A 72089-nucleotide genomic window follows, 5' to 3' on the forward strand; every position below is an offset into this window, starting at 1 on the left:
AAATCTCAAATTACAGCACCCTGAGAGCCAACAAGAGGGCACAAGCTGCACTGGGGACACTCTGTAGCCGGAAATGTGCATTAGCATCAAGATGAAGTGGTGGCTGATAATGGTTGGAGACCCCCTTATGTAGGGGATAGAGCTGCTGTCACGGGACGTTTGCTGTTTGCTATGGACCTGACCCAGGACATTGTGGAGAAACTGCTGAAGGTCATGATGCCCTCAGAATATTATTTCTCATTGCTCATCCACACAGACACCAAGGGAGACCTGGAGAAAATCTAGAGGGTCTACAGAGCTCAGGGCTCAAGAGTCAAAGGTGAAGGACATGGGAATCCCAGGGGAATTTTTCCCAGTCCTACAGGTGAATGGGAAAGACCTGGTAGGATTGAACATCCTCTGAATTACCAGTTGGCTGCATGGCTGGTGTCACAAGCAGTACTTTGACTTTTATGACCATATTGTAAACCCCTTTTTCCCTGATAGGGGATCAAGTGAGAGGGAAATGCAGGTCACAGTCAATAGTCATTAGAACACTTATTAAGCTGTCATTATTAATAGCAGATAACTATTCAGACAGTACATTTCCCTGTTTGCCTAAACAGGGAACACAGCTAAGCTCCAGTGCAAAAGGCATTATATAGGAGGTAGCAAGGGCAAGCTACCAAGAGTATAGAAACTGCCTGGACATGAAGGGATGGTGAGTTATTTAATGCCTTCTTTGCCTCAGTCTTCACCTGGAGAGGTGTCCCTGGCCTTTGTGTTTAGAGACAGAATTCAAGAAGAGAACTATCAGCAGTGAAAGGAATAAAGGATCTTTAAGAACTATTGAACCATACAAGTCCATGGGATCAGATGGTATGCATCTAATTGCTTGACATCATCACTATGAGGCTGTTTCACACCATATCTGAAAGACTGTAGAAATCAGGAGGGGTCCTGATGACTGGAGAACAGCAAACATTGCATTCCTCTTAAGATCTTGTTGATCTGAGGAACAGCAATGTGGCCAGCTACAATTTAGTCCCTGGGAAAACCACAGAACATGTCCTCTTGGAAGCTATTTCTGGACACAAGAAGGCAAAGGTGATTGGGAATAGCCAGCACATATATAACAAGAGTATATCATGGTTAACAATTCCAATGCCAAATGCCTTTTACAACTAAAAGACAACATCTGTGGACGTGGGGAGGAGAGTGGATGACCTCAGCAAGGCCTTGAGATCTCCCACAACATTCTTGTATCTATGTTGGGATGTTAGAGTCTAAGTAGATGAACTACTAGATGGTTGTACTGGTTTTGGCTGGGATGGAATTAAATTTCTTCATAGAAGCTTGCATAGGGCTATGTTTTGGATTTGTGCTGAAAATAATCTTGAATAACACACTGATGTTTTAATTACTGCTGAGCAGGGCTCACGCAGCATGAAGGCCTCTTCTGTTCCTCACACTGCCCCACCCATACGTAGGCTGGGGGTGCACAGGCTGCTTGGAGGGGACACAACTGGAATAGCTGACCCCAACTGACCAAAGGATTACTCCATACTATACGGTGTCATGCTCAGCAATAAAACTGGGGCAGGGAGATCAGCAGGATCTGTCTGGGCATCGGTCAGTTGGTGCTGAGCAACTGTTTTCTTTTGAATCATCTGTTTTTCTTGGGGTTTATTTTTCTTTGGGGTGTTGGTTTTTTCTTACTTTTTTCAAATTTCTTGTTAGTTATTAAATTGTCTTTATCTTAAACCATGAGTTTTCCTCACTTTTACCCTTCTGATTGTTCTCTCCATAGCACTGAGGAGTGAGAGAGCAGCTATATGGTAGCCACAGGGAGTTAAAACACAATGGGTAAAAAAATGTCTGGTTCTTCAGCTTAACTGTGTATTGGGCTGTAAAAAAAAAAAAAAAAAAATAAAAGACTGCAGCCACTAAGTCAAGGGAAGTGATTAATCCCCTCAGTTTAGCACTCATTAAACCACTTTCAGTGGGGCTCCCCACTGTGTGGGGCCCCACATTCAGTTTGGGACCCCTCAGTACATTAAAGACATTGATCAACTGGTGAGAGTTCAGCAAAGAGCCACCAAGATCATCAGTGATGGGAGCATTTGCCTTGTGAGAAGAAGCTAAGGGAGCTGAGCTTGTTCAGAAGAGGTGGCTTCAGGGGAACTTACTGACCATTAAGAGGACAGAGCCAGGCTCTTTACTAAGGTGCAGTGGGAAAATGAGAAACAGTATCTGCAAGTTGAAAGATTGGATGTCCTGACCTCATACAAGGAAAACATTTTCACTATGAGTATAATTAAGCACTAGAGTAGGTTGTCCAGTTAGGTTGCATAAACTCTATCCTTTGAGGTTTTCAAGACCCAAGAGGACAAAGCCCTGAGCAATACAGTCTGAGTGTTAATCCTGCTCTGACCAGGAGGTTGGAGTAGATGATCACTCTCACAACTTGAATGATTCTGTGAAATATTCTTTTTCCCCTCCATCATTTGTATGCAGTGACAAATCAAGGGTAACTCTTTAAATGAGAGTGGCTCTGTAACTAAGAAAGGCAAGGCTCCCACTCCCACTCATGCAACAACAAATCTGGAAATCCCATCTGGTTTTCCAAATTAAATTCTTACTTTTCTTTATAGGTGGGAACCTTAAAAATACTACAAAAATTAGTATTTTAAGAACAGTATTCCCTTCCCTTTACTGAACCCAGTACACCAAGATTACAATCTGTGGTATTTTAAGATCTCCCTGTAGTCTGGTGATCTGCTCTCTGAATCACTCAGATTCACCTTCCATTCAAAAGAGAAAATAAAATAATTATTTTTTCCACAAGAAAAATTTATACCAAAATCATTATGGCAGCCATGGTAGAATTTCATCCTTAGTTAGATTAGTTATATTAGAATTTCAAAGCAGAAGGTATACTCGTGCTATACTATACTAAAATGGGTTTTACAGTTTAAATTGTAATTATCTCTGAACACTAATTCAAAACCACTGGCATTTTATGATCATCCAAAGATGTGAAAGTCTGTAAAGCAACTAGAGCATTCTCAGACTTCACAACAAGGCTGCTTTTAATGTAATTATAGCAATTAAGGCTGTTCTATTAATAACTTTCTTTTCAGATTAACAAGCCACTTATGTAGTACAATATAAAGAGCCTTCTAATTACAGTGACAACATTGTGATTTTTGAAAACTGTTTAATAACGTGTGATAAGTGACTGCCAACTTGCATTAAGATGTTTTAGGAATCCTGCATAGACCTGATGTTTGATAATCCCATTTTGAAGACATGATTTGAATTGCAAATTGAATTCAAAGAAAAATGCAGCATTCTTCAGCCAGAGGGAACAGAATCTTTATTTGCAGTGCTGAGCAGACCTTTAAAAGCATAGCAGCACTTGTAATCTGTTATTTGACATAGCTGGCCATCCGATGACAGCAAAACTTCTCTTAATAATCTGAGTGGATCAAAATCTTAAATGAATTATCCGGTTTAAACAAGGCATCCCCTCTACAGGAAAGATAAACTAGTCCAAAAGAAAGAAATAGATATACGTTATCTGACTTAACATCAGAAAATTATAAAATGTTGAAACTGAGTGTCTATTCAATTGCTTCAGAGCAATGTATCTATTTTAGGTATTTATGAAGTTGCTCCCTTGCTGCATATGAAGCTCTTGGATTCTTGAATATTTTTTTTCCCCAAATGTCATATGGGTCTAAGGAGGAATTGTTATTTTATACATGAATACTGAGATACAGAAACATCGAATTTTTCAAAAGATAAATCAGTTAGATTTAGAGAATGTTAGCTGACATTTTTTCTGAAAATTTTATCTCCAATACATTATTTGGAGTCACGTAACCATTTTAGCTTACTGAGACTAGGGTGAATGAGTGCTGACCTGCATGGTATTGTCATGTTCCAAACTCAGCTACCAAATTGTGACAAGTTTTTGTGAACACAATTTTTCAGAAGTTTGTAATATGGCAAAATTAGAGCCAAATTCACCCATTCTTTACAGAATGTGAAAAGAGAAAACACACACTTCCTTTTTGCAAAAATTTGAGTATTCATTGTACAGATTAGAAATATTAGACATACAGTTGGGATGTACTTTTGGAGGAAATAACTGACTTAAAAAAACAGTTTTACTTCATCTGATGGCATTTGTGAAGTTGGACTGAACTTAATAGTGGGGGGGGGTTTTTTAAAAAAAAGGGGGACATTTACAAAAACAGGAAAGAAGGGTATATTTTCTTCCCAAACTTTATCTGCTACTTCATAATAAAGTTGCCAGGGATTATAGAAATCACCTAGTTTATATATTCTAAGTGAAACTACATTTGCAACTATCCCACATAAAATGGAATGGATAATTATCCAGAAGCAGAGGTTGCTCCTTCACAGCAGGGATTCTGCACGAAAAGTAACATAACAGAAAAAGAACATTTCTCTTCAAAGCTGTTTTAAGTATGTACTTGGTGAGAGAGAATGTTTCCTTACCCTACAAGTTACAGGATTTGTGTAGGCGATTCAGTACAAAAAGACAAAGTATTAGATGAGGATCTCTCATACTTCTACAGTTGAAAGTCCTAACCACAAGGCGATCCAAGAGGAGCACTTAGATTGTTTGTTTGATGTAGTCATTAACTTCTAGTCAAAATACCTCCAAAATGAGCCTCTAGCTCTCAGTAAAATTTCTAGTGAAACAAGCACAAGAATTTTTAACTCTGATGAAAGAAGGCAAAATATTATCCACAATTAATGTTCTAGGAAACACTTTAGTTATCTGGCATTAACAAAAATCAACTTATTTCTCTCCTGTATTGTTCCATTTCCACAAGCAATAAAACAAAAAAGAAACATCAATAAACAAATTTTCAGAACAGAATTATACTGGGTAGGATGTTGTTTTGCCAATTATTAGGCCTAGCATAAAGGACACAGCCAGTATAAAGAGGAACCAACAACCAAATCATATTTGATACAAAAGGGTCAGTACATGGGTGAGTGCTGGGGGTACAAACAAGTCAGATTATACATAATTGACATCAATCCCACTAACCCCAACAACGACACTGCACAACCAACAATGGGTGGAATAAATGGTGAAATGCAGTCTCCTATAGAAAGGATGGGAGACAACTGTGTCAACAAGCTAAACACATAAGACCAAGGAAGCCACATACTGAATCTCTATACAGCCCACATTTACAAAAAACAGACCAGTTCCAGGGAAGCAGGAGGTCCTTCCCCAACAAGAAACTCTGCAAAGTGCATCCACCTCACACTTCCTGCAAGTGGTCCCAGCTTTTATCCCCAAGTGGGACACCTGACCTTTGTTTACTTAATGTGGGACACCCGGGGCTCATTTACCCAAAGGCTCTCCCTGCAGGGCCGGCTGCACCCTGGAGGGAAGCCTAAAGGCAAACTCACCCCCCCTTTGGGAAGGGCTGTGGGAATCACCCATATGTCAACCTTAATTTGGGGCTTGGGGTTGAAACCCCAGCATTTCAGATGTGAGGCAGCAACATTTGAGCTTTCATCTCAAATGGTTGATGTTTGACAAAGTTAAACTGAAAATAGACCCTGTACCAGGAAGTGTTGGACAGCCTTGGCTACTGTACTGTATTTTGTCATTCATGGAAAAATGAAAAAAGCAAGAATTTTTTTTTAAAAAAGCCTTGAGAGATAGACATATATGTGGGCACACTGACTGCTGACTTTCTTTTCTTGTGTACCTTTTTGTATATATTCCCCTAGAAACAGATAAATACAAGATGATATCAAGCTATATTAAAATACCTTTTTTGAGAAAGGAAGGCAAAACATTGATGAGTAAAGTAAACTAAGACTCCAGTCACTCCATATAAGGGACTGGGAAGAAGATGGATACCAAATAACAGGGCAGCAAAGGGTAAGAGAATGCATACAGAGAAAAAAACAAGGAAAATATATGAAAAGCTCTAATCTGATGAACCATTGTTCATACTGTTTCTTTTTATTAATGTCTTGTGAATCCTTTAGTCTTTACCAATAAAGACTAATAAAAAACAACTGATGCATATATAAAACAGCTGTCAGAAATTCTGCTGTATTTTTTCATGCCTAACACACAGAAAAGAAATACATCACATGAGCAATGAAGTGAAAACACAAAATGAGATATAATTTCCACAGCTTCTGTTTTCTTCAGCATTCTTGCATCACATTCCATCCAACAGCTTTGAGACAGCAATACACCCATTTTTCATTAGAACTAGATGCTTGACCAGTGAATGATTTGTTTTTCAGTCCTTATCTTATATAGTATAATTATTTTACTACTGCCCACTGAACAAGTCAGAATCTAGACAGTATTGTAATTCAAGGCATGCAAACATTCTGATAATCTTTGGGACTCAGATTGTTTCTTGCTCTGGGGTACATACAACAGCCAGTTTCCTAGTGATTAACAGTAGAGAAGACATGAATTCTAGAGTGTCTCCTGAACAACTAGCCACCCATGCTTGCCTCTGCCTATCCTGCCTTCAAGGCCCAATCCATAATCCCCTCTGGACATCATTTTGTAGTAAAGCTGTCTCATGTCTGTATTTAATAGACCTACCACTTCTGCATCTGCAATGACTTGTCCTTTTATCTGGTCCCCTCACTGTAGAGTTCCATGAGAACTTCTCTGCTCCCAGCTACACCATCCTGCCTCTCTCTCCTTCTGCCTTCTCTGGTGTTTGATTTCCTCCGTAACCAGTTCAGCTCACTAAACTGATGGGAAACTAATCAATCGAAAGATTAATATATTTCTTCTGGTCTACTGAGTTAAAATGGCTACTCAAGGAATCAGAGGAGTATCAGACATGGCACAAGAAAGATCATGAGACTGCACCAAGGGCAGCAGGGAGGGAAGGAGGAAGAAACAGAACTACTACTATAGTCAGAAATGGCGGTTAGATATGATCAGTTGTCTTTAATTGTTCCCCATCTACATAGGTATCTTTAATGAATTACTTTTTAAGCACATGAAAATCTTTTTATTTCTCCCCAAAACACACTTGTTAACTGTATGAAAGCCAATAAACCATCTGAAGTCATTGGCACTATGCAGCTGTGTAAAGCTAAACACATAGGCAAACTATATGTAGGACAAGGCTTAAGAAAGAACAAATCCAGTAAGTGTAAGCATCAGCCTGTAGCTAACCTCATGTCTTCACAGGCTCTCTGTCACAGGAAAAGAAATCAAGTTTCCTGAAGGCTTTTGATTTTTTTTTTCATTTGCTGAAAATGCAGTTTGCTGATTCTTGATCTGTTCTTGAGACAATGTCACCTTTTTTTGTGATGAATACCACTCCTGCAGATCAGTCCTCTTGAGACATGCTTTTCACCTGTTTCAAAGCTAAAAAATCTCTACGCCAAAGCCTTGCAAGTCAAACATCAGAATACAACAGCCAAAGTCAATTGTATCTGATAAACTCCACAGCTGCCAGAGATATAAAATGACACCTTTTCAATTTAAATGAAGGCACAAATATAGGAAAATTTTCTCCATGGATGACTGAACAAATCACAACTAGCATTCCCATCTGCTGGATTAGGGCCTAAACTTGCATTTAAATCAAGACAGCAAGTGCTAGACTCATAGCAAAGTTGTATTATTATAAGACAACACTTAAGTCTGAAAAAGGATTAGAGTGCAGTAGAAAATTGTCCAGGACTAAACCAAAGAGAAGTAGAAAGCCCGATCAGGGAGTTTACCTATTGTAGTTTAGATAATTGTCCTAATTTTAATTTTTCTTACTGTGTACATACATCCAGAAACTATAAATCCTTCCCACTGAGACTAGTCCTTTGATAAGATGTAAGTTACTGAGTAAGATCTCAAAGGGGTACCCTTCTGGTTGGGCTAAGAGTGGGTTTGATCAGTGACAGAAAAAGCAAGAGCATCTGATCTATCGAAGTGGCAGCTTGGAGATGTATGACCCTAATCACCACCTCAATCCACTTGAGAGAAAAATTTCTCCTTGCAGAGCCAAGCCAGAAGATTTTTCAATGGCTATAAATGGAGCCTGATATGCAGGAAAGCTGATCAGTGCCTGTTTCCTAATACTTAACAGGCTTGCATTTCTCAGATGTGGGTGGCAAGTATCATAACAGTCCATAACTGTGAACGAACACGTAAAGAATTCAATTACCTCTTAATATTTCTTGGCATCTGCAGTTATAGAAGCATGATCTCATATACTGTAACTACTTTCTTTCAATAATGTTAACCATCTCTGCAAGCCTAGGATGAAGTTATTAAATATACATTATAGCAAAAGAGTCACTATGTTTCTATCCAGCTGGTACTTACATTATCCCTTTTTAGATATTATATACAATCTTTATGTAAATTATTACTAACGGAAAATCTGAGAACCACAGAACATTTGCTGGAGCTCTCTTGCATGGGAAAGAAGCCAAACAAGTGCTCATAACATTTTATCATTAGCAGAGCTCTATAGGAAATTATTTCCCATCCCATAGTCTTTTGAGAGATAAAAAATTGTCTTGCATTGCATTGGAATGAAACCAAGAATGTTAAAAGTGAGAAACCTGACAGAAACACTCTTTGGCCTTTACTTAACTAACTACCTCCACAGTGAAAGCATTCAGCATGGTTACATTTTTCTGAGCCAGGCAGAACAGGATCAGATATTGGTCTCTGTAACTCATGTAAATATCCTAATCCTAGGTGAGATAGAAATCTTTTTGCTGTGTTCTCTCAATGTCAGAAATTCCACCTCTAGTGTTTGAATTCTTGAAGAAAGTTTTGATTTCAAAAAACAGGCCTGTTCTTGTGATAAAATAAAAACTGTTTGGCATAAAATTTCCGAATAATTCTAGTTTCAAAATTTTGCTACTGGACATTGAAAGACCTCTGACATAATTTTCAACATCAACAAAGTGTTAAACTCATTGACTTAGATGAAGTCAAATAGATAAACGTAACAGATAGTTAACAGTTTGATAGATACAATAGATAGTATAACAGCTAATAGATAAACAGAAACTTTTTAGATCTCTTTTCAGATGGAAAATACAAGCATCTAAATCAAAGTAAATATTAGAATCCAAGAGAAATTATAATAAAGAAAAACTGCCACAACATAATTCCTGGGGGGGGGGGGGGGGGGGGGGGGAAGTCATATTTGGTTTTTGCTATGTTTTTCCATCTTTAGGTGAGACAGCACCTCACAGTACTGTCAAAAATCAAATCACAGAATCACAGAATGTCTGAGATTGGCAGGGACCTCTGGAGGTCATCTGGTTCTACCCCCCAGCTCAGGCAGGGCCACCTACAGCACATCGCACAGGACCATGTCCAGGGACCTTTTGTGTATCTCCAAGGAGGGAGACTCAACAGCATCTCTGGACAACAGGTGCCAAAACTCAATCACCCTCACAGTAAAAAAGTGTTTCCTGATGCTCAGAGAGAGCCTCCTGTGTTTCAGTTTGTGCCCATTGCCTTTTGTCTTGTCACTGGGCCCCACTGAAAAGTGCCTGGCTCTGTCCTCTTTGTGCCCTCCCTTCAGATATTTACAAACATTCATGAGATTCCCCCCCTGAGCCTTCTTCAGGCTAAACAGCCCCAGCTCTCTCAGCCTTTCCTCATATGTGAGATGCTCCAGTCCCTTAATGATACATGCTGGCCTTCACTGGACTCTATCCAGTATATCTGTGTCTCTCTTGTGCCAGGGAGCCCAGAACTGGACACAGCACTCCAGATGTGGCCTCACAAGTGCTGAGCAGCGGGGAAGGATCACCTCCCTCACCCTGCTGGCAGCAATCCTCTGAGTGCAGCTGAGGATACCATTTGCCTTCTTTGTGGCAAGGGCACACTGCTGGCTCATGGTCAACTTGGTGTCCACCAAGATCCCCAGGTCCTTTTCTGCAAAGCTGCTTTTATGCTCATCAGCACCCAGCACGTCCTGGTGCCTGGGATTGTTCTTCCCCAGCTGCAGAACTTTGTAATTCCCCTTGTTGAGCATGAGCTTCCTGTCAGCCCATTTCTCCAGCCTCTCAAGATCCCTCTGGTTGCCAGCATGATCCTCTGGTGTATCAGTCACACCTACCAGTTTTGTGTCACCAGCAAGCTTGCTGTGGATAAACACTGTCCTATCATCTATTAATTAAGATACTTGGTAAGTTCTCACTTACCAAGCCAGTCATCTCTTCACAAAAGGTTTTCATGCTAGTCAAGCATGAATCCCCCTTGTCCTTTATGTGCCTGGAAGTGGTTTCCAGGATTAGCTGCTCCACCACCTTCACAACGACCAAGGTGAGGCTGACTGACCAGTAGTTCCCTCCATCCTCCTTCTTGCTTTTTCTGAAGATGGGAATGACATCTGCTGTCCTCCAGTCTTCAGACATTTCTCCCAGTCACTATGATTGATCAAAAATTATCAACTGGCCTCACAATGGCATCATCCAACTTCCTGGGCAATCATGGGTACCTGCCATCAGGGCCCATAGATTTATGTATGTCCAGTTTGCTTGTGTATGCCCTGACCTGATCCTCTTCCAACAAAGGTATGCTTTCTTTACTCCAGTCTTTCCCACTGTTCTCTGGGATTTCTGAAGGCTAGTAAAGACAGGTGAAGATGGCTTTCAGTACCTTAGCCTTCTGCATGTCCTGTGTCACCAGGGCCCCTTCCCCCTTCAGCACCAGGTCCATATTTCCCCCGCTCTTCCTTTTGCTACTTGTGTACTTAAGAACCCCTTCTTGTTGCTTTTGACATCACTTGTCAAGTTCAATTCCAGGTGGGTTTTGGCTTTCAAAAACATGTCTTTGCATGCTTGGACAGTGCCTTCGTATTCCTCCCAGGTTACCTGTCCCTGCTTCCACCTTCTGTATACTTCCTTCCATGTTTGAGTTTTGCTAGGAGCTACTTGCTCATCCAAGAATGAAATACTTATGTAAACTACAATAAGCTTACAATGTACCATAAAAGCTTACAATAACCTTTTCAAAGAACAATAAGTGTATCTTTGGATTTACCTAGTATTTTTCTGATAGCATATTTATGATATTTTTATAATATAATTTGTGATACATTTTGACTAAGTGTTGGGGTGAAGTGCTAAGGCTTGGACACGGCCCAATCCAGAGTTGACCTATAGATGAATCCCGTATATTTTATAACTGATAACCATTGTGCTAGTAGGTATTGTACTAAGTTATAACAACCCACTTATGCTGATGTAAAAAGTGCTAAAGCATTGAAATACTGAAGCCTGAACAACAGGCCCCAAGCAGAAGCTGCTAACTTAGTCTGTAATCATTAACAAAGTGTGTAAACTCGCTAGTGAAAGATGCAGCTCAGACAGAATATAATCAGTAGTGAGGAGAGAATGTATCCAACTTCCCTTGTTTAGCCTTGTTCAAGGCTGAGAACCCAAGTATCTGGCCTTGTTAGAAACTCCCTTGGTTCTCCCCCTGAGCCCTGGCCAGGCTTTGGGTGGAATCCAACAGGAGAATGAAAACAGAAATTTTCTGCTCAAAACAAAGGTGCCAGCTATTCTGGCTTGTCGATCTCTGGTATATAAGGCTGAGCCCGTTTGCAGCGACTTTGTCAGCCTCACCTATGTGTGGAGGCACTGCGTAGGATTTCCCCCTTTCCGGGACAGGCTCTCCAAACCCTCGCTGTAACCGGGGCTGCCCAGCCACTGCGGGGCTGGATGATGGTAACGTGTGCAAGTGGTGATGTGTCTTTCTTAATCACTGTTCTCTCTCTCTCAGGTAGTAATGATTTGATGCATTACCCTGTATTCTCCTGTTTGTTGCTTTAAGTGCACTATTCTGCTTTTTCTTACTGCATGTTTTCTGTATTACTCTGTTACATTACTTGGTTATCACCAGTAAAATACGCCTACTCTTTTCACTCGGGTATCTGAGTTTAATTGGTATCCTTAATCAGCAAAACACGGGGGTTTTTTGGTCTAAGTAAATTTACCTCAATTAGAGATTCAACAATGCAGGAACCTTCTTCAGGTTGGCATCTTTGTAACTACTGATTTTGTGACTGGGACTAAAAAGCTAAAATGCATTAAAGAATTAATTCCATTCTCCACTACAGAATTTCTGAGTTGTATCCAGTAAAGGACTTAAAAGCCTAAATGTTATGCACTATAATGTTTGGTTTCTATGCTAAGGCACCTAAAGCACAGAGAGTTCATGGAGCAGTTCCATAATCCAGAGCAGACTCCGAGCATGAAGCACACTGATCAAGAAAGGAACCTCGGTCAGCCAGCAGTTGCCTCCCAACTTATCTGAATCACCCGTACTTGATAGAAAACATCTCTGTTGGGAAACAGAGACTCCTCCTGTCCCAGTTCTTTCAAAGAACAAAGCATAGCTCATTCTTTTCTTTTAGAAGAGGTTTTTCTTTTATTGTTTTCTCCCCTCCTCCTCTGCCTCTAATACTGTCTAAAAGGTGGAAGATACAGGTTCAAGCTCCTCTTCTGTGTGAAGGATGCTTGGATTTTCCCATCAAGTGCCATAATCATGAAGATACAGTACATTCTTCCACCATTGCGCTTTGCCACTGTTTCAAGAACTGAAGACACACAGGGACAGGCAGGGAGAACAAGAAAGAGCATGACTGTAGCCCATGTTAAGGGTTCTTTGGATCACTTATAAAACTGTAGGTTTACCTGATGTCTGGTTAATGTGGGTCTTGGGACTGCATACCCACTAACTTACGATAGATATACTACTCTGACTATTTCCATTGACATCTTTTTCTCTTCTGTACAGTGACGCTGCTTCAAAAGCACAGTTAAAACACCTCATTTAACTATGTAGCCAAAGTCTGGTACCTAGGTCACAGTCCTAACAGATGGAAACTCTAGTTTGAGTCTCCATCAGGCTGAGGAAATCTTACAACTTTGTATTCCAACCTGGGGGCAAGTTCACTATCTACTCAGGCATTACAGAAAAAATGGTGCAGAGCCTCTTCTCCCTATACTTTTTTTTTTAAAAAAAAGCAACAGCTGTTACTGAATTTTGTAAAGGTCTTAAATCAGCTTCTATTTCATGCATGGTCTGAAACTTCCTAAAACATTAAGCCTCTCTGAAGAATTAAATACAGTGAAGTTTACGTTCTAGATCTTGAATGGACCAAGCATGGAACATGTATCAGATTACTCTGTCAATACTAATATTCACAAAACCTCAAATCTAAGTAAGTGAAAAGTAAATCAATTAACATACAATGGAGAACTAAGTATATGCTTAGCTGGGAAGCAGATAATCAGTAATGCAGTAAGTTTTGCAACTTTTCATTTGGGCACCCATGTTCCCTTCTGGGTTTTTTTATTGGACCTATGCCAAGACATTCCATATAACATTCACTTGTTTTATCCAAATGGATACAAAAAGGGAAATGTTATTTCTTTCTCAAACTGAAATGTTTTTTTGAAAACTAATTTAGTGTACTAATGCACTTCGAGGCAAGACAGACTCCTATATTTATATTACCCTTACGATTATATTTACAAAAAAAAAACCTTAAAAGCACAGTGTCATTAGTTATAACGTTTGAAGCACTGAGTAAACAGTGCAACCAGAAGAATTTAGCTGGAAGCTGCTCTGAAGTTTTTGCTTCAAAATTAAAACAACTGTTAAATAACAGCTTCATTAGAAACAAATTTTCAGCATTGTTAAGTCATTATGACACTATCATTCGAGGATGTACTTATAAATTACCTATATAATCTACATACCTAATGTTTGGAGATACATAGTTACTCCAGATATATTCGTTGTTATGGTATCTGAGTGCAAAGAAAGTCGTAAACCCAGGCAGACAATCTGACAGATCGTCTACACTCTGTTTTCTATGTTCCCAGAAGTGCGTATGGTAGCAGTATTAGCTTTTTCCCAACTTCAGACTGTTGTTTCTGTGAACATTGTTGTGGAAAAGTTAATGCTGGGATGCATCTTGCTCTTTGTTCAAAAAATACTAATATTTTAAACAGGTATTCAATATTTCCTAGACAGTTATGAGAAAACCCAGGTCTGTGCCCTGGCACATTTCAATGCTGCACCCTGACAACTTCAGAATCCTTAATGGGAAGAGCTATACAGGATCACATTCACAGAATAGGACTTTACTTCTGCCAGACTAATTAAAGTGATAGAAAACACAGAATAATTAGAATATTAAAATGCATTCTTTATTGATCCAGGTCTCAGAGGAAGTGTGTTCCAACAGTTATCTGATGGTTTGCAAAACAGAAGTGTTATATTACTGTCTGCATTTTCCATTACATATACGAATTTGTAGGCTACATATACGAATTTGTAGGCTACATATACAATTTCATCGGTAGGAAGGCTGTTAAAGTTCACTATGTTTTGGCACTAAATTACACAGTTGAAAGATGCACAAATCACAACCAGAGTGTCTCCAACACAAGAGGTTCAAGAAAAATATAAGCAAAAGAAATTATTATTAACCCAGCAGTGCCATAGCTTAGTGGGGGAAAAGAAAAAAGAAGAAAAATGTCATGATCAAAACTATTATTATGTTATTATTCTCAGGGAGATAAGAATAAGCAAAATACACTTAAATCATAGAAGATTTTGTCCCACTTTTTTTAGCTTCCTAAAATGGAAATATGCTTCTACATCCATTCCTATATGAAAAGCATATAATGAGGACTATAATACTTTAATTTCTCTGCTTAGCACCGGCAAAGGTACCTAGCAAGACTTTGTAATTGCTGCATTTTTCACTATTACATTTTATCATTCAAAAGCACATTCACTGAACAGGAATAATCACCTATTTGGTCCTTTGATCTTAGTCTGAGGAAGTTATGAGCATGGATGGTATTCAAACTATATGGTCCCAGGCATACCAACATTTCAGACGGTCTAACTTCCCCTTGTCTTTCACCCCCAAAACCAGCAGGAAGGAACCAGTAAACCAAACAAAACAGAATGAGAACAAGAAATGAAAAACAACATCTTAAAGCCAACCAAACAAAATTCATGCAAGAGCCCTTATTATTCACCTCGCCTCGGAACAGACACACTGAGCACAGCAGCATTACCTGATGGTCTATATTCTCTCATTCTTTCTAATGTTATGGCTTGAGACTATCCTCTCCTAGTTTTGTATTGAACTTCTTGGCCAAAGTTGCTGCATAGATTCATTGGTAGGAGTGGTTGGCCCATGCCATATACCATGATGCCTGTCCCAACAGAAAAGCCAAACCTGGTTTTGCTTTTATTTGCTAACAGACAACAAACCAACCTAGTTCCTTCTCGCTTTGTTACAAAGCAGACAAAAACATTAAACACTGAAAGAGAAGTAATTTGGTCTCTGGGGAAAAAACAAAATGACCTAAGACTTACTTGAGAATAGTTGGTACATGTGGAGAGAAAAGATTAGATTCTGAAGATGAATGACAAAATAATCTACCAAATTATTCACCACCACTGCCTAGGGTAGTTATAGGGTCTGTATGAATGTTTGTTACTTTATCCAAAGATCAAAAAAATATATGCAAGATGAAAACATTTATGGAAGTATTCAATCTTGCAAATTATTAGTTATTCTTTAATTTTATATTACATATACATTATATATAAAAGATATTTTATATTATCAGTAACATGTGAGGACTGATCACGTGTATATAAGTTTAAATACAGGGATCAAAGTCTAAATTTTTTTTCACAGTATTCATCCAGTGCCAACAGGAGAAAAAAATGTTCTGTTCAGTGGATAGAGAAAAATCACTACTGTAAAACGTGGTAACACATGATGAGATCAGGTTCTGGAGTGTCAAAACCTCTTGAGTGGATTAAGGTGGAAACAGATCCACTTCGAGCAAAACCAGTAATTTTTTCCAGATGTAGCAGGGGTGAGAGAGAGCAGAATTAGGCCACAGAACTTGCATCAAAGTCCAGTTCTACACAGTCTCCGGGGACTGGGCTGGGCAGAAGGTCAGCATTAGGGTTTGGGCTGGGTGGAAGGTCAGCACTATGATTTGGGCTGGTCAGGAGGTCGGCAGCAGGGCTGGGGCAGGGCAGAAGGTCGGCAGTAGTCCTGCCTCAGCCGCCATACCTCTGCCTGGGCCACCCCCTGCACAGCAACCCCACTCCCCAGCACTCCCTTCGCAAACGGGCACAACCCATGCTCCTCTGTTGCCTCAATGCGAGCGCAGCCCTAGCAGGGCAAAGTTTTAACTGTTTTCACAAAGATGTTGCCCAGCCTGTCGCCGGCACGGCCCGACCACCAGGCAGCCTCCTCGGCCGCCAGCAGGGAGGTGGAGGCTTGGACCCTGCCCTTGCGGGCATGACACTGTCGAGGAAGTAGCTGAGGATGTGGGAACAGCCTCGGCCAGGCAAGGACTCGTCGCTCTCGCCTCCCCCTCCTACTCATGTCAATAAATCATTAGAGTCCGAGATACCACTTTTTTTTTTTTTTTCCCCTCCTTCGGGAGGCACCGCGTTTCAGGCGTCTGTACTCGAAGGTAAACGGCTGCGCCAGCAACTGCCTTGCCCGTGACCTTCCCATCCCGCCAGGGATGACTCAAGGGGCGGGCGGGCGAGGCAGAGAGGGCCGGGCAGGGCGGCGCCCCAGCGGCGGGTGATTGGCTGGCGGGCGGGCTGGCGGGCGGGGATTGGCTGCCGCCCTGCCTTTGTTCGGCTGCAGCCACTGCCGCAGGGCAGCGGAAGTTTGAGCGCGGCGGCGGGTGTCACCTCGCCTCCGCGCACCGCAGCCCGGCATCGCCGGCCAGGAGCCGCCTCGCACCCCACCCCGTTCCGGAGCCCGGCCCGGCGGCAGCATGGACCTGGAGAGCAAAGTGAAAAAGGTAAGGGAGCTGCCCGCGAGTTCCCTGTCCTGCCGGCCGGCGCCCCCCGCCTCCCGGTGGGGCGGCGATCGCGGGCACGCCTCGCCGCTGCCGCCCGCGGCGGGGGCTCCGCTGGAGTCGCCTCCCGAGAGCCTGGGTCGGCGGCGGAGCGGTGACCCCTCCCGGCGCCCTGCTCCTTCCGCTCGGGCTCCACCGGCCCGGCTCGAAGGTTTTGGCGATGAGGGTGAGGGACGGGCGTGAACCGCCTGCGAAGTGACCTCCCGCTGCCTCGCCAGCGAGCGGAGCAAACCACTGCACCTCCGCTCCCCACGCTAGTTAAGACGCCGCTGCAGTTTGTTGCCCAGGTAGCCAAAGTGGGTACCCCTGTCCTGGCATGCAAGTAAAATCACGTATATCCCCCCAAAACCAAAACAACGAGATCCAATTGTTGTGTTCAGGTGTGCGCTCTGTGTATGTAGGTATGTGTGAAACCTAAATTACATACGGCCAAAATGCTGTTGTAGATATGCTGAAGATTCATTTCTGACCTTTGATCTGACTAGCTCATTACAAACATGCTGTCAGCGTTTGCATGGGTTACCCTCCTGAGGCGGAAACTTAAGGTTAGTTTGCTTTTTTTAAGGTCATATTAACTAGTACTTCGGAGTCAAACTGGCAAGAAGCGAAGGATAAGTAACAAAAAGTGCTAGGTAACCAATTGTACTAGATCTTTTTTCAAAATTCACTATTTAAAACTTCATATGTAAAACTGACTTCATGTGGCATGCACCTCAATCTCAGCCTCTAGTACTTTTACAAGTTAAAGGCAGCACTTAATGCTTTTAGATACTATAAAGAAGTTCTTACTGTTACAATGCTATTTGATAAAGGCAGAATTTTGTATTTGAACACGGGTTAGATCTGTATAAAACCCTCACTGATATGTGAAAATTAGTGTTTTGAAATGCATGCTGTATGGACACATGTGGTTTGTATTCCTGAATTGTTATATTTTAAGGGGTTTTGAGTATGCATGTGCACTTCTGTATAACTGTATACTTTGCCAACTTGCGGACTAGAGACTGACTTGGATACAGGAGTAGTTGTGCAGTCTGGAAGGCTACCTGTTAAGTCGAGGCTGAATCCTAGTGGAGCAGGCTGGCCTTGGGTTACAGCTTTCTCGGAGTGATGTCATGACATGGTAACGTTACCTGAATGAGAGTCCTGGTTTGGGGAAACTATGTATCTCATTCCCCTGTCAACATTAGGCCATCAGTGTATAGATGGCGTGTAGCTAAGTACTATTGCTATCTTTAGAAGCTTGCATTTTCTAAGCACAATTCAAAATTTAAACTTGACGGTGTCACAGAGCTTGTTCACTGAAATTTTTTTGAACTCTGGGAGCAGGAATATGCATACTTGTGGAAGATGGAGCGTTTCTATTCAGAATTTCTCCATCTAAAGAGAAAGTGAATACGTGCTGTGAAATACTGATAAAATTCTGCTGATAGTGGAGTCTTGGTTTGAGTGAACTTGTAGTTGCTAAACATCTGCTTTAAATTGCACTGTAGTTATTGGGTACTTGTGTGTCTTTAAGTTCATTTGACTATTTTTGTCATATTTTTCTTTGGCCATCTTTTACTTAGCCTTCTCCTTCATCAGCTTCAAAGATTTTTGAAGCCTTTTCTGAACTTGCTCAAACACACATGCAACCTAGTGCCACAGAAGAAACCAGCAAGGCTCTGTTTGTAGACAGGAACTTCTATTTTCTGTTCAGTTTTAGTATTAATACTACTAAAAGATGCTTATGATGTGAAGAACTTAATGTTTTCTCTGTTTCTACTGTATGTATGTTCAGAAAACTACTTCTTTTCTTCCTCTGTCTCCCATCCCTCGTTCACATTTTATCACCTTTTTTTCTTGGCTGAAGCTCACTTTCCAAGAGAACAGACAAGGATCTGTAAGAAGTCAGCAGGGAGAACTGGGGAGTTTTGCCATGTACCAGTGTGTTGGGTACTAAATCCTTTCCTTCTTTTTAACTACAAATATTTACTTAATCAAAACTTCTTTAGGCTTTGTACACTGGAATGAATGAATAACAGTTCACATCAACGCTACAATAGCCACATATCTTCAATCTCCATCCTCTAATTCCTATTCCTCACGTTTGTTTCCTTACCTTGTTAGTTCTCCTCTTTTGCCAAATTCCCTCTTTCTTAAAGTGGAAGAATATTCCACTTCAGTTTCCAGTCAGGTTTATCACAATGGGTGAACTACTTTGCCTTTCAGAGAGACTTGTCTTGTGGTGGAGAAGTCTGCATCAGTTTTTTTTAGTCCATCAACCATAGTGGGTTACTTAACTACATGCTAATATCCATGCAGGATGGTTCTCATCCCTGTCTGTCTTGTACACTGGGCCAGAATAACTTGAATCTGTGTATAAAACCTGCTTGCTACCTTTTAACTTTTTATTTTATAGTGACTTGTACCTATTTACCACCTGGCAAATGGAGGTAAATGTTAGGGACTAATGAGTGGTTAACCTGCCTTAACCACTCATTAGTGTTCTTGGAACTGCCTACCCAAACTTGGCCACTGGGCAGAAGAAAGCAGGAATTGCCACGCTGTTCCCTTGCTCCAAGTTTGAATTTAGAAGCTGGCTGTTCTGTAACCCTGGTGTTCAGCAGAGCAGAGACAAATGAATGCCCAATGGAATAGTGTGTGATGTGGAGGCTCAGACACTCAGCTGATACTGCAGAAAATTTTTTTCCCCTGCTCACAACTGCTAATGTATAACTGCACAGGGTAATATAAGGGGACATATTCTGCTTCTGGAAAACTCAACAGATGACGTTTCTAAGGTTTCTCCAAGTATCAGTAGTCCTTGAGTCTGTTCTTCAATTGTGAGCTTCTACATTGTCTCCTTGGAAAGCTGCTCTTGGCTTTCAAGGAGCTGGTACTGTACTGAAGAAAAATATGCACGTATATGTGAATAGTACATTTATAGCTGTGTCTGGGTTTGTATGAAGAGCAAACACACTTCTGAACTGGAACAGGAAAGTCTGTTTTCATTGTTGATATCAGGTTTGGGTTTTTTCCCCAGATTTAACAGTTCTAGCACAGTTCATCTGACAAGAATAGCTTCCTCTCCAGTACAAGACTACTGGGGCTCAAATAACCTACCTGTCCTTCAGCAGAACTACTGCCCCACAGTTTCTAAACCACCCTTTTAGCAATGAATAGCTTACATATTTGCTGTCTTCTGAGAGAAAAGTAGCAGTTCTGTATTAATGTACCCTTCTTAAGTGTTTGGCTGTGAGAAATCTAAGGCAACAACTGCTTCGGCTCAGACTCTTCATTTAACTCTTTCTGTTTAGTTTATGTGCTGTAAAACTCATCTTGCTGTCTTCACAAGTGTCTGGAGGAAGCAAGTACTGTGTAGCCGGATGTCTCCTGTAGTCTTGAATCCTGGGTTCTGGACAACCATAGTCTGCAGGAAACAGATTTCAGAATTAATTTTCAGCACTGAGAATCTATGCAGAACATGGACATTATTCCATGTATAACTTTTTTGTAGTCTGGTCACCGTGCTTCTTAGACATGAAATGACTGGCAAATGTCTAGGTAGTGCATAGTGTGGGAAAATACAGTTGCAAGGCAGTCTTTTTAGCTACTATGTGAATACTAAGTCTGATACCTTACTATTATAATTTCCCTTTAAAAGGGGATGGGGAGTTTAAGGCTGACTGCAGTTTTCTCCTGTTTCTCAGGAGGAATTGGATTCATCTTGCATTTGAGGATCATGAAAATAGCTTTCTGTATAAGAAGATACTGCACAATGGAGTTTAAGCCTAAAAGCAGTAGCTCCAGCTTGAAAAGTACTTGTGCAACAAAAGACCACTATTTCTCCTAAATACAATATACACTGTGTTCTCAAACCTTGCTTTGAGAGTATAGGGAAAACAAAGATTTAATGCTCTTTATTAAAGACTGTTAGAAGAAAGTTCTGCTGGTTTGGATTCCTGCCCTGTCTGTCACCTTTGAACTTGGTAAAATGAATCAGTAGATCACGGTCCTGGTTTGCAGTCCTGCTGGCAGACATAGTCTCATGCTTCACTAGAGAAAATAAGAATCTGGCAGCAAGTCTATTCTGCATAAGCTTTCACAGTATAAAACTTGCTTTATAAAAGGGACTTTGATTGCAATGGAGAAAGGACAGAGTAGTTTGGGGAGGTTCAACTTTTGCAGTGTGGAATGTCTGCGCAATTCTTTCTGTGGTGTGAGACTTGGTTTGTTCTATGGAAAACCAAACACAGAGTGCTTTAGATGTTAAGTCAACAACAGTAATGCTCTTTGATAAATAAGTGGTGAGTATAGTATGTATAGGAGCACAGTCAACTTTTTTGGGGCTTTGCAAAGCATGATTTAGTAATATCTGCTGGACTGTGCTTCCTGTTGAGGTCACTGTTTGTTTTGGTGTTACTGCCATGGAAACCTGCGATAGTAGAACTCTTTTTGCTGTTTCTTATGTATGGTAAGATCAAGGAAATGCAGTTTTATTCATGGTGAGTTTTGCCTGCAAGAATTATGAAAACAAGTGTGAAGATGTGAGAGATACTATAGTTTTGTTAACAAGGACACTGAGTAACTGCTTCCTGCATATGTTGCAGTGGGTTATTTTTTTTCCTCAAACTTAAAAAAATGTGAATTATTTTCTGGAACACCTGTCTGAATGCACATCCCTAGTTACTTTTTGTCTGATATGCCTGGATATCAGCTTGGCAAAGATGGCAAGGCTAAATTAAACTTTTTTACTTTTTTCTAATTTCTGTGGCAAAAGTACTCCCCAGGTATTAGACCATAAAATATCATAAAAGGCCTGAATAGCAAGCCAAGAAACTTTGAATGTGGGACTGCATGACTTCTAAGATCAGGTGAAACTTCCTTTGATATGGTGTAATTACAAGCCAAGTATTAAACAGTGAGATGGAAAATTAACTTACTTTAAGTTACAGTATTCTGTCACCAAAGGCACAAAGATCTGTTTCTGCAAGTGTTCCTGGAAAAAGTTTTCCCTTTCCTCTAAGTAAAGTAATAATAATGGTGAGTAGCAATTGTGAATGAAATTTTATTGGTAAAAGTTGCTTAAAAACACATCTCTTCTACCTCAAGAAAGTATACTGAACATGCCTTGCAAATTAATGGCTTCCCAAGGGAATACAGCTTAGACATGTAATGGGGTAGATGTAAATATACTGTGCTGTATTTAAAAATAATTTTACAATCTATTTTAAATAGATATGTATGTTTGGTTTCTATATATAACTAATATGTGTACGGGATGTGTGTATGTTTAAAAAAAACAACCAACAACAACCAACCCTAACATATACTTTGTGCTAACATGCAGAGTTGGTGAGGTTCTCCTAGTACTGGAGACCTTCAGGAAGAGTAAGGCTGTGCAGATGAAAACTTGTCACACCTGTTATCTAGAGTCTTAGACTTGGTCAAATGAATAGGTCAAGTGTTAAGGGAGTAAGGAGGCTTCTCTCATAACAATTCCAGATTACACCAAATGTAACTGTACTCTGGTACTTCTCTGTGTGTGTTTCTGGTCTTTGTTTTTTGAAGTCTGCCTAAACCCTTCCTTTGTGCTTTGTTTTCAGTCTGAGGTTGTCTAGCTGCAGCTTCTAAAAGCACTGTCTGGAAAAAAAGCATGCACTTTCCTGCATGACTAAAGATCCTAATAAGTGTGTCTGTACATTTCCAGCTCTGCTTCTGAAAACCTAATATTAGAAGATGCAACTGAGCAAGAGCACTGATGTTAAAACAAAATATGCCAAGTGTTGTGAAAATGCCTCTGTAGCATTGGGTGATGGATAGTGCTGTATTGGAGGTTTATAGACAGTGTTATAGTGCATGTCAGCTACATTCAAACTTAACTGGCATAATACTGGACTTTGTGAATAAACACCACTTGTTTTCTATCCAGCTGAGATCTTTAATAGCTGTTAATCTTTTGGCAGTAGACTGTGTAGCAGTGTCTTAAATATTTATATTCTGAGCTGCTTGATATTTAGTTGAAGACATCACAATAAAATAAATTCTTAGTACTTGTGTACTATCATAGGTTGCTGTAGCTCCTTGATTTATTCTTTTGCCTGCCCAGATCATCTTTCAAATACTTTTCCTGGTGCAATTTCTTTTTGGCATCCTTCTTTCTGCACAAATGGACTTCCTTACCCAAGCTTCTACATCTTAATTCCAGTCAACTTTTACCTAAATTGAAATGCATATTTAAAAAAAGCTAGGACAGACTTGCCATCAATTTCAGTAGATATATTAAATAACAACAGAGTGGTTTGTGGGATACTGCTCTTTACTACAGATGAAACTTTTTTTCTCTCTTCTCATAAAGTGTCTGTAGAAGTCATATAAGAGCATTGTCCAGATACAAACATGTCTTTTGAGTTTTTTCACTCTGAAATAATAAGAAATAACATAACTCTTCTGTTTTTAAAGTTTTAAATGCTGTAACCTATTTTAATTTCCAGTTTGTAGTGTTTCCCTACTGGAGAAGACTTCTGCTGGTACAGAATATAGTGATACAAGATCAGGTCTCAGCAATAAAGCATAAACAGCACATAAGATTTCTAATATGTTTTGTTCTCATGGTCTTTTTTTATGCTTTTTCTTTTTTACACTTCTAATGTACTTTAGGAACTTCCAAAGGATATGATAGAAATCTGTTCTGTTGGGCCATACAGGTGTTTTTCCTCAAGCTTACATTGGAAGTGGGAAACAATATTACTTGATGTGGCCCCTCAAATATCCAAATGGATCAATAGTTAAGTAATCTTTAAACCAGAAGATTCCTGGTATTTTATGGTAAATCCAAGAATATCTTTAGCACAGATCACTTCTGCCCTTGGAGCGCTCAATGGCACAAGAGAAACCTCTGCAAAAAGGACCAGGAAGAGGATGTAAGTCTATTCTGGGGCTCACTGTTAATCATTGTGGTCCACTAATGGCAATTTTCTCACTGTATAGCCACAGCTTTTCACATTCTGGAGAGGTTTTGAACCGTAGAATGACTTCTGATCTTCTGTAGAGGCTAGGTACTGGTATTGTGTCTTACTGTCTGTGATACAGGAGACCCCTCAGGCAGAGGAAGGACAATCAGCCAAGACCTGACTCAGCTCTTGTCTTTTGGTGGGACTGAGGTGATAAATATTGTGGGAGGGAGACCTAGAAATGCCAAGTGGGGCACCTGCATTTTTTTCAATGGATTCCTCTTTTACCTTCTTACTGCAGCACCCCAGGGGCTTCTTTGTAAGGGGGCAAGAAGGTCTAAGCAACCAACTTGGAGGGTTTTATTTGTTCTGGGTGTGATGACTATTTAATGGTAACTATTAAAATAATTAAAGACTTCCAGTGGAACTCCATCAGGACACTCTTTGTATCATTTGTGTCCAGCTGCTTAGCGGGAGGAAGTAAAAAAAATAGAATCAGACTCTAGTCACTGTACAGTGATAATATTGAGAGACAGTGGGCGAAAGTTTCAACGTGAGAAATTCTGACTAAATATACAGATTTTCTTTCCTCTGTGGTCTAGCATTGTAATAGACTGTTGAATCTGCATCTGGACAATGCCCTGGGCAAATAAGATTCCATTACACCTGCTCTTTGCGTGCAATTAGGTGACCTCTAGAGAGCCCTTTCAACTTAAAATAATCTATGATTATTAAAAGCAAGTATAGACAAGCTTTAAAATCTACTGTTCTATGTTTTAAATCATCTAAGGTGTCTTAGGGCTTATCTTTGTTTTTCCTGTAACTGTCAATAATAATCTTGAATTCGGTGACATTATACTTTTTTAACTATTAAAAAGCTAATCATTCAGCACATTCAGTGCTGTGACCTGTGGCACAGTACATTTCACATATGACAAACTTGTTAGCAAACTTATCTGTATTTTACTACATAAGAGAAACAGTAGCTGACAAAATACAATTGCATTTGTATTGTCCTGCAGACTGAACTGGCCATCTACTTCTACATGCAAAATCTGTTTGTGTCCATGATTTATTTTTTCATAGCATCCCATGTGGGGAGATAGTTTATTGTCTGATGGTCTCTGAAATCTGCTGTATTCACAGGAATACAAATTCTGAAATGAGTATTCTAGAATTGCAGTAAAATACTACTTCGATATTTGCTGGCAGGTTTAAATAAATAGGAGGGAGGAACAGGATTTGTTGAACTTCCATTCTTGGTCATGTTCAATAAACTTAACAATAAACCCTTCTGGTAAGTCAGGTTTAAACTATTTCATAGCAACTGCTGTTTACATGTCTAAACAAACTGTTAGACACTCGAATAGGATCATTTGGGTTTTTAAGATGACAGTAAGCTTCTACACATGGCTCCTGTAAAGACAGCCAACTTTTGACACTAGATTTCAGTCTAAACAGAAACAGGGCAGTCTTTCACTGATCTTCACTTAGCTGTAACCATTTAAAATTCTTTGCCCTTGAGGACTATTGAATCTTGAAAGCAGTATGCATTGGATGATCTCAATCATATTTATTTATATCTTCTGTACTCAGAATATTTAAATCTGTATTGGGTATGTTAGAAATACCAGATGGTTTTGGATAGCTTTTGCTGTAAAATGAAAATTAATGGCAATAGACAGGCAGGAACCTTCTGGCAGTATTTCAGCTGACCTATTTGTGCCATTTCTCCCATGACTCCTTTATGGGGAAAATGGATTCCCTCCTGTTCTCATACATGTGTTCCTGCTCCAGTGTATGCTTAGCCTGGTCCGTATCTTGATGCTTCAGCATGGACTGACCATGTCCTTCAGAAGACATGGGGAATAAATATAGGCAGGAGCAATGAAGAAGGATACTGCAGCTGTAGGCTCTCTGAATTTCCCAAATTATAGCAGAATTGGCTGCTGAAGGAGTCACTTCTGAGGTGGCTGCTTCCTTACCGCCAAAGGAGGTCCTGTTACAGGACTGTGGAGGACTATTTGACTTGCACTGACTTTTAGATGTTAAACTCAAAAGCATTGTGTTTATTGTTGGTTTATATATTTTTGGCAATGAGCCATGTAGTTTCCCTATCAGAACAAAGGCAGAGACTGTTTATGCATTTGGAATCATGTCTGAATTTGTTCCCAGTGTGCCCATTAGTTTCAAGCTAAACCTCTGGTCACCATAATGACCAGACATTGCATATAGAAAGGCCATTACCTTCTCTCTCTTTCACAGCAAACTGAGAAATATGTTTCAAAACCAAGTCTATTTCATATTCTAATTCAGTTTATTTGTCTTATGATTAAATAAATGTTTATGCATCTTGTGTTCTTTATTATTGGGGAGGGAATGTGAAATCCTGTATTTCTGAAGAAACCTGTGCTGAGACTGCTGGTTTGTGAAGATGGAAGTAGGCTGGCTAGTTGTCTGTTTAGTCTGGAGAGGGAGTACTTCTTGGGTGGAGCCTTTAGCACATACTTCCTCTTAATTTGCTTCTGGAGAGGTAATTTTAGCTTAACCTTTAAATGTTAGGAGGCTTGAAAATGATATATCAAATTGCAAAAATTTTCATTTTCTTACTTGCGTTTGAGATCCCATTTTAAGAATTTGTGGAATTTTAAAGCTATTTCTCTGTACTGTGCAATAGCTCTCTACACACAAGTGATCCTTCTAATTACAACACTAATAAAACTGTCATTATTCCCCTTTCTTCCCCTTCCCCTCCTTTTAAAGGAAGGGAGAACCAAGCATACCAAGTAAAGCCAGTTAGTAGCTGAAGTAGCAGTAAGAAAGAATGTTAATGTTGGCTTTGCCTTTTTGGGGGGAGGGAGGGGGTGTGTGTGTGTGTGTAGGTGTTTTTTGGGGTTTAGGTGGTCTTAGCGTAGTGTAAGCACATTTTAACAGCTTTTTAGGGAGCATGACTTTAAAAACAACCACAACAAACAAAACCAAACCCCAAACAGAAACCAACCTGTCCTGAAAAAAAAAGTGTTGTATTAGCTTCTTTCTCTTTAGAGAATGTCCTGGCCAACATTTTGTTCTCTTTGTGTGTCATTTGATAGGAGTGGTCATTTGTTTTTTGATGTACGGTGTGTGTGCATGAAGTGCATGGTGGGGCTCTGGATTCCAGATCAGAAGACCCCTGTAAACACCCATCTTCAGTGGACACAAACTTTTATTAACCCACTAGTTTTAAATATCCAACATAAACAAAAATGTAATTGATGAAAGAAAGCTTAATCTTTAAAGTTAGCTTTATTTTAGATGTCTACTGGTCTGGCTTCATGTTAGTGCCTATAGCATGTGAACTTGAGTCCTTAGGCTGATAAAGATGTCACCATGTTCACAGCAGGCTTGTATTTCTTTTTGCAGATTAGAAAGGAAGAAATATTTCCATGTTCTTCTGTTAACCCTGCAGTTGCAAGTGGTAGCTTAATAGCAGCCAAAGTATCTCTTCTCTCTAAATAGATCATAATCTGCAGGGAAGTTTTGTAATTTCCTTGGGGATGTCTAATTACTGTGGAGGCAGTGGTCCTTCAAATATAAAAATAACTGAAAGCATGGTCTTTCCTGCATCTTCTCATGTGTTCAGTGTTCAGCAAGTGGTTTGTGAATAAACTGTTCATTTTGCACAGAAGCAAGTTGAAAGTTGAGCTGTTTATATCCTTATACATACAACAATAGTATTACAACTTCTCAGAGTAAAATGCAAACTAATTATCAGTAAAGCTGTATCACAGCATCTGATTAACCCTGGCATTGTATTATTGTCGCCAGAACTAAGATTAAGGAGCAGGACTTGTTAGCTCTAGCTCACTTTTCATTCATGGTAAAAGCCAAACTTCAGGTGAGATGTCTCCTTGGCGATGACCATCCCTCCCACTGTGTCTACCCACAGCTGAGTGTTCCTCATGCTTTTGGAGGGAAGGGTGGGAGTGTGGGGATGGGTTCCCCTCTTCTTGGGCCTAAGTGTACACACCCAACTGTGGCTGCAGTTCCATGGTCCTTCATCTGTCTGATTTAAGAGCAACGTTCCCCAAAGGTTTAAAGAATTGGGAGCGAGTAATTTTAAATTTACTGTGTTATATGAATGTATAAGTTATGGTGCTTAGTATCTGTTTTTTCACCTTGAACTTCCAGTGGCTGTTACTCACTTAAATTTGCTGATCTGTTGATATATTGTGTGAATACATGGCCTTTACTCCATGCTGGTTTTCATATTCTCTCATACTTCCCCTGCATTATGAATTGGTCATCTGTCCTTTTAATCTTTTCCATGAAACAGTTTGCATATGATTTATGGTCTTTGCTTTTGTTAACTGTGCTGTTTCTTCTCAAAGTAAGCTGGTATTAGTCCAGCTGAAACGTAATTGTGAAGGGTGTGTTCTGCTCTTGATCACTATCAGAGCAGTCTCAAATATACTCAGGAATATTAAACTAGGCACTTAAAAATAAAGGAAACATCTATCAGATGCCTAGGTTAGTGCATATAAATGTGGGGTCTGTTTATTTCTCGATCTCCTGTATTTTGCCAAGTTGTATACTGCATATCACTTCGTCCTCACAGATGGGTTAAATGTCCTTTGACTTTAGGTTTTATGGCCTCTCACTATGGTTTCACAGTCACAGACTTAAGTAAGAGCTGCAAAGAATCTGCTTCTTCCCTTGTGTGAAGCTTGCAGAGCAAGATAGTCTGGAGAGAAAAGTCATCAGAAAAATGCTTGGATTTGGCTAAGGTTAACTTTCTGTCTGCTAGCTCAACCCTGTGAATGCTTGTGAGAACACTGTCACTTATGTAGGCACAATAGAAAGGTGAGTGGGCTCCAAAATACTGTCCTGATGTCATCTTTGTCAAATACTTAATCTGTTGTTTTAGTCACGGATTGAAGATTATAAAGGTAGCAGTAAGAACATTCATGCAGCATATTTCTTGAAGCTGACTGTAGTCATCTTACTCTGTATACAGATGGGCTTGGGCCATGAGCAAGGATTTGGTGCCCCCTGCTTAAAATGCAAGGATAAGTGTGAAGGATTTGAGCTTCATTTCTGGAGGTAAGTGACAGCAGATGTCTCTTAAGATGTAACTCAGTACTGCAGATTTCAGCACATGTATGCAAATACGTAAGTAACAGCTTTTGTTGTCTCTTTTCAATTAAGCTATTCAGATGCTTTAAAGAAACTATGTCTAGGTTCAGGGCCAGGGCTTCTCAGCTGCATTACAACAGAGTGTTTAAGTATGTAATTGCTTATGAACATTTCATCTGCACTGAAGTCAACAGTAGTAATTCTACTGAAGCACATGCTTTAGCTTAGTAAATGATTGAAGTAAGTTTGTAAAAACATCTCTATCCCTACAGTAAGAGAGATGACAGGGAAGAAGTATGCTTTATCTCAGTAATAAAATGTTTTCTGAGCTCCTGAGCAAATATGTAAGCTTTGATCTGAGATTTTAGGTAAAATTATCTATGTTGAAAACATGTTGAAACTTTGTATACGTCTACAAATGACTTAGAGGGAAAAGAGGTGTCATAATTCAAGCAAGTTAGGTAGTACTTGGCCTTTGATGCATTGTTCCTAAACCGATGGGAGTTGATGATAGTAGCAGTAGATAGTCTATGCTGTGGTCTGTGCCACTGCTTCTCCAGAAACTTTGTATTCCATTAAGACCTTTCTTGTTTTACTGAAACAAGATGTATATACGTATATTAATGTATATATCTAGCTAGCCCACTTCACTGATTATACTGGGTGTGCTTTAAGATGTAGCTTACTGATTCTGATTTAAAAAACAACGAAAGCAAAACTTGAATAGCCTGGAAAAGGACATAAAAATAATTAGTCGCACTAGCACATGCTAGCAGTGGAAAGGATTACATTTCACCAGTGCTGTTTAGCTACAGTCATAACTACGTGCAGTGGGGTTTTATTTTATTTTGGGTACTCTTTACATCCACAGCCATAGTGGCATCAGGTGCAGATAAGGCCTTGGTGTTTTTACATCTTGGCTGAAGTATTTGACTGCAGCTGAGACTCAGTTTAAAAAATAACCAGAGAAACAGACCACAGCAAAAACTTGCTATAAGTTAATGAGGATACAGCTTCTTTGTTACATATGTAGCTATAGAAGCAACTTATAAATAATGATATGGAGCAAGAAGTGGTAATACACAAAAAATGTGATCATCTAAAGATAAAAGAAATTATTAATTTATGGAAAGACTATTTTTCAAAATAAATTGTACAAGGAAATAGTATTCTTTATCCATGGTTAGATGAGAAACTGTGTCACTTTCTACTTGAGAGAAAGCTCCTTGTTCATAGTCAGTGTGACTGGGAAATCACAAGTGGGTGAGGGAAAAAAAATCAGTCTAACTTTTTCTCAACTCTTTTGTTTTTTGTTTTTTATCCATTATTAGACCTTGCAATTCCTAGCTTATTCTTTAACTGGAAAGAACTTGAGATAAAATAAAACATCTGAAGTGATTTAGTTACATAATAGCATGATTGCCAAGTTAGAATGTGTCTGCTTCTGTGTGTGTATTTTTTTATACACGTTTTACTGTGCCTCTGTGGTTAGGGCTCATTGTGCCAGGTACTGAATACATAGCTTCTCAGAGCATTGTCTCTCCTAGAAAGCAAGAGCTTGTAGACAGCAGTGGATTAAAGAGCACATAAGAAAAACAAATAAAACCAGTGACTGTTTAGTTAAGATTAAGATTTAATTAGGAAATGAGATCTATATAGGATAGACCAGGTAAATAAGGTGGTTGAAAGTTGTCTGAGAAGCATCATCTCAGTGTCAAACAAATGTGGCACACTTCTGAAACAGTTGAAAAGTTAGTCATTAAGGCAATTTGAGAATGGGTTAGAAAGCAGCTGTTTCTTTAGCAGAACTACTACTGGGATCAGTAAGGGTGGGAATCTGAAGTCTGAAATCAGTTTTGTGTAAAGAATTTTCAAAGGAAAAAAACCTATGCTTTGCATGGTACAGAGATTTTGGGAGTCTACCACTTGAACAGAAAGGGATGGATTCCAAATACCTGTCATGTTAGCCTTAAAACCTGAAACTCTATAAGCAAACTGTAGCACAAGTGGACAGAATATTGTCTTTATAACACGAATGTTCAAGTTCAATCACTAATTTCACTATTACTCACAGATAGGTGTTGAAGTAGAGATTGTAGTTAGAGATATTGCTGCACCCTGGGGGGAAGAATAGCTGTGGTGGGTTGAGCCCAGCCAGCAGCCAAGCACCCCCACAGTTGTTGACTCCCTGTCCCCTCGCAGTAGGGTGGGGGAGTGAAAAGGAAGAACAACACTGAGAAGTTGTGAGTCAAAATAAAGTCCATTTAATAGGTGAAGGAAGCTGGCAACAGGGCAAGGGATGCAAAGGCAGTCACTCGCCACCTCCCATGAGCAGACCCAACCAGTCTTCAAGCAGTGTCCACTGCTGCCTTTATCTTCTGCCCCTGTCTTATTGCTGAGCATGACATTATATAGTATGGAGTACCCCTCTGGCCAGTTTGTCAGCTGTGTGCACACACACCCCCCCTCACTCCCAGCTCTTGCCCACCCACAGCTTGCTTGCTGAGGTGGAGGCAGAGTCCAAAAAAGACAAAGCCTTGACACTGTGCCAGAACTGCAAGTGCTATCAATGCAGTTTTAGCCACAAATCCAAAGTGCAGCACCATATGGGCATTATGAAGAAAGTGACCTCCATGCCAGCCAGATCCATCACAGGGAGTGAGGCAGCAGTTGTGTTTGCAGGCAGCAGTCCTTGCTGTGGTCTGTGTAAGGGAGACAGTGCCCTCTCCTGGGTGGAGCTGAGGAGCTCCAGCAGATCGTTTAACTCTTGACCTGATATGTGAAATATCTGGTGTACCTCAGAGAGCTAAGATGTACTTTCTTTCTGTATTTCTGTACAAAAGAGCCTCAGTTCTGCCTTTGGGAAGTCAGATTAGAAAGTGAACCAAAAAAAAAAATCTGAGTTATACCTATCTAGTAGCAGGGTTTTAACACTGAGTTGCTCCACTGTTCTTTATACTGGAAGCACTTGGAAAATACCTTTCCTGGGGTGGAAGGTAATCTTTAAGTACTTTGTGCTGTTATTTTTGGCACAGTGTGTGGGATAGTTATATAGATGCAGAACTGTTACTTCAGGCTAGTATAGAAATGGTGGTAAACAAAGCCCTTAGTAAAATCTGTTTCTAAACTTTGAAGTTCTGAAAGCCTCAGTGTTGTGAGATGAACACAGTAAATACAGTGAGAGCCATGGTCTACAGTGGTAGTTGAACAGTGAACAATTACCTACTTTATCTTGGTGTGTTAATAGCTTTTTGCTTTTAAAATTGTCCTCGGAATCATGTGCCCAAGTGTAGCAGCAGCAGTAGGCAGTGTCTTCTCAGTTCAGGTGTTAAGACTTCTTTCAGACTGCAAAATGGCCCCCACAAAACTTGCAGACCAGGCTGGCAGTAAGATTTCTGCTCGGATAGTGTTTGCTTTTTGGGAATATGTTTCTCACTAGAGAGAAGGGTGGGACAAGAGTCAGAAGTTGCTAAAAGCAGGAGGGAAAGTTCTGATTTATCTTGGTCCTGTATATATCAGAAAGTGATAACTTTCTCCAGTGCAGCTTGCCAAGCTATTAAAAAGCTTCTGGAGACAAGAATCTTAAGTTTGGAAATGACCTTTTTCAGCATCTGTATCTCTGCACAGATACAATCACTGGAAGGCATGGAGAGCTTTAAGTTGGCTTTAACAGTTTCTGATGCTACAGCTGACAGGAAAGTACTGAGGCACAGTTCAAAATATTTGCAATTACTGTAGCTGCATTAATAGAAAGAAAACATAACAAAAGGAATCATAGGAAAAGATTAGTCTTTCTGTGTGGAGGGGACAAGCCTCAGGACTTACATTGTATTTGTTGGGAGCTTCTGTGTGCTTGCAGCTGCTGCCTCCTGTCACTGTGAGCCACTGCAAAGCCAGTATAGGAAAAGTAATGATCCAACTTCTTTTTCCTCTCCATACACCAAAACACAGAAAAGTAGGAGGATGGCTGACATCTGTTTTTGGAGAAGGAACTTGGAAGTCTTTGATCCTTACTGTTAGTAGACCTCCAGGACACAGGAACTCACTAGCTTGGGGGAGAGTGTGTAATCTGTTTACCTTCCTTCCTCCTTCTACTCACCCAAGACCTGGAATCGAGGCACAGTCTAGTACATTTTACAATGATATGCAAATTTTCATTCTGCATATTTTGAAGTTTTCTCCATATCTTCTATGTTTTGAAGGGGAAAAACTTTCCAGATTGCTGAGATTTGGCTGGGGGAACATTCCTCTCCTTTGCTGAAGTCCTGAGAGCTGTGAACACATCATCAGGAGTCCTTTATACCCTCTTCAGCAGAGATCTTGTTGAATGCCCTCAAGTGAATGGAAAATCTCTTTGACTATGCAGGTGGAGAGGACAAGAAATTCTCACTGCCTGTTGTCTTGATAGAGCCAAAGGAGATGGTTAAATCTATACATATTTTATATATTTGTCTATACATATTTTATACATATGTCTGTCTCTGTGGGTATCATAGCAACTGGTTTTTGTGGCACATGTGAGGTGTTTGCTTTAATACCAAAAATAAAAATCAGGTGTCAGTAATCAGACTTGTGGAGTCTAAGTTTGAGGTAATGGGATGGGGTAGTTTCAGTAAGATAGCTGTATTGTAGTCAAAGAAATGACCAGCTCATCTGTTCTAAGTAGAAGTAATTGGCCACATCACTTCTGCTGAAGGGACAGTGATAAATGAACAGACCTCTGATGTGGCAAGTGGAAGAAGGTATGACTAAATTGTAAACAGTACTATGCAGGAAGAGTTATGTGTATAATGTCACTCAGATATCTCTTAGGACTGAAAATTAATCAAGAAAAAGGATCTTAAATCAGGACAGGAAACCTTATTTTGGCTTTTAGCAGTGTACAGACATCTTCATGTGGCTGAGATCCAGGGGAGCCTTAGGGAGAGGAGGGGAAATGGCAACAGCCTCGGGGACTTTCCTTCGGTTTATGAGAAATACTGACATCAGTTGTGACTCAGCATTCTTCACATTCTCCCTGGATTGCTTTCTCTTGCATTTGGATTAATTATCCACAAGCTCTAATTGCCAGGACCACTACACGTGTAACTATGTAACATAGCCTCTGTAACAGCTTCTTGCAAACTCTGTGTAAGCAAAATGCAATTTCATGATGTAGCATGAGCAAAAATAAGGTGCCCTTGTGGCTTTTCCAGTAAGTGTGACAGTCTCAGGGGAAGACGTCCACCTTAGCAGTTGGGGATGGTCTGGTCTCTGCAAGTTGTTGATGCTGCTTTGCTGTAGCTGGATACTGTATGGAGTGGGGAGAGCTGCACAAACTGTCATGCAGCTGCTATGACCACACAGGCAGTACAAAAATACGAATTGTTCTTACTGAGTTCTGGTTTGCAAACAGAGCAGTTCTGGACAGCGAGACTATACTTGCATGAGTCTTTGCAGGTTACCTGAGAATGTCTATTCATTCACCAACGTTATTCGATCACATCCTGTTAAGAGGCAAGACTAAAACTAGGGGTTTTTGCTAAATGTTGGTAAAGACTTAATTTGAAAAAGTGAAGAAAATAGTTCAATGGATGATCTACTTGAATTCAAGTTGTATGTGTGCTGTGAGGCATATAGCTGCATGATGGTCATGGTGATGTAATGAACTAAACCTGCAAAAAGTAAGGTCTGATTCTGTCACCTCATACTGGATCTCAGAAGACATGACTGAGAGTTGATAATAAGGTATAATCATATTCACACTTTAAAAGATTAGCAAAGTGAATATAAATTTGCTTTATTAGTATATAAGTAGTCTCTAATTAGCTAGGTAAAGGACTTGTGTAGACTGATGCTGAAGACCTTGCAAGATTTTTATGTTGCAAGTGTTTCAGCTGCATAGTACAGCATTTAGGCTTAATGGGCAATGCTAGTTCATGTTTGAATGTTTCGGTAAACTGTGAGATTGCTAGGTATCCAGATAAGTATCAGTTTTGAAATTCTGTGCATCTTTCCTGTTGTAAAGTGAGTTGGAAGTCATGTAAGCTGTGAGACAGCCTACACTCCAAATATCTTGAGGTTTTTGTGTTGCAAAGCAGTTTGTTCTGCTTAATGATCTTATTTTGCTTATTTAGAGTGGAGTGGCTCATTTCTACTGCAGTTAGCTATTTTTATTTGGAATGAACTTCATAAATTAGTTTACCATAACTTACGGTTGCTGTATAATCACATGTCCAGAGCAGCATCCATCAAACAATGATAGTACCCCATGTCAAACTGGTGTACGTATGTAGGGCATATCTTGGGGAGCTGGCTATTCATGACTTCACATGACCAGTTATATGCAGGTATTTCTTCTTCCTTCCTTTCCCATCACCTAAGGGGCCTGTGGCAGTCATGGCATGTTCTTGTCATGTACCTGTTAGGTGCCTTAAGATAAGGTATGCATCTTGTCTTCAAGACTTTAGAAAGCAAGATGCAGAACAATACAAGAGTTAGACGGGTTTTGGCAAGCAGTGTTGAGAAGCATGTTATATGGAGTAGTTTTATGCTATTTGCTATGTGAAGAATAAATAACAGAGTAAAATATTACTTATTCTTCTTCAAACTCTAGAGATCCAGAAGGTTGATTTGTTTTTCTCAGGCTCTAATAAGAACCTTTAGTTAACATCCAGCTTCACTGATTTCCATATACTGAAGTCCTGGGGAAGTGATTAATAAAATAGTAAACTAGCTTGTCTAAGCCAAGGTTCTGTTTATTATACGTGAACTGCTTAATTATGCTTAAGGTAATACACTGCTATCTAATATCCCTTAATCAAAGGAGTTCAAATGTATTGTATGTGAAAGAATACTGTTTATATCCAAGTAAAGCCTTCTACCTTTTAAGGATGTTATCTGTGAAAATTCTCTGAACAGCACATGCCAGAATACTTCTTGGTTCACAGCTGTTAGAAAGGCTTTGTCCATATAAACTTTTTACTTTTCTTTCATCTTCTCTTTTAAATGGTGAACTTTGAACAGAACTTGCTGCAACTACACTGTATATATGGCTATAGGCATTTTTTTCCTTTCTAGGAAATACTTGTTTCTACTTCATAGCAACCTTGTGATAACCAACTATTGTGGATACAGTGAAATTCATATGAAGAAAATAGTATAGTGTGTGTAATTTTGAGTGTGTAAAGAGAACCTGAAAAACTAAAAGCTCAAGTAAATGCTTACTGGGGGGATCATGTTGATGCATTTAAGTTAACTGATGGGTGATTACCCATAGTAACTCTGGTAGATGGGTGATAAAACATGTATGTAATAGTTACATCTCGGTACCAGAAGGAATGATAGAGCATCATATTCAAAATGCATTAGTGTAGTTGACTGATATTTATTTTATGTCTCTGCAAACAAAGAATGTAAATAAGACAACAGGAGAAATAAAGAATATCCTTAAGAGGTGTTTAACATATGTAAGTTATTCTGCAGTATTCCCTAATCAAAGCACTGAAAACATGAGTTTGGGTTCCCAGTGATGTTACAATACAATGCATTCAGCGCGTGTGGTAAGTAATTTTCAGCTGAGACTAACATGGTTGCTGTTTCTATAAATTTCAGAAAAATATGCCGCAACTGCAAATGTGGCCAGGAAGAACATGATGTCCTCACAAGCAATGAGGAAGATCGGAAAGTGGGGAAACTCTTTGAAGATACAAAATACACAACCCTTATTGCAAAGCTGAAGAATGATGGCATTCCCATGTATAAACGCAATGTAATGATACTGACTAATCCTGTGCCAGCCAAGAAGAACATATCCATCAATACTGTGACTTATGAGTGGGCTCCTCCTGTTCAGAATCAGACACTTGTAAGTCCAACTCACTTTTTCATGTTCAAGGCAAGACTTGATGGGAGATTAAAAGTAGAGCTTACCAGAGGGATAAATTTGCCTCTCGTAGTCATCTTTTTCCTCAAAACTGACAATACTCTTTAATGAGTCTTGCCTCTGTCATCTTGCAGATACAGATGCTTGTCTAAAACTACTTGAGAAGTGGGGAGATGAGGTGGTTTATAATAGATAGGATTAAGCATTATCTGATAAATCCCTGGAGTCCAATTTCTCTAATCTGCCTTTTTTTTTAGTGACCTTGAAAAATTTGCATGCATGCAGTCCACCCCATGACCACAGTCATGATTTGACTGGTTTTTTTGAAGTGGTGGCACAGTCGCTTCTTGCCTCCAAGATTAAAAGGGAGTGCAGTCCCAGTGAGGCTTCAGTGCTTCTTGTGAATCAGCATTCATAGATGGTTACATAAACAAATCTCAAAACATGTACTCTAATGTGGACTTCACTACTTAAACACTAATGTAATCTATTATAAACAAAATTGAAGGAAACTAATCATTCTAACAAGGACAATTCAAATATATCCAGGTCAATCAATTAATGCTTAATATAGCAACAGTCACTGAGTCTCTGGCCACTTTCTTCATTTGTTGACCTAAAATGACATTAGCACAGTTAAGACATAAATACACTTTCATCCCTTAACACCAAGTTCAATCACATTTTTCTAAAACGCCAAGTTCACAAAACTTGCTCATCACTGTGTTGTTATCCACATCTTGATTGTCCACATGGATCACTTGCTAGTAGGGATGCTAAAACCATCTGCTCTTCCAAAATCCTAAAAGAAAACAGAACTAAGGCCTCTGATTAAAACTCAAGCATCAAGTTAAAAGTCGGGAATTTATCCATTTGGCACTAATATGGTGAGTTCTTCCACTTTTATCTGAGGCCTCCCAGGTATGTAAACCCCTAGGTTTTACTAAGGTCATAGGCACAATGCCAGTCAAAGGTAACTTTACGATAACAGGTTAGCCTACATTTATTTTCAATGGGAACTGGCACTTGTGATTGTTAAATATAGGAGTATCACCATCTAGTAACCCCATAGGAAAAAATGCTCATATCTGTGGGTTCCCATATTTCTACAGCAGTTAATAACAATAAAAAGCCCACTTGTGATAACTCTGTTCCAGTTATGATGTGAGACATTGACATGTCTCTTAATCAAACTTTCAGTCCACTCAACTGTACTATTGGCTTGAGGATAATACACTGTATGAAACACCCATTTGATACCTTTTCCTCATGCCCAGTCTTGCACCACTGTAGCTGTGAAACATGATCTGTTGTCACTTTGAATACCATCAGGGGTGGGCAAGATACTAACCCATCCTTGCAAAACTCACTGCTTGGTGTCCGGTAGATGTGCCAACAGCTGTAGCCATAGTTAGTCCTGACACCACCTCTACTCCTACCAAGATATATTTCTTTCCATGAGATGGATTCAAAGGACCAATGTGATCAACTTGCTGGGTGCTCCAGAGCACCTTACCTTGTTTAATATGCTGGGCCATGGCTTGGTTTGGATGATTAGCCTTAAGCTTCACTTGATGTTGTAGACAAGCCATAAGAACTGCTTCACACATCTTCATTGACATGGGCCATCCCTGGGACCAACACTCATAGCAGATCTTTTTCCTCTGAGTAACCTTGCTTAATCTGTAGCCACTCAGCCAACTGATCCCAATCTTCTTTATCGCTATCAACTACCTTAATTTGGGCCAAACAATCTACCTTTTGATTACATCTTGTTGTAGGGGTCTTGTTTCTTGCATGGCCCTTTACCCACCCCACCTTTAGGGGTTGTGATCTACCTATTTCTAGCAAGTGTTGCCAATCCTCAGCTCTCCAAAAATTGTACAGCCCACTTCCCACTGATTAGATTCCCATTGGCAGATCCAGTCTGTAGCACCCTTATAAAGTTGCATGGGAGTCAGTATAAATCAGTGGCACTATTCTCTGCTGCCAGTGAAAGAGCATGCAGTTCTCCCACCTGTGCACTACCTCTCCCTCCTCTGTTTTACTGGTACCGATTTCCAAACCTACTGCTTTATACTGCAATTTTAATCCCACTCAGCAGGCAGATGCATCAGTAAACCACTATCTTTGTGTATCTGAATCTAATCAATTCAGGTGCCTCCTTGATGGGAGAAGGTTTATAGGGGTGGCCTAACAAAACCAAATCTGGATTTATAGCCTGTTGGAGTTTGGAGACTTTAACTGGACCCTCTCTTAATTGCAGTAACTAACTCTCTCTAAATAAGCATACCACTTATATACTGTGGCCTTCTGGGCTACCCTTTCACAAGGAGGTGATCCCTTAATCAAATTTAAAAGGAGGAAGGGGCCTTGTACAACAATATCCTGTGTGGTGTATAACCTCTCTGCTTCCTTAACTGCCCTACTAACTGAGAGAAGCCCCTTTTTCCCACTCTGAATACTGCTGCTCAGTTTCCTTAAATGAAGCAGAAGAAAATAGCAAAGACCTAGCTGGACCCCACAGTCCCTTCTGAAACACACCTCAATAGCTGGAGGCATATTCTGCAAATCCCCATTCCCCCCAATGCATCCTGTGGGAGTAAGGGCCCCAATCTCCAATAGGTCTTAAGTTTGTCCTTTACAGCCAGAGACCCCCAATATTTTAAAGTCTAACCTCACTCTGTTTTTTCCAAAGCAGATCACAAAAGATGATCAGTCACCAAAAACCTTTGTATATGCTTTCTCCAGTAACCCAACATACCTAGCAGCTGCTGTAAATCTGCCTTATTACCTACAATTCTTCCCTTTTCAATAACTGACAGAGTATCATCAGGTACTGCAACTGTTCAAGCCACCCACCAAGCTCCTAAAAAGTTTATTTCCCAGGATCTTGACATTTAGAGGGCCTATTCTTAGTTAAGATGTCCCAAATGGTTTCAACTACTTGCCCTACCAGTTCTTTAGGATCTCCACCAACCAAACTGTCATCTATATACTGATACATATGGACATCTGACAGCACTTCTACCATGAAGTTTGGCCAAAGCATTATAAGCAATAGTGAGGAAATGTTTATATTGTGGGAATCAAAGGTATATTGTGTCTGTTCCCAAGTAAAGACAAACTGAGACTTATCCTTTTTCCTTGGGGGAATCAAAAAATCCTAACTTAAATCTATCTTTAACACCTAAAGAGTCATCCATGGATGAGCAGCTGCCTCTGCTGTTACTATTGGTGTTATATTTGGGACAGCACCTGTTAAAGGTGGGACGTTACTATTCAGTCTCTAATAATCCATTGTTAGCCACCACCCCCCATCTGATTTATGGACTGGCCAAACTGGAGAATTATAAGGGGAATGCATATGACCATGATCTTGAGAAAAGAGAGATCATAAATATCTGTAAAATACCCTGTTTGACAGCAGTTGGCAATAGATAGAGACACATGGGTTACTTTAGATTGCAGTAATAAAGGAGCAACATACAAAATCCTTACATGAGTTACCCTTGTCCCTCTACCTCCAAAACTTCATGCTCTGCTATCTAGTAAACACCACCGTTTACCTGTCAAAACATCAAGTGCTAATATATTTCCCTTATAAGAGCTTAAAGCTGCCTCCACAGCTGTCATCCTCTTTTCCCTTGGTAACCAAAACTGCATTCACACTGTAGGACATGTCACACATTTATAATCTTCCTCCATGGTTTAAATCCTAACTCAGCGGATTGTTGTCTAAGATACTGATTTGGGTCCCTAGATCAGTTATAAATTCGAAACTTACCCATCTGGGACTCACAGGGATAAGGCTTCTTGTCAGTAGACCATTGGTAGAATTCACCATGCAGGGTAGGTGGCCTAACCCCTAAACCACATCATCTAGTTTTTTGACTCTCTTGATTCCCCTCTTGATGTCACAGAAGGCTTAAATTCCTCTTCCTGAGGGAGCATGTTTGCCTTCATTTCCTTTTGTTCTCAGGTTTTCCCTTCAGTAGTGCCCCCAGTACTAAGCCTTCCACCAGAGATCATTCCTTCCTAGATCATAAGGTGATCTGGACCTATCCTTAGGCAGTTCAAACTTTCTGCAAGGAGACTGCTCAGGGAGGAGTTTCGGACTGACTTCTGAACCTCCCAATTTCTGTCTGTGCCACCACCCGGGTCAATCCATCCCATCTCAAGCCCACAAGAAACTAGGTCATGTAATGCTTCCACCCATGTTAACACAAGCAGAAAAGGGGTTGGAGAGTTCTGCTGGTTCAGTGGCCCTTTGCACCCTTTCTATAAGGGACTGTACATGTATCTTTAAAGCATCTGGGAGCCCTCTAATAAGAGGTCTAAGGTGGCTGGGGCCCACCAGTGCAGCAGTCAGTATTCCATACTGCTCCCTCTCATACATTGTCTGAATATAAGAAGCCTTTTGTGCTCCCACTGCCAATTCTGACAGTCCCTTCACCTTGACAGTAATAGGTTCCCCCTTCTTAGGGTCTACACCCCCAGCCAGTAAGCCTCTGAAGGTGTTATTGACTGGTTACCTGTTGGCCTGTCACTTAAAAACACTCCAGAACCCTCCCACCTCATTGTCACTCAACAGAATTTGATTCCCACCTACCCCAACACCCTTAAAGAAACCCTCCCCAAATACTCTCTTTCAGTTTCACCTGGTTACACAAAAACTTAGTGTGAAGTTTGCTAAACTCAGGTCCTGTCCAGGAGTTCATACAGATAGTGTTTCAGGGGTTCCTGCCTTGTGGACCCATATGCCTTTCTGTTTGAATGAGTGGTTGTACATTTATTTCCTTCAATTCCTCTTTTTCATCCAAACTACTTTCATCAGATGTCCTCATTCCACTCCTCAAGGTCTACACTTGTAATTAATTTTTTAATCTGGACAATACTGGCACTTTTTTTTTCTCATGCCAACATAAATTCAGTTTTTTGTTCCAATAGCCACCTTCTCTCTCTCTTAACAATTCTATCCTTAAACAATCAATTTCCAATCATTTTTCTAAATTATCTTTCTTCACTACTGCAAAGTAATCTTGCACCTGAATCACACAGGTACCTAAGAAGATGCATGTGTTTCCTTTACTTCTCCAATCTCCAAAACTTCTGGGGCTCTGTTCCAACTTTCTCACAACTGCTACCAGATCAAACCACTTCTCCTTCACCCATTGTACACCTGGGGGAGAAGATACACAACTATGCCTCTGTAAGAACTCCTCTACCAACATCCTGCCAACTACACCAATTGAAGTGTTGCAGAAGCTCTCAAATAAGCAAATAATAATCAAAATAAAATTTATTTTCGACACAGTTGACCAGTGCTCTGCAACAGGTTCAGATGTCTGTGAGAGGAGAACAAAACTATCAATGCACAAACTCCTAGGGTTTAGCAATGGCCTAAAACACTCAATCACTCACCTAAAAAAACGAGGGCTCTCAACCTCAGAGAATTTTTTAGGATAGCATCCCAACTTGTAGAGGAAAGCTTAAGGAATTTCCTTGGGTGGCATCCTGACCCAAGGGGAGAGTCCTCAACCATGGCCCCACTGCTCCAGGGGACTCCATTTATACCCGAGCCAAACCTGATCTGTGGTCAGTATCAGCCCTGAGGACTCCAGTTACTGTAAAGCCCTGAGAACAAGAGCACTGAAAAAGGAAATCAACAGGTGCTACATTTCAGCAGCCAGAAAGCCCCATTTTCATCGTGCAGGTGCACCTGCCACAGAGTGTGGGCTTAAAAGCAAAAAAGGAAAAACCAGTGCTCCAATAATTTATGTCGTGGTTTAAAATTAAGGGGAACACATAGTCCTGCGTATAGCTTTTACTGTATATGGTAAGAACAAGGTCAGTGTCAACATCTGAAAGAACAATTCTCTTGCAGTACGTTTTCAGCTGAAGTAGATGAGATGGTAGATAGCCTTCTGAGGATTTTGTTTCAGTTTTCAAACTTTGATTGCTAATTTACTGTACTGCAGTAGTTGTGTGATCCATGCTGGAATTACATTATCTGTGACCTACTTTTCAAAATACCCTTTTCAGTGAATTAATCAAAACTTGTGCATTTAAAGCACTGTTACTTAACATTCAGCTACCACTTTGATTTTTAGGCTTGTCTTTGCATTATTAAAACTAGAGCTTTTTTCCTTTATTTACCAGGAATTATTTCTGCAATGGACTTTGTGCCCCAGACAGACTATTGCAGTTACTACTTTTTTAAAGCTATACTGATGATCAGTATTTTTAGATAGCTTTGAAGAGACGATGTGCTCTATAAATGTTATTATTTACTCTGAGAAGTAGTAACTCTATTCTGCGTGTTGTAAAAGACTTAAAAGGAAGCCTGTCTCTTACTCTGGGAAGAAGCCAATTAATGCATCTGCTGTATTTTATCTCCATCTACTGTGTTTCCATGTTTATAGAAAGAACCTTGTTTTTGACAAATTTGACTGTCACTAAGAACAGTAGAGATGATTTTAGTTGTGTGTTTGCTTAAAAGGATGGGTCTATATTTGAAGTGACATCTGATATCTTAATTCCTCCTGGTTCAGGCTAGACAGTATATGCAGATGCTACCAAAGGAGAAGCAGCCTGTCGCTGGCTCGGAAGGCGCACAGTACAGGAAGAAGCAGTTGGCTAAGCAGCTGCCTGCTCACGATCAGGATCCTTCAAAATGCCACGAGCTCTCCCCCAATGAGGTTAAGCAGATGGAACAATTTGTGAAGAAGTACAAAAATGAGGCGCTCGGCGTAGGAGATGTCAAGCTCCCTGGTGAAGTGGAAACAAGAGCTACTGACAAGAATCACTTGAACAGTGGCGACAGAGGCACTTCAGCTGCTGTAGGAGCGATGGAGGACAAGTCCCCAGATCAGAAGGCATCTCAGTATGTAAGTAAAAGAAAAGAAGGATAAAACAAGAAGGTATATTGCTATCCGAGTAGTCTCTTTAGTCATTTTAACCCAGTTAACTTGTTTATTAACTTGAAATAGTGAATATCTGGGGAGGGAAAGAAAGAAGGGGAACTGTAAAACATTGTGATTGTCTGCACAGAACCCTGGTTTCTGACAATATTTAGGGCATTGCAGCAAATAACTTCCTAGGGGACCTTTTCATCCTTGTTGCAAAAACATGTTAGTTTGGAGATCTAGTATAGCAGGGTGGCTTTCACAGAATAATCAAGAAATTTGTGTAGTCTTATGAACTAATGGCTTCACTTTTCTCCTCTTGAAGAGTTTAGTTTAATTTTAGAAGCCTGTCTCCTCCTCTTTCTTGGAAGAGCACCAAAATTATCCACTTAACAAATTCTGTTTAAAATTAAAAGAAACTAAGAAATAATAAAGTAACACCTCTCCCATCCATGTTCAACAAGCCAAGCTGTATAATGGCTGTTTTGACTAGCCTTCTTTTCTTATTCAAGAAAAGGATTTTTTTTTTTATTTGGCATCTGATTTCTGCCTTGTAATAGTAGAACAAAAAGTAACCTGTGTAAAATTACCCAGTTTTGATTGATATTTCTAAAACTATGGCCTTAATAAAGTATTTCTGACATGACTTGCTAATTTCTGCTGTGCAAGTCTCTGCTACCAATCATGAAAACAAAATAGGGGTAGGATTACTGAAGTAACATTATGTTCGTTTAGTGAAGACAGACCTTCATTTCAGAGTGGCAAAAGCTCCTGTAACTTGTTTTCCAGAAATGTTGCTATTATACGTATGAATACCAAAATTTAGTTGTCTCCAGGTCACTTATAGGAAATGAATATACAAGTTTTAGATGGAGATAAAAGTTTGTTAATATGGTTGTAGAATATGACTTTCAGTGTTATTGGGGGTTGTGGTGCGCTTTTCTGTGTGGTTTTGTTGTTGTTTGTGTTTTAAACTAACAGTGTATTACTTTTGATGTAATTCGTATGGAATATAAACCCAACACTTAAGTTTTAGCTTTGAACATGGCCACTTGCTTTTATCACACATATGCTGTGCCATTTGGTTACCTGTAGCTACTTTCTAAAATTAAGTATTCAGTTATTTTTGCCATTATCTAGTCATGGAGATTCTAAGATACTAAGAAGTTAATTTTTCATGTCTTGATTGGGTTGCTGTCATTTTGTCTTAACTCAGCCTCTTCTGCTGAGTTACTCTAGTTTCACCACAGCAATTCTTTGCCTGTCTCCTTGAAAGAGACCTACAGGAATACACATCTTCTGTTGTACCCTGTTGGCTAACTGGCTTGGAATACATCAAGTCAAGGGCAGGAGGCACTCTGACATCTTGAATAATTTTATCTAAAGCTGCTTCATTTTTACGTTACATCTACTGATCACTTCCAAGTACCTGAGTATACGTCCTACTGTTTGAGCCAGGCATGTCTCATCACTGTGGGCAGTGATTTAGAAAGAGACTTCGAAGTATTTCGTAGTGTAAGTTAACATGTCAGTTGCTTATCTATTGTTAGGTACTGAGTTTACCCTGGGCCAAATAGTCAGGATTTAAATATATATTTATTTTTACGGGGTTTTTTCTGATTTCTACAGTGTGACTTAGTATCAGCTACATGTCGTAGCATTATCTAAACTTCCTTTTTTTTTTAACAGTTCAAAATAAACCAATACAGAGAAGAGCTTTAAATACCTTGCAGAAGAATTGCCGTCCTTGTCTACACTTTTTTCTATCCATTAGTTCTGCATCTTTGCTCTCCAAATTTTCATGTATGTTGTCTTTCAGACTAAGTCTGAAAGCATGTATTCCTGTAGCTGTGGTAAATGTAATCTCTTGAAAAATTGATTTTAATTACAGGAATGGATTGCAATTCTTTTAAAACTCATTTAAAAACAACAAAATGCAAACAATGAGCTCTCCACTATTAATGTAAATATATCTATAATAATTGCCTCTGTGTTTAAAAAAAATAAATGCATTTCACCATGGCTGAAAGCTGAAAAACAGAAAAATGGATATTCAGCGTATTTTCATCTTGTAAAGGAGCAGATCTCTTTATGCACCTTCTAACCACCTAGGCTGGGGATGCTGAATATGGTAGATAAATGCCTTGCCCTCATCTGGGTCCAACTACTAAACCTTCCAATCTGACTCCTCTTGGAGTATGAGGTCTGAAGTAGAAAGAGGCAAAAAGCTTTATATGCATATATATTTAAACTTTCCCTTTCGTTAGTTCCTCTTTCACTCTGTTCCAAACTGTTCTTTCTCCCCTTTTGATGTCTTTCTATGTGTATTTTGAAATTGCTTGTATGAAACAAGTGTGGGGATCTGATCAATGTGCTTTACAGCCGAGACACTTTATATATGTTTGGGCTTTTTTATACATATGCACATACACAAGTGAAAAAGCCATTTGTGGCTGGGCTTGTAGTGATGTGAATCATAGAGGAAACCTTCCCAGGCTGTTCAGCCCAGTCCACAGACCAACTGGAGTGCAGGAAATGCCAAACTGGTGATTAAACTGTAGATAAAAATTTTTGTTTCAGTAACATAAACCATGTGTGTTTTTTGACTGGATGACAAAGCCACCTCTGTAAGCAGGTATAGGGCAGAAGACTGACTGAACTTTCTGGAACTATATATTTGTGGTGTAGCTGCTGCGTTCATAAACTTTGTAGTTCCTTTTTGATAATCACTCTCCCCATCCTAAGATTAATCACTAACTGTTGGACAGCAGCCATTAGTAACTAGCATCCCTAGAACACAGCTTTAAACGGGATCAGTTTGAAACATTAACAATTTTTTTTTTTTTTGTTACTAGTGATGCAGATATGTCTTGACCTTGTCATGACCTATAAGTATATCCATTTCTAGTGTGTTCTAGTCGTAGTCTAGTTAGTTTTGGAGGCTCTTTATTCACGAGTATGTGAGGCTTATAAAATTAATTCTAATTGCTTGTTGGGTTTTTTTTAAGAACCGGACTGTAGTTGCAAGAATGTGAATATGGCAAAAAATAATAATCCATTTAAGTAGCCCTAGCGCTATGTTAGTAGAATGTGCATCACCTTGAATTGTTTAGTTAAACCTGTACCTGTGGCATCATGTCACACCACTATCTGGTCATGGGACTAAACTAATGCTTTCATTTCAGTCTGGGAAGGTGGTATTTATTAAATGTCAGTACTATGTAATTGTTATAAATGTACCTCTTCAAAAACATACTTAACTTGGTAATAACCTCTTTTCAGTCCTGCTATCGCTGCAAACTGAACATGAAAGAAGGTGACCCAGCTGTCTACGCAGAACGTGCTGGGTATGACAAATTGTGGCACCCAGCTTGTTTTGTCTGTTGCACCTGCAGTGAACTTCTAGTAGATATGATCTATTTCTGGAAGAATGGTAACCTGTACTGTGGAAGACATTACTGTGATAGCGAAAAACCCCGCTGTGCTGGATGTGATGAGGTAGGAAATATCTTAGTCCTTTGTTTTGGCACACAGGTTTGCTCCCCTGAGAAGATTTTTAGTAATCACATAAGTGCAGGGAGATGATGTACTTCACCAGTTTTAGCTACTTGTAGTTGCGAGGAACTGACACTGATATGGACACTCCACATTCAGGAAGATCCATAGTTTGCTTTAGATTTGATGGGGATTTTGTGCAGTCTAGAGGGACATAGGATGTAATACATGAGTGCAAATTTTTGTGCAGACCCAGTTACGCAGTTGTTTCCCCATGAAGGGTCACTAGGGGGAGCGCCTTACTAAATTACACCTTGTGCAGCATACAGAGAGCAGCCTGCCTGGTGTCTTTGGCATCTATTGATTCAATAAATGAAATGGAAGCTTCTGGGAAACAATCAAACAAGTGAATGCATTCATTTTGTTGTTGAAATAATTTGAGACTCTGGAATCATCAGGAGTTCCTTGGAAATTATGAAACATCCTGCGGATGTCTTTATTCAAATGCATATATTAATATTTGTTTCTATCTTCCTAATAGTTGATATTCAGCAATGAATATACTCAAGCAGAAGGTCAAAACTGGCACCTGAAACACTTCTGCTGTTTTGACTGTGATTGTGTTTTGGCTGGGGAAATCTATGTAATGGTGAATGACAAGCCAGTCTGCAAACCCTGCTATGTGAAGAACCATGCTGCAGTAAGTTCCTTACAGACGTGTTGGTGCTGTGAAAGAAGGGCACATACATTTACAGAGCTTGAAACTCTTACTTTCTTCCAGTGTGGGAGTATATGACTATAAACTGAATGCAAGTTTAGGCTCAAGTCGATCATCTTTTTCCCTTTGAAAAAAAAAAAACAAAAAAACCCCCAAAACAACCAACCTTAAAAGCAGACAGGTATTTTGTCAATTCGAATTGACAACAAATGCCACTGGCGAGAGAGGAGGCTGTTCTGAAAATACCGTTAACTTTGCCAGTGGTGAAGCAGGATTTTGTAGCAAGAGGAGGAAGGTAGGTGAAGATGAGCAATGCTGCTAAACATTTATTTTGTGTCAATCATAGTTCATTGTGACCAGTGGGATTCAGCTTCAGCTGTTCTGCTAAAAGCCTGTAGTTGCAACTGCAATCTAGCTACTTTGTTTCTTTGTATTTCTAACCCCATGAGTTATAAAGGAGAGCGACTGACAGGATAAAGCTAGAAGTTTGAGAAAAGATGGTAGTTCTTGATTCCTAGGAAGTCTGATTTGAGATGATGGTCCCATTCATATCTACCAATGAACTAGCTGTTAGTTGGGAGTTCAGGCTAATGTGCATCTAGACTGTTTTATATAGTTAATGGAGGGAAAAACTGTTATCTCCAGCTGGCAGTTAATAATCTTCTGAGGTAGGTGTGAGGAATTATCTTTTGGAGAGGCTTTTTTCCTCTTAAAACATAATCTCCCTTGAGATCCAAATGATAATTTTTGGCAACCAGATTTTAAGATGAATTACATCCAAGACTTTCTAGTAATCTTTAGTTCTTTGGTATTGCTTTACAGCTGCACAGGAAGATTTGTAACTAATCTTTTGAACTGTATGGGTTAATATATGAAGATCCCTGCTGTTTGGCACAAGTTTTTAACATTATTTGGGCACTGGGAAATCCTAACCATCATAACTGTCTAAGTTTAGCCCCAGCAGCAACTAATTTTTGTGCATTTTATTATTTTGTTTTGGGTCCTCGATTGCATTATGATTGGAATCTCTTCTTTAAAATAAAGGAAAATCAAAAACTGGAGACTTATTTCAAAGGCTTCTTCTAACACCTGCCTCTCTTTTCCAAAAACATATAAGAATTCCAGCTTTTATTGGAGTTGTAGAGAGGATGTGTATGCTTCATTTCAGTGTCATTTTGTTTCTAAACAGATCTGCCAAGGCTGTCATAATGCTATAGATCCAGAAGTTCAGCGTGTGACATACAACAACTTCAACTGGCATGCTACGCAGGAATGCTTCTTGTGTTCCTGTTGCAGCAAGTGTCTAATTGGCCAGAAGTTCATGCCGGTGGAAGGGATGGTCTTTTGCTCAGTGGAATGTAAGAAAAAGATGATGTCTTAAGAGAAGACATGCACAGAACCAAGCATTGCTGCGTTCCAAAGGCTCTTGCATTTCTACTGTAAAATGTATAGTATTGGGGCATTTGAAGTTATTGGAAGTATTAAATAGCATTTTCCCAAAGATTTTTTTTTACCAACTAAAACTTGCTATGTAATCTTCATTTCTGAGTCATAATAATACTTTCCTTTTTGGAATATTGTTCCTGAGTCTTAAGTCAAATTACTTTGTATCCAGAAATGCAAGAGAAAATGTGTAATGAACTATCTACACTTTAAGGGAGCTGTTCATTGTGAAGGATCTTTTTGCTATATCTTGTCTAATGGAAGAAGAAAATGTGAAAACGCTCCAATTTTTCTTGTTTTGTATGATAAATGTAACTCTTTCACTTTTGGTCTCACTAATTTATCATTTTTATAGTTTCCCTGCTTTCATCAAGCACTTTAGACAAAATGATCAGCTTTACTGCCACATACAGTTTTGTTGTCTAGACCTCAAGTCTGCAGGGAAAATGAAGCTTAAAAAAAAAGTTGCCTGTAACCACTTGCTGCTTGCTGACACATGGCTTCTTGAGGGATAGTGATTACTCTCACATTCATTTGTAAAGTAACTCTGCACCAATAGAAAACTGTATTGGCTCATGTTTCTCTTTCTTACAATTGTTTGTGCCTGGAAAAGTTTTCATTTTATGAATATTGAAGTTACTTTACGGATTTTTTGGGGGTAGGGAAGTGAAGAAATTATAAGAGGAGGTCTTGCCCAGATTTAAAAAAAAAAATTAAAAATCCACAGCATTAGTGGGTGTCACTTATCCTTTCAGAACTGGCTTCTGTTTTTTCATGAATGTTCTTTTCATAAATTGTGCCTTCTATCAGAGGGGTGTGGCACACAATACTGTATGCATTTCCAGGAATGTAATTCTGTAAAAGGATCACACTTAGGCTTTTGATTTGTAAGTTCTTAACCAAAGCACGAAGAAGTCTTTCCCAGAAGACTTCCAGTATTTGAGTGAAAAAAATCACAGCTGTATATTAGCTTTGCATAGTAGATAAACCAAATGTGTTGTTCTCTTTCTTAAGAATTACAGATCTACAGTGAAACTTATTAGCTATCTTTGTGCCAAACACTGAATGGAGAGTCTTTGGCCTAAAAAAAAGAAATATTTTTTTTAAATCTATGCAATTCTTTTGTTCAGGTCTTTCAAGTTTTGTGGTGGCTGTGTTGTAACACTTACAAATAAAAATTAGTGTTGTTCACTTGACTTGTGTACTAATTGTGGTCTTGATGAATCCCCTTTAGGGGAGGCAAAGAGGAGGGGAAATGTTTCCATTCTTCTCTCCAGCTTTGACTTTATTTCCAAAAAAAATTTAAGACCTGTATTACTGTAAAGTGCTTACTGTCTTATATAATATTGTGTGCTTATAGGTGTAAAACAATGAGTATTGTTCCAACAAATACACAACTCCAGAACTTTGTGTGAATTTACTTTTTGTTCACATAAACTGTGGCCTTAAGTATATTTTAGGACACAGCATAGGAAGTTTTGAATTCACACAGGTGAGCTAATGTGCTGAGAAAATAAAGTGCATTGTGATCCTTTGAGTACTGCAAAAATAAGACACTGGTGTGAGATACATAGTTCATATGTTGTCTGTATCAAGATGCAAACTATAGGTCCATGTTCTGGAAGCCTGTACAGCTTTTCTCAGGGATCCTCAGGATGTACAAAATAATGTATGTCTTTCAGCTCATACCAATGGGGCTGTATTCATGCCAGATTTGCAGTTTTAAACCAAGGAAAACCAGGATCCTTCAGTAGGATAAGATTTAAGTGCTCTTTGATCTGTAGCACGACATGCTGTGGGTATGCCATTTGGGTGGTGGGATGAGGTCTTATTTAATGATTGTAAGATGGCTTAACAGTGCCTGAGTTTTGTTTGTCTTGAGTGTACCTGTTCTCACCCACTCACTAACATTTATTCTAGAAGATGCAGCTGATCCTTATGAAGAACTCTTTCTGAAAAGCTGTTGTGCAACTTCTCCTTCACTTCCTTTGCCACCCAATATAAGAGCTTTATTTCTCCTTAGTTGTACTAATGGCAGTCTTACTTTTCACTTTAAATCTTGTTCTGTGCAGTTTTGTTTGTTAAACGTTATTATTGTATAACCTTCATTTAAAAGGATGAGCAGGCACTACCTCAGGATGTTACTTATTCCATCAAGACAGAATTGCTAAGGAAATTCATACCAAACCAAACATTTCAATAGTCCATCACCATCTGGGACTGTCTTTTTCCATGCCTATTCTCAAGCATGCTGACTTACTGTCCTTTACCTAGCTCTCTTCTTGAGAATCCTCCCTTGCCTGCTTGATCTTTTCTGGCTCTCTTCCCTGGAACCTGATGTATCTATGTGTTTCTGCTACAGGGTAGCCAAAATTTAATCTATGCCCATGCAGTAACTGGAAAGGATCATGTCATAGGAAGGTCAAGTGTAATGTGCAGAAGATACAGGGGGGACACAGATACTGCTGTGTGACTACACAATAGATCAGGAGATGATTAGGACTGCTAAACAGTTCTTGTAATGATCTAGGAAGGAATTTATGTTCCTGAAGATAATGCATTTTGTGTTAGCTGAAAGATATGTCAAGATACTGGAGCTTGAAAATAAGTATTAAGGAGCTTCTATTTTGTCACTGCCTTAAAAATATTGGCAGTTAAGTGTTGGTGTTTTTTCCTCATGTATTTTTTTCCTATTTTACCATGGAGGTCCATTTGGATCTATTTATCTTAGTAAGCTAATAATAGAATCTGGAAGCTTTTGCATACTTCAGTCAAAGTACAAACTTTGCAGATGAAATTTTGAACTCAGAAGTATGAAAGTTGAAGTTCTATGCTTAAGAGTAGAATTTTGTTGGTAAGAAAGCCTTATAAACACTCATTATAACAACACACTCTTCAGAAATAGTTAATAGACTGTAAGAAACAGCCTGAAGAAGCACTTAGCCAGCTCTATTTATCGTGCTACTGCCAGAGTGACATACTTGATTTTAACTCTTCGTATGTTAAGCACCAAATGAAGACAAAGATTCTCAAAAGAAGACAAGTTTGGCCTTGCCACTATTAGCGTGTGTGAGGAGGAAAAGCCCAAATTTACCTTCAGGATGTAGCTTTCTGCCTGTGTTACCTCTATGTTCTGTGTTGCATTTTACATGACTACTGTGACAATGTTGGGTATTGTGACTCAAATTTTAAAGTTTTTAGAGTAGAGTTGTGTTTTTAGCAACTGGACATGAAGAGTAAGTAGGGTTATACCGTAGAACAACTTAACAATAGGGGTTAAACGAAAGTGGGATGCAGCTTAAGCACCAAAAGTGCACCTGAGGGAACCAAAGAGACCATCCTGTCACTGACCTAATTGGGACATCTGGTAACTTGATTTTTCTTTTCCATATGGCAGCAGCAGTCAGCCTTTTCAAAGAACCCTTAAAATTACCAGGTTTCTCTCCATTCATGCATCTAACATTCCCTGAAATTCTGAAATTTGCCTAGTGCCTCAAAATTACAGATAATGTTGAGATTATTGGTAAATCTTGCTTCACTTAACCTGTTGATAACCTTGACTGGAGCATCTAGGTGTTACCTGCTGGTTGACTGCATAGCTCAGGCACCCAGGAGGCCCATTGCACAAGCATTGCAACACAGCCTCTTCCATACTCGAGAGCAAAGAAGGTCTGTGGCACTCTGAGTATGCATATTTCCCACTGCTTTCCAGGAGATATGGATGTTTATGCACATGACAGGCTTTTAGCACACTTACATTTTAATCTTTTTTTTTAATCCCTTCATGTAGTAAAACTCACTTGTATATGTCATTCCAAATATTAGTGTATTAATTGGAGTCTTTACAGTCTAGATGAGGAAAAAGTGGTAACACCATTGTAACTCTTATGGTACGAAGCAAAAGGTTTTATTTATTATTTAATTCATGACTTGCTGCTACAAAAACACATTTGATGTGAACTCCAGGCAAAATATTTCCTTTCTCTGGGAAGAGGTAAAGTCAAGGCCAATTCAGTTCTATATAGGATGGTATTTTGGAGGACACCTTAGCATACAGATGCCATTAGCTTTGGATTTCATGAGACCACTACTAACTACCATTATATAATCAGAATATACAGTATTGCCTTTTATTTAAGGAAGGATTATCCTGTGGGTCTGTAAAGTCCAGGCTGGCAAAGGCTTTGCAAAAACTTTAGAAGAATGAAGCTAAATAAATGCATCTTTGAATTAGTAACAAATATTTATACATTGTAGGAATAACCTGTAACTTTCATTGAGATTAGGATTGCATCTTAAATTTACTATGGTTATACATATCCTAAAAAGAAAAGAAAAACATACTTTAAGCAGCTTTTAATTTCTGTTTTTACCTCTGGAAATCTAATGTCTGTGTCTTAAAATACAAGCTAATGAGCAATCAACACTGCAACTTCCCCTTTTCTTGCAAATCCTAGGTTTTGAGGGTTACAAAACACAGTTGATGTGAAGCAAAATTATCTGTTGACATAATGACCATTAGCACAAAACTATTTATATAAGTTGAGGTGCCTGGAAGCTCTAGCCTATACATTTCCAGAACTGGTGAGGCAGGGGTGGCAGGATGGTAATGCTTGGTTTAACAACCTCTGCCAAGTTTAGCATGGGTTTGGGATGATAGATCTAGCAATGAGTGGCAAAGAGGAGGCTGGCAGTCCAGGAAAGTATTAACAGTTCAACTAGCAGCAGGCTCTCCAAGGAATAGGGGCACAATGGCTGTCCTGTAAGAACAGATGAAAGGAGCTAGTATGAGGACGCAGCAGTTCAAAAATTTGAGAATTCCTGTATGATATCCTTGGGTTCTGGGTGTGCTTTCCCACCACAGCAGAGCCCCATACCTTGTGACAGCAAAAAGTCATAAAAATCACCTCCACAAGATCAGTCCACTGGTGCCAGTGGGGTGTCCTTTCCCAGCCCAAGCAAAACACTAAGAGAAGATTCCAGTGTGACTAACATCAGTATATATGAATGCTTTTGTGTATGATGGAAAAGGATGTGACAGGCCAATAGAAAATCTTTTGCTAGGCCTCCACACCTCTTCATGTGTCAGGACTGTAGAGTGCCCCATTTTATCCCAGAACTGACAGGAACCCAGTCCAACGGGTGGTATAAGGCATGCTGCCCATATACCTGCCATACTCCATTGAGCACAAAGATTATTTTCATTACAGTTTTCTGTGTGGAACACAAGGAGCATGTGTTCACCTTCCTTTGTATCTGGATGAGTGAAGCATTTGCTTCCAGAAGTGGGAGGTCTGGATTCAAGGTTACCCTCAAGCATTTCAGGTAAAAATTCTGCCTTGCGCCTTCTGGAAGAATGTCCCAACCATCAAGCTGTAGTGTCACCTCTGAACAGGCACTCTTTACGCCAGCTTTTGGAGGTAGGCCATGGCAATTAAGAACGTCATAGTCAACCTAAACGACACATGAGTCAGCCAATGTGTGATTTTGAATGTTAGCTGTGCATAATGGCATATGCCTATGCCATTAGCATTCAGCAGTGAGTAGGATCACAGAAGTAGATTTGGTGATTTTTGTCTTGCAAATAGCTGCTTGCTAACGGTATAAATTTGGAGACTACATTTACAAAGGCTGTAACTGATCATCAGCATTCATGTATTACATCTACTACCCTATTGTTTCAAAGTGCTAAGTCCAAAAAAGTCTACAGCCCAGGACCTTCTGGGTATGCCTTTACTTAATCCTTCAGCAAATAAATAAGTATAAGGCTTAAGAATGGTACTTAATAACTGGGTAGTTAATAACCAGGACTAGGCTCAGATTGTAGATTGCAATGCTGTGTTCACCGCTTAAATCAAAAAAAAAAAAATGAGATAGATATTTTTTACCTTGCACTCTGTTGACCACCTAAGCAGTATCTGCTTTGCTGTGCCACCACCAGAGCAGCAATGCTTTTTTTGTGGTTGTTATGAGCAATCACAACAAAATGTAACAGATCAGAGTTTCCCCCATTGCCTTCCCCCTAAGCAAGTGAAAAATGACCCAAATAAGAGGATGTTTCTGCTACAGAATAAGCCCAGCATTGTTCAAATTTGGCTTCAAGACTAGCATTGTTGTAGAAAAATTTTGCACCCAGTTCATAAAGAAACTAATCAAACTTCATATATTTGTTAACTTTTTATTTGTTAAAAAAATGTAGCATTGCAGTAAAATATCAAGAGTATTTATTGGTCACCCTGGACAAATTGTTCACATGAATCAAGACTTGATTTTTTTTTGCAGTAACTGAAATACTCAGAGCAGCCACATGATGTTCTTCAGTTACCCAGCAGATGCCGTCTGTGCTACGCTGAGCACATGTGCTGCACCCACAAGACAAGACCCTGGGAAATACTGTGCAGAAAAAAGAAAAAAAAAAAAAAAAACAAAAACAAAACAAAAACCAAGTTTAGAGCTGAAATAGAAGTGTTCTGAAGGTTTTAAGAAAGGAATGAGCTGAGGAGAGGGCTGTAACTCCAGAAGGCTGTGCAGGAGTGGAAAACAGCATAATCATTCATTTGATAGGAGGAGGAGGCACAGGGGAGGGAGGTATTTTAGGATGAACATGAGTAGAATGAAAAAAGGGTGCAAAAAAGTGAATAAGCCAGAGGACATAATTCTGAATCATGGAGGCACTTTGGAATAATTTTGACTCACCATGAAAAGGTAGAAAACTCAAGGTGGTGAAGGGCAATTGCTCTAAACAAGAAAAGTTGATGATGCTGTTTAATTGCTATGGGTAGAAAACAGACCATGAGCTTAGGGAACAGCCTGCAATAATCAAGGTTGTGAGATAAGAAGAGGAAATCAAAAGGACAAGTGGTGAGAAAAGGATGTTCTGCAGCAGTAATTCACACTCCTAATGCTGCATGCTTATGATAGATGTCTAAAATCTAATCAGTTACAACCGTACATTAATAGATGCACCCCATTTAAATTTTAAAAAGTGTTTTGTGTGATGATGGGCTGGTGTTCTATGCTGAAGTCTGTTGTCTGAGATTAACTTTATGATACTTCCTAGGAAGCAGATCCAAATCAGACCAGGAGTGAAACACAGGGATAGTGAAAGAAGACATTTGGAAAAATCTGAGTCAATCCTTATGTTCCCAAACAAGTAGGACACTAATGTCCACTTAAATTTTCCAAAAGCTAAGGGCATCCAGACCAAATGTTCATGCACTGGTAACAGTTAAACAAAATAAGAGCAAAACAATTACCTTTCTTTTAACTGTGAATTCAGAGTTTGAGGGCTCATATTAAGCTGAAGAAACCTCTGGGTGTCATCTACTCTACCTGCTGAAAGCAGGGCAAACTTTGTAGGTATATCAAGTTACTCAAGGCCTTGTCCAGCAAAGTTCTAGTCATTGACCTGCTTATGCCAACAGTGGGTGCAGTCTTATTCTTTGTATCTCATGGCCTGCTCTGGTTTTCACTATCACACATCATCACAAAAAGGTACCCACCTGGTGCTATTTCTCCCTCTGGCTGAGATCACTGCTCCATGGTGTCTTCCCTAATTAAGACTAAAACCCCCAGTAAAGAGATGCAGCTGGAGCCTGGGACTGGGAACAAGCATTCCTGAGTACTTGAACCAATGCTGCCTACACCCAGTGGTTTTGCGATTGACAATCTAATTGTATTATATTAAGCTGCAGCAGGAGTTTATCACTTAGAGACTTCAGAGAATCTAATTGGGAAACCATACTTATAAATGTACTTATGACCCGTATCCTTGGCTGCATTTTACTAGACAGCAGAGACTCCATACAGGCAAGAACTCCAGTCTGAAGTTCTTTTGCTGTTTAATACATAAACTCTGACTAAAGCATTTCCCATGGTTAGGGAATTCATTAAATCTCATTTGCTTATGTGAAATTTCTCTGGTCTTTCAGAGGCTGAGGCTCAGCAGAGGTCAGCATTAACAGATAAAACTTGTTTTGCAAGTTTCCCAAAACTTTGCAAGAACTTAATGCATGTTAGATCTCCATCCATTTGCCAAGTTTGGCTGAGGTTACAGAAGAGACTCCACTGTCTCTCTCACATACACACCCCCTACATAGAAAATGCATCCACACATGACTCAGTCTGAAAGGTCTTTCCAAAAGTACCTTTACTAGCACTTTGGTGTGGTCTGTACCCATTTCTCTGTGACACTAGTAAGCTTGAGAACAGGCTGAAGCATGTTGAGCATTTTCAGCATTTCTTACCGGTGTGTTTTGGTGGAGTGACTCTCTGTTCAGCATGCTGGTTATTTTGGCACCCACCTTTTCCACATTTCAAATTCTGGACCTGAAAATGACATGTTCTGACAGCTAAGTTTTAGGTACTGACACCTTTCTTTATAGGTTCAAAGTAAAGAATTCAATTGTGTAGAAATTTGATTCTATGGAAGCTATTGGGGCTTAACTTGTCTCAGCTGGACAGAGATCTTCAAAGTAAACATAGAAAAAAACAACAGCATAGCTTAAAGTTCCAGTTGAAACAAGCTGGGAGGCGTTTTTAATACATAACTTTGAAAGTGTGTTCAGGACAGAAATCAGGAATAATCAGTAAGAACAAAATCAGTTCATCAGTTCTTAGACAACATTTTAATGACCTTCTAGAATAGGAAGCCAGAACAATGTGGGCAGAATACAAACAGCATCTCTCTCATTCCACGGATTCAGTGCACATTTTTCAGTTTGAAAACTCTTATATGATATGCATTCAGCAGCTTTTCAGGCTGCTTTTGTGGATTTACATCTATACCATTGCTTCTTTTTTCTTGTTTATTTTTCTTTCTGCTAGTAGACTGCAGACAGACTGCAAAGCAGAAGCATCTGACATCTAATTCCAGTCCTCTGCTGAATGCAACAGGACATTGCCTAAATTCTTTGGGCATTCTGTTTCTCAGCTAACATACTATGTAAGGTGGGTATAATAGCAACATCATGGTGATATTTTGGGGCTTGGTTCACGCCAGCTAGTGAAGTTTATTGAAACTGTAAATTGTATAACTGCAGCCATTACCACACACAAATGGTCTTAATAGTCTTCTCTGAAATACTTTTATTTTCTTCGCTTTGGCATTCTGATACAACACTGCCAAACTGAATCTGAGGTTTATATTTATGAAGCCTGTAATCATTCCATGAAGTTCAAGAAATCTGGCAGTGATCTGGAAAACTTAGGAGGTAATAAAAGGTTACTAGCAGGAATGCAGAACTGCCTTGTATGGTAGTGGAGGGTAGAACCAGTACATATTTTGACAATACAGTGCAGCTCTTGTCTTTGGGGTGGGCCTTGACTGTATAGCTCTGCCTGCATCTGAAATACATGGCAGTGTAAACATTCTTCTAATAACACAGAAGTTCTCTTAAACATTTGTAAATAGTTCAGCAATTTTGAGAAAGGGGGTGGAGCCTGGAGATGGCTAAAGAAAGAAGCATTATTCTCATGCTTGTTGAACTCACTGTCTCAAGCCCAGCTCTGCTCTTAATGTAAACCGCTGCCACTTGCCTTCAGGCACAGTTTACAACGTGCATCTGACCAGAGTTGGAAAGCACACGCTGTTCCAGAGCAGAACAGGGCTGTGCTGCATCCAGATCTGACCCAAATTTGATACCCTAAACAGAGGATTTGTTCCTACTTAGCAAGAAAAGGTGCAATATCAGCTGTACTGTGAGCAGTTTGAAGGAAATCCTGGGTTTTTTACTGTAAACTACTTACAGTGGAAGATGTAGAGGAAAAAACAAAATCGTAGTAGCAAATTCAGTAACATTTTTGCCAGCTTTGATTATTTCAGAAAAGCAATTTTGTAATATAAAATGTGAAGTCTACAGAGCATAAGAAATTCTGGATTTCAAGCATGCTTACGTTAGCTAATCATTCATTAATTAATTAGTTTCATTAGAATTAGAATGCCTGAAGTATCATTTGGGGGCTGGCTTTTCTTCCTTTCACTGCTAACAATTTATAGAAAGCCATTGCCTTTTCTAATCCTGTGGTCTCATTTTTTTTAATTAAAATGGTAGCACTAATGTTTCTGGAATCTTCTGGAGTCAATAATTTAAAATAATGTGAACATGGAAGGTGGTAAATGTTCCACTCCAGGTAATTGCCTGTGTTCTCCACATTCCCGTTTCACCAAACTCAGGTTAGAGGTTTTCTTGACCAGTATTACCTGGTTATTACACATGGGCCGTGAAGCTCTCATTGTATCCTGCCTCTCAGTTCCCGTGCTCTGAATCTCGGCTCAAGGTGCAATTTCTTGTATTTGAGAAATATACCCTGAGTCTGTTACTGCAGGCAACTCGCTACTTAGTTCAGCCCGTTGAACTTGTACACTGAGTTATTTCTAGCTATTTATTTACTTACTTACCATAAGACAACATTTTAAATAAATTAAAAAAAATATTTAAAAAACAAAACAAAACCATCCTTTAATCCAAAATAATCCAAAATGGTCTCATGCTTGATTCTAAATATTGTTTGCTATGACAGCACTGTTACTGCTAATCATTCAGAGAACATCTATAGGGTGGGAGGTGGTGTTAGTGCAGGAAAAGGTTGTACCTGCAAGTTCTTCATCTTTCAAATGAATAAGAACAGGTTCCCACTGACAGAAGTCTGTGCAAAGGGAATAGGATGTGGAATTTAAGACTCCCATCGCGAAGGAGCCTGCCAGCGTTCATCATATGTTGTGGTACACGGGTCTCAGTCCCATTAGTGGAGGTGATAGGAAGAGAGCTCTGCAGGAAAGGTCCCCTAGAGACTCCTGCGACAGGACGGGAATTAGAAGCCTCAGAGGAATGTCAAGGCCCCACCCCATTAGCTACCACATATCCTTCACTTCATGTTCATAGGGGTGGGACTGTCATCCATAAAAGAAGCAACAGGAGATCTGATTAATCTAATTTAGCAAATTATTTTCACAGGATTCTCCAATTCACATAAAGTGGACAAGAAATATGAAGGTATATTTTTCGTTTAAGCTCTTTTAAGCCAAGCCAATGCCATCAGCTCTGCTATTGCTAATACTGACTCTACAAGAACAACTGTCAGAAGGGGAGACAGAAATGAGACCTGGCCAGTTGCACACATGTACCAGTCTGCAGGCAATTTAGCTGCCTCACAATTCTCAGGTCTAGGAGGGACTTCTTACCTCAGGGTTTAAATCAGAATATGTCATGGAGGAAGAATTTGCTCCACTAAGGACAAAAGGCCAAAAATCCCATTGTCCAGAACATCTGCATGCAGCTCAGCTGACAGTTTCTCTTGTGTTAAAACAAAGCTTGCTAGATGCTCTTACTATCAGGCCTGTGCAGCAACTTACTTAGACATTGAGGCTGTATGCACTGTACGGCTGAAAAAGTAACATGATACCAATCGGAGATAAATGACGATGCAAAGTCTGGTGAATAATAGTAGAAAACTGTTTTGGGAAATCAAAAGGGGTTTCCTTTGGAAAATGTTGCTTTTGGGTCCCCAAAATGAACTGTCTCTTAGTCCGCCAGACTGCACTAGGTACTGACTTAGACGGAGGTATTAGAAGATGGCCAAAACAGAGCAAGGACAAAACTGTTGGTTGAACAGTGTGGATGATGAGGAGGCAAGTGCTTTACTTCTGACTCTGGTCTTTTTTATTTATCAGCCTAGACATGACCTGAGATTAGATTGACTTTATAGCCCCTCAGCAATGTCAGCACAATCAGATACAGACTATGGGTTAGTGAAGAGGAAATCTCTGAACCTTTCTGCAAATTTCTGAGGTTATACTTTATATCATCTGTTCTGATACGTAGGCACAGAAGCAAACATCTGCAGATCTGCATTTTACTCTGATTCAAAGGCTCAGATTTATGTGATGCTGGAGTCTGATGGCTCTGGCATCACAAGGGATGTAAAAATCCAAACAACTGAATTCCAGTTTTGATACTGGACTGTAGCCCTCCCACCCCAGCAAGAACTTCTTTCTCTCTTGTGTGTCATCCCGTGCACCTCTGCAAGGACAGAGCTGTATACAGGGCTCATTAAGAACAGGTCTTTATTATATTTTTGCTACTAATGCCATACCTGAAATGGTGGAAGGGTCCTGCAGATAACTGCAGTAAGTCTCCCTTGTTCCCACTCTTTCATTCAGAATAGCGAAGGTGGCTTTTTGTTAGACATCTGTTTGATTTCAGAGCTCTGCTATCGGTACTGGAGTGGTCTGTAACACTGGCAAGTCTGAGAGCAGAAATACTGACATCCACATTTTACTTTAATAAGCATGTCAGGATAAGGTCTCTTCTTTAAGCTAATAAACAATGCTTCACATCAGCCAATAGATCAAGGGGATAATTACCCCTCCTCTTTGTGTAGGGAAGTGATACAGGTGTAGAAATTGGTCTATCCCACATAAAATTTCTTTTTTGCCGGTGCAATTCTCTAGCACACTGACCGGGCAACATCCACCAACTTTAGCAGATATTTCACTTCCCACCATGGGTGGGAGAGTAAAGATTTAGGCCACTATCTTAGACAACACTGTTCTCAGAATGAAGCTATTTGCAGTGGAGCCTCACAAGAAATATGAGTCATCTTGGATAAGCAGTACTGCCAAACACCTATTGTGGCAACTGGAGTCAGAGAAGCAAATGCAAAGTCCTGTTTTGTATAACCTGTAAATAAGTCTGTATGTAATAGTCTTCAAAATCTGAAGTGTTTTGTTGCCTTTGTTTTGACTAGATTTGTAATAAGTCAAGCAGTATAATGAAAGTCAGAGTAGAGCTGCTTAAGCCAATCCTCTCCTTGGCCTAAAACAACAGTAATGTAGGAGAGAGAAGTATTTCACTCTTTCAAGTCATTTTGGAAAATAAACTGGGTGGCTAAATGAGTCAAAATCTATTTTTTCTGGAAATTTGTCATAAATTCAATATGTTTATTTTGGCGGGATGATAACGTGCTATCCTCACCACATTCAAAGTCAAGACACAACATTGTTAAGTTGCTTCTATTTTATCTTTGTGATTTGTACACAAATAGAGTTTAGCCTCTCAAAATACAACACAGTTTTTGCAGTCCATTTATCTAGATTGCTGTGAAATAGTACTGTAAAATATCATAAATACTGTGTGAAAAACACTTTAGTGCTGCTTAGACACAGGACTTCAGTGAAAGCACGATTTGTTTGCCAATTTACAGGGGAGTTAAATGGACTCAGAAAGGTGCTCTGTGTTCTTTCAAGATCTTATTTTTCCATGTGTACTTTATACCTTGCCAGGAAACAACCAGGCACCAATGTTGCAATTAAACAGCAAAATGGGTAATACTGGTGATTATGGGCAGCTAACTCTGATGTTCCCACTGGCCCTCCAAGCGTTTCTTTCTGTGGACTGTAAAGGAAACCTGGTTCCTAAACTTGTATGTCCTGAATTGCACCTACAGTAGATGCCCAAAATAAGCTTAGTAGATCATAAAGTAAATTTAATAATTGTATGTGAAATCTATTCCCACTTCAGTGTCTGTTCTCTAACCATTCCTGCATTTTTAAGAAGATCCCTAATGAAAACAACTTTTAGATGCTCAGTATTCAGCCAGATGAGAAATGTGCAAGCTCTTTTTTTACACCTTCACTTCCATCTAGTAAAAACAGCAGCATGGACAAGTGATAAACAAATCCTTTCAATTCTGGCCTTCGCATTTTGAAGATGTAGCTGCACATTAGAGCAATGATATCAATAGGAATTTCAAGTGCTAAACACCATTAAAGATACAGTGTTTGATCCTGCAAATTAATGAGCACTCTGAACATGCTCCAACAAAACACTTAGAAAGACTTATGGCTCTTCTCATACATTATTATACTTGTCTTAATAACAAGTATAAGCTTGCTATTAAATACTTTGCTGTATTGGGTGGAAATAGATAATGCCATTATAAGGTTCACATCACCTAATTTTAGCCATTTAAAAGTAAGGTGTCAAACTGAAGCTAATTGTCAAAGTTCGGCCTGTTATTAATGAGAGGAGGTAAGCACCCTCAGAGGATGATTCTATTTTAGACATTTATTTCCGAATGGGCTGAACTATACCCACATCTTCCTCTCCTTCTCACTCTCTCTTCATGGTAGCTCTCTAGCTGAGACTAGACACCTGACTTTCAGAGTCAAAGTAATTCAGGCTATTTGTCTATTCATTTCTGCAGAATTTCTACTGACTTCACATTTAATCCACATATTTAAAACATTGAACCTTATCAGCTCAAAATGCTGATATAATTTAAATATAAAGTTAAAGCCTGCATCTCTCTGTTATTACATGTAAGTAGAAAGAGAAAATAAATTGTATCAGCCTCTTAAACCACAGAATCACAGATTTGTCTAGATTGGAAAAGACATTGAAGATCATCCAGTCCAACCATCAACCCAATATTAACAGTTCCCAACTACACCATATCCCTCAGCGCTATGTCGACCCAACTCTTAAACACCTCCAGGGATGGGGACTCCAATACCTCCTTGGGCAGCCCATTCCAATGCCTAACAACCCCTTCTGTAAGGAAATGCTTCCTAATACCCAGTCTAAACCTTCCATGGTGCAACTTGAGGCTGTTCCCTCTTGTCCTATCACTTGTTACTTGGTTAAAGAGACTCATCCCCAGCTCTCTGCACCCTCCTTTCAGGGAGCTGTAGAGGGCGATGAGGTCTCCCCTCAGCCTCCTCTTCTCCAGACTAAACACCCCCAGTTCCCTCAGCCGCTCCCCGTACGACATGTGCTCCAGACCCTGCACCAGCTTCGTTGCCCTTCTCTGGACACGCTCGAGTCATTCAATGTCCTTTTTGTAGTGAGGGGCCCAAAACTGAACACAGGAATCGAGGGGCGGCCTCACCAGTGCCGAGTCCAGGGGTCAGATCCCTTCCCTGTCCCTGCTGGCCACGCTATTGCTGACACAAGCCAGGATGCCATTGGCCTTCTTGGCCACCTGGGCACACTGCTGGCTCCTGTTCAGCCGGCTGTCAATCAACACCCCCAGGTCCCTCTCTGACTGGCAGCTCTCCAGCCACTCCTCCCCAAGCCTGTAGCGCTGCTGGGGGTTCTTGTGGCCCAAGGGCAGCCCCCGGCATTTGGCCTTATGGAAACTCCTCCAGTTGGCCTCAGCCCATGGCTCCAGCCTGTCCAGGTCTCTCTGCAGAGCCTCCCTACCCTCGAGCAGATCAACACTCCCACCCAACTTGGTGTCATCTGCAAACTGACTGAGGGTGCACTCGATCCCCTCGTCTAGATCATCAATAAAGATGTTAAACAGGAGTGGCCCCAAAACCAAGCCCTGGGGGACACCACTCGTGCCCAGCCACCAACCGGATTTAACTCTGTTCACCACAACTCTTTGGACCTGGCCATCCAGACAGTTTTTTACCCAGCAAAGCGTATGTCCATCCAAGCTGCAAGCAGACAGTTTCGCAGAAAGAAAATAATCCTTTTTTTTTTTTTTCTTTTTTTTTTTAAATATTACACAAGGGATGAAATCACTTGGCCACCAAATTGTCAGAGAGGAATCATTTCTTTTCTTCCTATCTATTACTGAATCTGCAGGTTGCTTTCACACCCACAGTGATAAAAATGAAGGTAAATTTATACCTAGTTCTCTGATGGAAAGAATTCAGGCAGGGAGAGGTAGCTGCATGTTAGGAATGGAGCTCTTATCTAGATGTGGACTCTCAGATAAAAATGAATTAATAACTTGTTGAGACAGAAAAGCACAGCACTTCAGTTCTCACATATTAAAGTGTTTTTGCTAACTGAAGCTTCTCAAAAAGGTAGTCACCCAGCATTGTGGAAAACTGTGTTTGACGTTTGCCAAAGACCTCCTTGTGTGGTCCTGAGATACTCTGAATGCTAATAAAAATCTTTTAAAAAATGATAATATCTAACATCTTTTTCTCTGAAAGTACACTTGGTACTGGAAGTAAGACACAGAAAGCTTAAGCATAAGAAACTAGCATGAGTAAAATGTAGAAGATGTAAAATTTTGCCTGGTATATGACTATATTTTAATTTCTATGTAGTATCAATAAAATAAAACTTTTATCACAACCTTGGCACAATATATTTTTGAATGTGGTGAAATACTGGATAAGGCACATTGATGATATGTTCCCACAAGCACAAATTAGCACATCTTAATTGCCTGTCAGTCAAATCGCAGTGACTTGTGCACATGGCCCTAGCCCTTTACAAGTGCACAGTCAAATAAGCAGCTTAACCAATCTTCATGGGAGACTTTTTATAAATCCATTTTACTTCACATTTCCAACAGGCTAGGTGTGTGCTTGGAACAGTCAGTCACTACCAGTTAACTGCAAGCCAGTAACATCTTAAGGTCAAGAAGGCAAATGAAGTTAGAAATGGGAACCTGAAGAACTACTGACTCTCACCAGTGGATCTTGGGGAAAAAAAAAAAAAAAAAAAAGGTAAGATTTTCCGATTTACTACACTTACCTTTTTTAGCTGGCAAATAATTATATCACAGTGTAAGTTTGAGCCACAGTTTGATTAAATTGTGTGAATCCACAAGTCAGTTTGCTGAAGAAATAATTCACACATGGTTAGTTACTAGAAGGGTATCTCCTATCTGAGTAAAAAGGATTCAGGAAAGCGATAGATTTGCATCCTCCAGCTTTTTTTTAATCATAGACTTCTCTCTGTTGAATCAAGACTGAAAACTGAAGTGCCACCTAACTTTTCTTTTTTGTGTTTTCCCTAAACATGGCAATATTTAAAATAGAGTTTTCATTTGTCATAATACTGTGATGATTCTTTTGACAAATTTAGACTATATGTCTACAAATCTTTAATATTCAAACATATTTCTTCTTAATATATTCCCACACTGTGGTTTATTTTGCTTCCAAACTATTTACATCAGCTTCAGGTCTTTCCTTCAATCACACAGAAATGTATTTGTTTGAAATAAATCTACTGGTGTGCCTTTATTTTCAAGAGCTGCATTTATCATCTGATAATGTAGGTATCTGATTTGAGCTTACATGGATACTTAACATTTTTTCCTTTAAGATCCTTTGTAAGTTTTAATTCGTTCCTGGATGTCAATTTAAACTGAATTTTCTCATTAGGAAGAAGTGACAAAACTGAAGTATATCCATCAAAATAACATACTGTACTAATTATAAAAGTTAATGCACTGTCCTGCAGTGTGGTTAGCCTGTATGGACCCAGAGAGGACACTGGGGTTCCTTGTGAATGCAGGAGTTGGTGTGAGATGTAGGGCTGGGGCATATGTATCTGTTTGCTTTACCTAGGCAATGGATTTAAAATGTTCCTGGGAGGGCTTTCAGGCTCTACCCAGATGAATGTGTTTCATCCTGAAGATGGATAATACTGATAACACACAGATGTTGTTTATTTGTACAAACTCATTTCTTAGATTTTAGAACTATCAAGGGTATACGGAGGAAAAAAGACTTTCCAGTGTGGTGCAGCCTACCCTTGTTAATGAAGCATTTGACCCCTTCCATAAACTGCAGTTCCAACAAATGATTCACAGATAGTCTAAAGTGGCTAGAACCATGCAGCATTGCCTTATTTGTAGGGCCAAGAGATTCTTGGGAAAAGGCATCTCTGGAAACTACTTGGTAGCCACAAAAAACACATAGCATCTAAGAGAATTACCACCAGCTGATGGGCTAGATCTTAAGCTGCTGTCAATAAGTGTCTCTCATAACATTATAGCCTTGGGACCGTTGTTGTAGGTCACATCACAAACCTGTTTAGACCAACATCCTGTCTCCAGTAGTGACCACAAGTCAGAGTCTAAGGAAGAGTGTGAGAACAAAGAAAACAAGGTATTTCACTTAAATGCATTCTCACCCTTGAGACATTTTCATATAAAATTACACTAATTATCCTGAGATCAATACAGACAAGTTGTTGGGTTCAGTTTTGGGTTTTTATTTGGTAATATTTACTGATTTCTTACCCATGGGCTTGTCCACTTCCCCCGTAATGCTGTATAAACTTTTAGCATTCACAGTATCCTCTGTCAAGCAGTTCCCAAGCTGAAATATTTTGTGAAGAACAATAATGGTGCTCTTTCTTGTTTCACAACTACCTCCCTTAACCTAGAGACAAGAATAGGTACAGCCATGGCAGTTCATTGAGGTTTTTCACAGTAATGCTCATTGAGAAGCTACTAAGCTTTGCAGCTGATTCAGCTTTTGCACTGGTGAGTGCTGCTTCATTTATACCTGATGCCACTTGTCTCCCTTCTTGAGGAGCAGCCAGGGTCAATTCCCAGCTCTCCTGCAGGCTGCCTTTGTGCTCTCTTGGGCACTAACCTTATCTTCATAACCAAGTGTTTCCATGTCCTTAATAATAGTTTACTTCCCCCACCCTTTGCTTATCTTGTATATGTAGACAGAATGATTTGTCTGGCAGAGGGTCTGCTTTTTACTTAGTACTGGTAGTCCCCCAAATCCAGAGCAAGCACAAATAAAATTAGAGATTGACTTTAAAATTGTGACACTTAAGAAATGGAAAATTTAAAAATAATCTGTCTTCTTTCTATTCTGTGTCTGGTTTTGAACTCTTAAGGTTTTCCCCCACAATTATGTGAATTAGAATTATTTTTTTTTTATTAAGCAGTTGTTGAGACTCTCACATAGCACAAGAAGAAGGGAAAAAAGGCTTGAAGAACATTAAAAATAGAGAGGCATTAAAAAAATCATTAATATTACTAGCTTCTATTACTGTATCTTTACACAGTGCCTAGCACAACAGGCAACTAATATGTATTATTTGTATTCTCATATTGTTGACAGCTGTTGGTCTCAGAAGTATTATGATTCTGAGGAAAAGAAAGTGGAAGAAAAAATCATACCTGTGTGTCTTGCAAGTCTAGTTGTATTCATGATCATTTTACTTGCAAGAGGTTCTCATAGCTTCACTATGAAACTCAGGAACATTTGCTTTGAGAGTATTTCAGGTGAAGCCATACTAAAATTGTGATCACAGTGGTGTGTCACAGTATTATCAGGGTCAGAGTAAAGAATTTGGGAATGTACTTCAAGATAAGCTCTTCTTTAGGTATTCTTTTCGGTTAAAAACTCTATAGCTTTGAGGATGAATTAGGGTCTGTTCAGAGACCCAATGGCTTCAAAAGAAATTGAATCAATCTTTCAGGTCAAATTACACATCTGAATTCAGATCAACAGACATGGTTTCCATCACTTGATCTTTTCCTTAACAGATAAAAATAGAGGCATGAAAGAGCTCTCAGGATTTCACTACCTCACCCTCCACTGAATCCATTCCCCACAGATGATTGTTTATCCTGTCCTTACAGATCCCAGTGAAGAATAACCTGCAGTATCCCTTGATCATCATGATATAACTCATTGACCATACACTGCTAAGCAAAGCAGACTATTTGCTGGAAAACACTGTCAGTTTGGTAATTTAATCTTAGTAACATCTGCTTAATAAAGAAAATTTTTCATAGGAGCTTTTGTTGTAATGCCTTCATCCCCTATAAACTGATTAGCCAGTCATGCTTTATTTATACCCAACAAAGATTTTTCCCCATATCAGAATTTAAGCCTTTTAATATCCTAGAAAGTGTTGACTTAAAAGAAGCATCAATTACTCTTCAATGTACCTTTTCAAGTATGTAGCTTGATGAACCAGAATTTTTTGAATTTTTCTTCTAAACATACTCTTCCTCAACTGAGGCTCTTAGTAAAACAGCACATTTATAACCTTTACAGTGTAGCAGCACAGAAATGCAGTGAGGAGGACAAGAAGCCCTCCCCTCACAAGTGCAGTGATCAGAGCCTCCACACCACAACCAGAGAGGCCTCTTTTTTGCTTCACTATTGGTGATGTTTCATTCCATATAGTTCAACCTAGCTTAGCTTCATTGAGCACCAAAGCGTTTCACTGCATTTGAAACTTTTCACTAGCTAAACGCAGAAGGGAAAAACGTTTATAAATGTTCAAAAACTATGCAACAAATGGAGCTGTAGAGATTGATAGTGTTTGTTGGCATTCCCTGAATATTGCAGATCATTTACAGGTCTCAGCAAAATGCTTACAGAGTGGCAGGACCAAGGAGTGAATTAGTGTGCTTTGTGCTGCTGAAGCCATTTTCTTTAAACAAAATACAAAGTTTAGGAACTACATAAAAATCCAGATGGCATTTTCTCCTTATCTGAATAAGAAGCAGTAACCAGTTAATTATTTCTGGTTAGTTATTCTTAGCTTTTTATAATTTCTTTCAGCTTTACTGTCATTGAGCAATCTCTATAAGTACTTTAGATCTGTTTCCCAGATTGCTGTCCTTGAGCTGCTTACCACAGTCCCTGCCTGCCATCTGATTTTTTTCTTTCCTGTAATTTGCATGAGATATGTCTGTAATCTGGCAGGATGTACTCTGTCCAATAGCCAGGCATGTTGCAAAACACTCTAATTATTTTTGTCCAGTTTAGCAAAATTATTCAAGGAACTTTCAGTGCTTTACATGTTTAATGGTTATCTAGGTATCTTCTGGAAGGGAGTAATTTTTCCCGACTGATTATAAAGAGTACATGTTCTACTTTATTTGTAATAAAATTACTGTTTCTGCCCATGTAAAAGAATTCTTCAGACCAACTGGAATAATAATGTTACATGCAGCTACAGTCCAAGCAGTCAGCCAACCAGAGTATGATCCTTTATCATAGTTTTGCATTGTTCTGCTAACTGCATGATGCCAAAAAATAATAATAATAAAGAGAAATCCTTTGTTCCCTTTCACTAACCTAGAAGGTCACAAAACAGACAGTTCCTTCTTGATTACACTAAATAAATAAAAGTCTGATTCACAGAGGGGAAACAACCATCTGCCAACTGCCAAACCCTTATAAAGGGTAAATCTGCTTTGACTTTGTGAGCCAGATTGATGAGTCACCGAGGCTATGACTAATACCAGCAAGAATTAAAATGTACCCAAATATATAACCTCCCTTTGTACTACAGAAGGGTTACTCAACAGCAGACCCTGCTCCAACAGGTGCTGCCGGGGAGCAGGGACACCCCAGTACCTGCTCTCCAGAACCACTGGCCTTCTCTATCACAGCTACTGACATACATTTACTGTATTCACAGACATAAACTCAGTGTGGGAGTTGAATAATTAGGTTCTTCATTTGGGAAATTAGCCACTATAGAAATAAACACCCCACTCTCCTCCCTCCCCTCTGCTCTGGGTGAGCTGCCTTCAGAACATGCTGTAACCAGAGGTTCCTCCCAGAGCCCCGGTGATCTGCATTTGGAGGCTTTTCAACAGGAAAACCTGAGGAGGCTCGTTCAGATAAAGCCAGGGGGGGGTGAGGTAAAAGATTAGGGTTTGGGTTTGGGACTCCCTGGCAAATGCACACTCCAAGAGGCTCATGAAAGCTGGATGAAATTAAATGGTCACTTAGTATTTTGAAAATTATGTAAGAAAAATGTGTTTACAACAAAAAAAAAAAAAAAAAAGGGTTGTTCATTAATTTTCTTTCTTTAAATGGATGAATTTGCCAGTCCATTGCAGTCACTGACAAAATTCCTGGTGTGTTAACTGGTCAAGGATTTCACTAAATGTACTCATACCCCAACTGCATATTTTATCTCATCAAAACTGTCTAATGCTCTAAGACTTCTTTTTTTTTTTTAAGTACAGCTCTTACCACCAAGACACATCACAAGCCAACAGAATTGTCTTCAGAGAAATAAGGAAGATCCTTGTCATTCCTTAATTCATCAGTGCTCTGCTTAATTCCTAGAATTAACTCTCCTGCATCCTCAGCCATGAATGCTTAGGGTCCCACACAGAGGGAGAGTCATCTGAAATGAATTAAAATGAAATGAGGGAAAAATAACAGTTGCCTATGGATGAAAGTAGTTGTCAATCCATGGTTAAGCATCTATGTTGTCAGCCAGGCAGGTACCTTGATGCATTTGGGACCCTCTGCAACAAAACCTAGCATAGAGCTGAGACCCTAAATTTGGGGTTTATTTATTAAACATAAGAACTACAACATCACCATAGATTAGATTAATTCTCCAGCAACCTGATTAAAAATAATTTTGATCAGGATTTCCCAGTCAGAAAAAAAGGAGAAGGAGAACAACACTGTACTCAAACACATAATCATGAATAGGGAAAAAAGTGAATACCTGCCGGCCTTTTTAGGCCCTACATGAGTCTCAAAAGCAGAACAGCTTCAACATGTTTAAGACTGAAACAGCTGCAATTGCTACTTAAAACTGGTTAGATTCTATGTTCTCTACTACATTGTAACTGAATGCTCTAACCTTTGGAGAGTAAAGCTACCATTGTTGAGCTGGAAAATAATATCCTCTTTTTTTACTGAATTTTATTTGGTCTTATTTAAATTGCTATAAATTATTCATTTTTCTGATCAAGCAAATTATTTACTTTGATTCAAATATTTTAAATTCATTTTATCTTTAGTACCATTTTAAAAATGAATATGTTAAGGATATAAGGTTCTTTTCATTAAATTTTGTAATTGAGCCTTTGAAGAAATAAAAATTATTTGCACAGCTCCATACATTTTCTAAGTGTGGCTTGAGTAATTTTCCTAGAGAACTCAGAAAATCCATATTAAAACTACTTTATAT

The 72089-nt window shown here is 39.5% G+C and overlaps 1 protein-coding gene across 1 annotated transcript; it reads left to right on the forward strand.

Annotated features, from left to right (window-relative positions):
• The first annotated feature begins 16752 nt into the window (after positions 1 to 16752).
• Positions 16753 to 50557, forward strand: TES (testin LIM domain protein). Its single transcript, XM_074901557.1, has 7 exons — positions 16753 to 16872; positions 28861 to 28946; positions 36573 to 36825; positions 43398 to 43733; positions 47034 to 47249; positions 47788 to 47946; positions 49154 to 50557. The coding sequence occupies exons 1-7, from the start codon at positions 16846 to 16848 to the stop codon at positions 49343 to 49345; spliced, it is 1269 nt and encodes a 422-aa protein (XP_074757658.1). The 5' UTR covers positions 16753 to 16845; the 3' UTR covers positions 49346 to 50557.
• The last annotated feature ends 21532 nt before the right edge of the window (positions 50558 to 72089 follow it).

The sequence above is a fragment of the Athene noctua genome, chromosome 3, assembly GCF_965140245.1.
Source record: "Athene noctua chromosome 3, bAthNoc1.hap1.1, whole genome shotgun sequence".
NCBI lineage: Eukaryota > Metazoa > Chordata > Aves > Strigiformes > Strigidae > Athene > Athene noctua.

What these genes read in the sequence shown, in the direction of transcription:
- TES (XM_074901557.1), top strand. Translation starts at nt 16,846, where the DNA reads ATGGACCTGGAGAGCAAAGTGAAAAAG. An exon ending in ATCAGAAGGCATCTCAGTAT is followed by an intron (nt 43,734 to 47,033) that starts GTAAGTAAAAGA and finishes ACCTCTTTTCAG; the next exon opens with TCCTGCTATCGCTGCAAACT. An exon ending in ATGTGAAGAACCATGCTGCA is followed by an intron (nt 47,947 to 49,153) that starts GTAAGTTCCTTA and finishes GTTTCTAAACAG; the next exon opens with ATCTGCCAAGGCTGTCATAA.